The following is a 72,089-nucleotide window of genomic DNA, read 5'->3' as shown; positions in this document are numbered from 1 at the left end:
TCTAGATCTCCGCATTCAGTTTGTATTCATGGGTTTGTGGATTCAGATTGGGCAGGTGATATTGACCACAGGAGATCCACCAGTGCTTATGTGTTCACTATGTTTGGTGGTGCCATCAGTTGGATGAGCAAGTGACAACCTGAAATGTCCCTTTCTTTGATTTTATATGATATTTCCAACCTCTAATTAGATCTTTAAGATCAAACAACTAATATCACAAAGATCCACCAAATTCACTACGAAACCCCAAATCGGGTATGCTGAAAATAGTGCCAAAAGCTTCACAACTTCACAAATTATTAATAAATCTGAAAATGAAAATTTTTACAGAAATTTCAGCAGCATAACAGCCTACAAAATGACATTTCCAGATCCATATAGCCTTTACACAATAGTTCACAAATGTAGGACAAAAACTATGCTCATCGGGCTCCCAAAATTAACATAAAAATGCCCGAAAACACCACAAAAACACTAATAATATATCTCAGAAGTTTAATCACGTCCCAATACAAATATTCAGCTCTATTTTAACACCTTAAAGTCTAAAATACAGCAGCAACCCAAACTGATATGAAATACTCAACTGAAAACACCAAACTCATACAAAAAACACACCCTAAAACTCACGAATCTGCATTGTTCAGCACAAAGGCAAACTCTGTATGAGCATGCACATGGAATGGCTTCAAACTCCCATCCTTAGCCTTCCTGAAAACCTACAAACTCCCATTCTTGGGTCTCCCTGGAAACCTGCAAACTCTCGTTCTTGGGTCTCCTTCTCCACAGGTTTGGCAGCCTCTGAAGAATAACAAAGAATGAGCAAAAATCAAGTTCTGGAATCAGCCCAAAATGCCTCCAAACCCCTTAAAAGAGGGCATAACCATAACTCATTTCCAAGAGAGGTTAATGAAACATATTTTAATAATAATTTTCATTTATTAGTCCAACGGTTTCCAAAGATTAACCCCCTTTTTCTGAAACTTCACTTTCTTGGGCCTGCCTGCCTTAGCAAAGATTATTATTTTTTAATTATTTGAAAAGGGGACATGAAAATTCCTCCCCTCCCAAACATTTCTTGTCCTCAAGCAATGGCTGAACAATAAACCAATCCATCCACCTGGATCCCAAATGTAGTCATGAAATATACTACTACCAATTAACACAAGCTCCTGTAATATCCTCTGCAATATGACCAAGAGGAATTCATAATCAAACTGACAATTATAGCTCAACCAAACTCCAAAATCACCACTACCATAGTCAAAAACCCATGAGACACAAACTCTTATAACATCAGAACCCAAGTAAAGTGGACAAATCAAACTACCAACATAGTAAATACCATCAACGCATCCCACTGGCCTATACAGAATGTACAATCCAACTCTGCAACAATGGTGAACGCTCTCGAATGAAACTATACCAAGTATGGAGAATCCACACACTATACAACTCCTACAGTCAACACAACTCTACAAATCACCGGCCACTATCTCATAACCATAACTCCCATGCACTGCTGATGGTGAAAAGACATTACAAGATAAAGAATAAGAAATGGAATCCAAGCCAAATTTGTCTGCCATCAACTCCTCAAAACAAGGATCAAATGCTAACTGATGTACATACCCTGCAATATAATGTTGATTAAAAAAACCAACCTTAGTCAATAGCTCACCATGAACAAGTGATACAACCCACTGTGACTGATCACTAGCTGAGTCAGGAGATGTCATAGCCAAAGGAGTAGAATCAATAACAACACCCACTGAAGCATCACTCCTAAACTCCTGCTCTAAGTCACATATTATCAAGCTATCAACTGCAGAACCTATCACCATGTCATGCCCATCACAACTCTCATCTTGAGGCATCAAATTGTCCCATAACATATGATAAGCACTAGGAACCAAAGTACATCTCTGTATCATCATCTCATCAACATGGTCATCAAAGGTAAATTTATGAGCGTACCTCACAATGTAATGCCGATAGAATTCACCAATCTCAGTCAGTGGCTCAGACTGTAATCTAGATGAAACTAACTGCAATTGATCATTAACCATGTTGGAATTGACTACTACCTCTGAAGATATCACCAAGGGAGTAGTATTACTAGCAGGAACATGCCAACTGCCGACTCACCAACATCACACATGATCTTTTATACATCTCTAGTCTTCGTACCATTAGTACTAGAGGCCACCACCATGTCAGGCATACAAAAATCTGCTACAACACCCAACTCAACTGAACCTGACTCTAGTGGGAATGAACCTAATATGCCAATGTTAGTATCAAGGATGGATGCATCCCCATCTCCACTGTCTCTGACAATCTCGGCCATCGACATCCTCGGATCACCAAACACCACAGCTTGTGACTGTATAGAATCAGGTAAAGACTATAGTCGCTCTAACTTCATGGTCACCTTAGCCAAATGAAACTATGACTCCTTGAAAGCCAATTATGTACTCTAAAGAATCTCAGAAGTCACCTCAAGCTGCTCAGTAAGCTCACTCACCTCATCTTCCTTGGCCAACAATGCATCATATGCTGTACTGCCCCACTCCATAAGATAATCTCTATCGGCTACCAACTGCATATAATTTTGTCTCAAAATCTGAATAGCCTCCCATAAAGAGTGGAACTCTGTCAAGGAAAGATAACTGCCTCCCTGCTCATCACTAGTAGGAGAACCCCATCCATAAACTGCTAACAACTGACGAGCAACATCGAAATGCTAGCAAGTGATAGCAATGTCTCAGTCACTAACTCTCAACTGATTAGACACATGATGGCACTGGCTTGACTATCTCCTACAAACCTCCTCTGATGCACTATCTAAAGGAGTATCCTCAAAGTTACTAATCTCTAGAGTATTACCATCCATATCTTGTAAATCAAATCTAAAGCTCATATCAACGTACGGAGTATCAAAAAAATTAGCATTGTTGTCCAACTCCTCTATACCCAAGGAAACTAAGTCTTCAAAACTGCCCACTGCATCCTCCTAGATGTCATCAATGCCAATATGATCCTGGGACTCATCTATACACACTGCCAAATATGAAATATCATCAACACGTTCTAGCAAGTATGGTCAACTAGATATATGAACAAAGCCCAACATCAGTGTATAAAAACTAATACCAACATCAGACAAGATACTAGCACAAGAAAAGACAACATCGTGTAATTTGCTAATCAAATCCATGATAGCACCCAAACAAACACTGCTACCAAAAAGTGTTAAAGATCTCCAGTCAACTGAATCCCAAATGCCAATATAACAATCTCGAGTCCATATCCGTAAACTAGAATCAACTGGTAACTCAATCAAACTCCTCACTTGAGTAATATGACCAATACCAACTAACTCCACATACCTATCATGATGAGATAATGAAGTCACAATACTATCTTTGTTCACCTTTAGCTGGCTGGACAAATCATGTGAAGTACTACCAGCCTCAACCTCATGTGATGAAGCATCTAACTGTGCCTGGTACTCTTTCTCAAAAAAGTCATGAATGCTCAATGTCTACTCATCTCTACCAAGTATCTCACCATCCTGCACAACAACATCCTCATAATCATCATCTGAACCCACTACACTGTAGTCACTGCCTATTGTAACTATACCATCCTGAATACCTGTGGCATCACCCTTTGACGACCTGTAAACAATTATCTCAATTTGAGTATCAAGTTGACTGTTATTATCAATTTGTGTAATATCCTTTTCCACCACCTCCTGTGGTAGAGTAAAATCTGAGACTTCTACCTGGCTATCAGCTAGTTTCTCAAACTCTGCATGCAAGTTCTTGGGAATTGTGTCATCTTACCTGTGACAAAATCTGCCAAATAGAAATCCAGACAACTTATCCACCTTAGCTGGGTCAGACAACATGTCATTCATTATACGGTGGTGCTCAATCAGCTGTTTAGACATCTCATGGCTTATTTTCATAAGTTTATCTCGAATGTCTAAATAACCATCCTTTCTACTATTTTGACTCTGGATATCAATTGTCCAAGATCGTGTCCTCTGAGACTCTGTACTATACCTGTCCATTCTGGATAAAGTAGAGTGTAACCCCAATAGGATATAACTTCTTCAAACACCAAGAACTAACATGAAAATGATTAGAAGTAGCATGCAACCATAGATTTTGACATGCAACCACCAAATTCACCAAGAACTAACATGCAAATGATTAGAAGTAGCATGCAACCACAAATTTTGACATGCAACTGATTAGAAGCAACATGCAACCACCAAATTCACCAAGAACTAACATGCAAATGATTAGAAGTAGCATGCAACCATAAATTTTGACATGCAGTTGATTAGAAGCAACATGCAATCATAAATTATGACATGCAAGATCTGGGTAGTTGTCAAAACTGACATGCAAGATCTGGGTAGTTGTCAAAACTGACATGCAAGCTTCTACAAACCCTCAAGCTGGCAAGATCATGGCTCTAATACCACTGAAATGTCCCTTTCTCTGATTTTATATGATATTTCCAACCTCTAATCAGATTTTTAAGATCAAACAACTAATATCACAAAGATCCACCAAATTCACTACGAAACCCCAAATCGGGTATGCTGAAAATAGTGCCAAAAGCTTCACAACTTCACAAATTATTAATAAATCTGAAAATGGACATTTTTATAGAAATTTCAGCAGTATAAAAGCCTACAAAATGACATTTCCAAATCCGTATAGCCTTTACACAATATTTCACAAATGTAAGACAAAAACTATGCTCATCGGGCTCCCGAAATTAACACAAAAATGCTCGAAAACACCACAAAAACACTAATAATCTATCTCAGAAGTTTAATCACATTCCAATACAAATATTCAGCTCTATTTTAACACCTTAAAGTCTGAAATACAGCAGCAACCCAAACTGATATGAAATACTCAACTGAAAACACCAAACTCATACAAAAAACACACCCAAAAACCCACAAATCTGCACTGTTCAGCACAAAGGCAAACTTTGTATGAGCATGCACATGGAATGGCTTCAAACTCCCATCCTTAGCCTTCCAGGAAACCTGCAAACTCCCATTCTTGGGTCTCCCTGGAAACCTACAAACTCTCGTTCTTGGGTCTCCTTCTCCACAGGTTTGGAAGCCTCTGAAGAATAACAAAGAATGAGCAAAAATCAAGTTCTGGAATCAGCCCAAAATGCCTCCAAACCCCTTAAAAGAGGGCATAACCATAACTCACATCCAAGAGAGGTTAATGAGACATATTTTAATAATAATTTTCATTTATTAGTCCAACGGTTTCCAAAGATTAACCCCCTTTTTCTGAAACTTCACTTTCTTGGGCCTGTCTGCCTTAGCAAAGATTATTATTTTTTAATTATTTGAAAAGGGGACATGACACAACCTATGGTTGCTTTGTCCACTACAAAAGCTAAGTACATGGCTGCTACTCATGCTTGTAAGGAAGCCATTTGGCTTAAGAGATTGTGTTCTGATGTTGGTGTTGATGCAGAACATATTACTATTTGGTGTGACAGTCAGAGTGTTATTTGCTTTGCGAAGAATCCAACTTTTCATGCCAGAACAAAGCACATTGATGTGTAGTATCACTTTGTGAGAGATATGGTGGAATATGGAAAGGTAAATTTGGAAAAGGTAGTTACTGTGAAGAATGTTGCAGATGCATTAATGAAACCAGTGGGCACTGAGAAGTTCAGATGGTGTTCGGAGTCTATGGGCCTTTCGGCCTATAGCAGTTAGTTCCTATTATGTTCCTGTTGCTCTTACAAGGTGTTCGACAAGTGGGAGAATGTTAGGAATAAGGTGTCTCAACCTTGTATAATTCCTATTCTTATTATTTGTTTATAAAATGTATTTCTTGCAAATAATGTTGATGTGTCGACATCTTGAATTGTGTGTAAGGAGATCATGACTAAAACGATTATGATGGATTCCTATGACACGTAAGAGATATGTTAGGAAGATTCAATGACAGGTGAAGACATGTGGCAACTAAGATATTTGAGTACTGTACACTCTAGCCCAATAGTGGGGTTCGAGGCATCGCCCCAAAATAATTTTTGGGGTTGCTATTTTCTCGGAGAATGGTAAAACCTAATACTGTTTACCTTTGGGAGTAGCCCTAAACTGAAGTGCATGTTATAAGCATTTTTAGGGTTGCGAAGAGATGCGATGTGAAAAAGGTGTATTGATGGTACTGTGAGTAGCTACTAGAGTCTTCTGTTGTTGATGTTGAACTTGCATTGCAAGTGTATTGTAACCTTGTGTTGAAGATAATACATTGTGCAGGTTCTGAAGGGGTGGGGTTGTTTTACCAAAAGGTTTTTCCCCATGTGTTCCTTTCTTTGTCTATTTTCTGTATGCATGTTTGGCTGCAATATTGTTGTTTACATGATATTGAATCTGTAAGTGTAGAAGATTTTAATAGGATTTGCATTATACTTTCCTTATAAGATTAGTGTAGGAAGTTCTTTCCGCACCTAAGTTTCCTTACACCTTTGAGACTCACATGATTGTGGACACTTCTTTTCAGTAGTTGGAGGAGAACTCTTTTACTTCAAAGGAGACATATTAGTCTTCAGAGATTGTATTCCAATTTCCACAAACATCATATCTTTTGAGGATTCTTCCTCCTAATCGAGGAGCATTCTCTACTACATCTATGGCACCTTTTCTTCCTACAAGGAGGAACTTCATTCATTTTTCATGGTGTAGCTTCTTCACTCATCAAGGAGCTTCTTTCATGGGTGTGCATTCATCATTGAGGAGAGGCTACATTGCTTCTCTTCCTACATCTTCTTATCCACAATGGGAAGTATACTTGCACCTATATTTGGTGTATCTTCTTCCTAAAGGGAGAAATGTTGTTTGTAGGCATTGGATTTTCTTTTGTCTTCAAGCACTTATCATTAGGAGATCTTTCACTAAGGAGGGATTTCATTTCTCTGTATTTCCTTCTTATCGAGGGATTCTCTAGTGTATATGCATGATGTACTTCATAATGGAGGGGTCTCAATTACTCCATCCATACATGCATCTTTCTTTATTGTACTTATCTCTCTTTATGGGGAGGGTTTTTCCCATGAGGTTTTCCCTCTTTCTCCATTTTCAAAAAGATTACATTGTATTGTGTAGCATTGTATGTAGAGAATTTCATTTGTATATAGGTATCTAACATGGCCTAGTAGTTGGGACCCATCATGCATTTTGATCATAGCTTTTGTGAGCTTAAGTGCATTCCCCTAAGTTGCACTTAAGAGAGGGTGTTAATGTAAATAATTAATTACTATTTACACTTTACTTAAGTTTATTTAGGTTAATTCATTATTATATTAGTTTTCATGTAGACACCTAGGAGTATGCATAGTCATATGAGTTGTCTTGTTGACAACACGGGAGTTTGCATATTCAATTGAGTTGTCATGTAGACAACACAGTTGTTTGCACTCTAATTGAGTACATGGTGTCTACAACATTTTTTTATGAGATATACCTATGTAATCTTATCCTATCACCATCGCACAAACTCTTGTTCTCAATGGAGGATAATCTACTCTTGGTGGACATGTGCTTAGTTGTGAGGCTTATCACTTTGCTAACTCCTAGTTATTCTAGAGGCCTTAATATATAGGCACTTCTAGTGTGTGTACATCATCAATTATTCATTCTCATATTTTTATTATGATCATACATTGTTGGTCCATATTGTGCTAAGTCCTTGGGCTTCTTGATCTTGGTGTCATTTTTCTCTAAGGAAAATTCTTACATAAACCAAAACTTATGAAATATGAAAATAAAATCTATAGAATTATAATAGATCAAATCTAAAACCCCATTAGTGATTAAAATTTTCAAGAGAAACTAATTTGTATAAGAGTAGACAAGTTCGCCACATGTTAAGGAAGTTTAACATTTTGTATGCATAATATGGCTAGTTCAATAAAATGTATACGAATAAGTTGCACATATTAATCTAGATTAATAAATTAAGTGAATCTATCTATTGCAGTCTCATGCATTCTAAATTAAATGGTAATACTATACAAAGAGTAAATGCATCGAGTAAGGGGACTTCTCTTTGTGTTGAATGATGAAGAGAAATATGATATGATATTAGGGTTTGAGTTTTCTGATGATTTGAGATAAAGATGATAGTTTATAATTTTCCTTAATAGTAGATGTGTATACTTGCATGTGTGGGGTTGAATTTGTGGATCAAGATGAGTTGTGTAACCATGAAAACATCTTATAATTTTTAAAATGGTTTGATAGAATATACAATTTAGAAATTTTTATTGCACTTGATTCACTTTTACTACCCTTATTTTTTTTATCTAGAGGCCAAAAAAAATTATTTCAATACCTTGGAAGGGTTCTTAATGTGTCAACATATGATATTTCCTCCTTAGCTAAACCCTATAAATGTGTGGGAATAAATGATGACAACAAAACTCCATTCTTGAAATGTTTTTTAAATGAATTTGAAGGCATAAGTTCATTTTAGTACACCAAATCTAAATATTCAACTTCTTATGACAAGAGAGGGTGAGAAGATGCTTAGGGATATGAAGTGAACATTTGTAAGGTCTAAAGAATAGCATCAAATTGTACGTACTTCTAAATAATTGAGCCTTGGTAGAAAGGAATAAGAAAGAGTAACAAAATTATTAATTTCAATTCATTGGAATTAGAAGATGCTTAGGGATATGAAGTGAATATTTTTAAGGTCCAAAGCATAGCATCAAATTGTATATACTTGTGAATAATTGAGTCTTGGTAGAAAGGAATAAGAAAGAGTCTAAAAAAACTATTAATTTTAATACATGAGAGTTAATTCCACTAGTTTGAGGTTGATAAGTAGGAGATATTCATTGGATCTAGGTGATGCTCACAAAGGTGAAGCATCGAGGCTTCCTAGGAGGTCACTCATCCCAATATTACTCCAACTAAAGTGGCTTAACTACAAAGTTTCCTTAATGGTTAAGCCAACTCTTCTTACAAACCCATTTGCAAAACCTTCACCAAGTTTTGTGCCTTATGAGCCATTCATTAGAAAGCCCCTTAAGCTCATCAATTGATAAGTAGGAGATTTTTCCACAACAAATCAAATTGTGATATTGCTATTGGGATTTAATTGTGTAGTTTTTAATTCAAACTCATTGACTCATGTTTCATGAGTAGTAAATTCACACTAATCCAACTCTCATGACAATAAATGGAATACATATCACTTATTAGATCTAGGTGATGCTCACAAAGGTGAAGCACTGCGACTTCCTGGGTGGTAACCCATCCTAGTACTACTCCATGTCGAGCGTGCTTAACAATAGAGTTTCCTCCATGGTTAAACCCATTCTTCTTGCAATCTCATTGCAAAACCTTCACCTAGTGTTGTAATTTATGAACCATTTCCCCAAGTAAGGTCATCAATTGATAAGTAGGAGATATTTTTCAACAATATGTCAAATTGTGATATTACTATCGGGATTTAATGATGTAGTTTTTATGTCAAACTTGTTGAATCATATTTCATAAGTAGTGATTCACATGAATCCATCTATCATAACAATAAGTGAAATACTTAGCACTCATTAGACCTAGATGATTCTCACAAAGGTGAAGCACCGAGACTTCCTAGGATCTCACCCATCCCAATACTATTCTAGCTTTGTTGAGATTATGTGTGGTGCACACATTGTATTATATTGTTATATTGTATTAGTTTATTTTATTATGTAATATTGCACTTAGGAGCACCTAGATGGATGTGAAACATGTAGAGATTCTTATGGAATATTCTTGATGAGTTGTATTGTAACATTGTGATAATATTTGATATAATTATTTAATATAGGGGGAAAAATTAAATGTCCAATATTAAATGTGGGATTAGTAGGTTAGGTAGCACATGGTTTATGTAATACCACTTGGTGGTTTTGTGGGACTTACTACTATATAAGCAACCACAAGGGTAGTTTTTGGGGTGAGAAATACAAAAAGATGAAAGGGGAAAAGGGCAAAAGGCAAGAGTTGAGCGGGATAAGGCTTGATAGGTTAGCCAAGGGAGCATTTGTGAAGGTTGGAAGGATGGCATGGGATGTGTGGATTCATGCTTATAATTCACATGGATTGTTTAGTTGTGGCCATGGCTTTGAAGGCTTCCATGGTTTTATTGCAGTGGTGTTTTCCTCAATAATACATGGTGATGTATGCTTTTGGAGGCTGAGTTTTTCCCTCAATGAGGGTTTCCCAAGGTATATCTTGTGTCACATTTTTTTGTGGGTATGTTGTATATTCTCTTGCATGTGGCTTTTAACTACATATTTATTTTAGATCTATTATGGGTTATGCAAAAATGGTTATATATTTTTATTGCAAGTTTCCTTATAAGTGGTATTAAAGAAATGGTTTTGTGTTTGTAACCCTAGATTGAATTTAGGAATGCATGAGTGGATAAAAGAAATGGCAAGATATATGAATTGTTTTTTGCAGATATAAGGGTTTTGGGTTTACTAATATGATGGGATGTTGGTAGATTTTGGGCATGTGAAATTATTGGTTAAGAGAGTTTTTTGGATATGTTGTTTAAATGAGGGTTTTGGGAGGGAGGGGAGCTTGCATAAATGACCTCCTCGACAAAAATAGACCTCACCATTGGATCCAAGTCGATGTTTCCATAAATTTCAATTAACAATATGTCCTAGTTTGGTCGTGTTGATAGAAAAATGCAAAGGACTTTTTGTGTCATCCCATGATGGCCATCAAATTTAATCTCATCAAGACTTTCATCACACAAAAAAATTGTTGTGAAAATGGTAAAAATATTGTCTTGGTAAAACAGTCATAACTTTCTCTCAAAATATCAGATTTTATACTTCTTATAGTCATTGGAAAGCTAATTTAGAGCACATGGTACTAGTTTGATTTTATGATTTCAAAATGTTGTTATGTTTTAAAAGTCTGAAAGTTAGATGTTTTTTATTTTGTGCATAGATTAGGGCATAACTTGAGCATACGGAGTTGGATTTTGGACTTCAAGTAGTCAACAAAAAGCTCTTGAAGAGAACTACACATCGGTTTAGATTTGGTGCAACTTTGGCATGATTTATTTGGTGATATATTGATCTAAATGGTTTATGATATATATTGACTCTAGTAACATTGTGAGTTTATGACATTGTAAGTTTGGGGATTTAGATTGTGATGCCATTGTATACTCAATTCATATTTTAGATTGGTCTCATTATAATATGATTATTAGTATTTGGTTTGGATATGTATGATGACTTGTTGGGTCTATAAGTTCTATAGTATTGTAAGCATTCTATACTTACAGGTTGCATTTATGGCTAGGTTATGAGTTGTCTTTTTCCATTGATCTTTCATTATTGATGCATATTCAGATTGGCGGCTTGGATTTGGGTTGTTTATGCCCTTAGTCATATGATTTTACTAAATTTTCTTTATGTAGAAGGGATGAGATATTGTTATCAGGTACAATCATGGTGGATGATTGTGATTGACTATTTTATGCTGATAGGTTGGATACTTTGAGAGTTAGTTTCTCAGTTCATGGATGTGATCATGGTGCTATGTATTTTGGCATGACATGATTGGATATACAAGTAGATCCTTGATGTTAATTGGTTTGGATTCCTAATTTGGTTATGGTTGTATATATCTTGTTGGTTGAGGATCGTGGTTATTGGGTTTCTTTTGAAGAGCTCATGATTGATGTAGTACCCAAGTACCTATTCACGATAATGCATTCTACAGAAGGAAAACATATAAAAAAATACATATGCAATAAACATATTTTGAAAATCAAACATCTTCCATTAACCAACCTCCTTCTAAATCATTTTTCTTCTTCTTAAATGACTAAAAAGTCTCTAAATTCGAAAAAATAGAAAATTACCTTTTTTGGCATATTTTAACAAATCTTCAATTTTGTCATCTAGGTAACCTTCAAAATTAACTCCTAAAATGCTGAAAATAAAATTGCAATTTCCTTAAGCTATGGAAACTTGACCTACCAACTAATCTTCAAATTTGGAAATGAACATTTGAAGTTATTTTTAAAATAAACTCTAAAAAATAGATAGATTATGGAAATTGAGTTTTGGGGGTCTAAATAGATTTTCTAAGACCTAAAAAATATTTTTTTGCTGGACACAATGGAGTATAGTTGAATTGATGGGCCATCAAACTCCCCCTTATGAAACCAATGTAAAAATTTGAGAGAAAACTTAGGTTCGAGTCAAAAGTTATGACTCTCGAAAGTTGATGCATCAACGATGTGCACTTTGAGATCTTTGATGGTTTGATACCTTGGTTGATTCTCATGGTTAGAGGATTTTTTCATCATGATGTCATGGATATCTTGGATACATGGTGATGAGGCTAATTATTACCTCTATTTTATGTTAATTTTAATACTGTGTTAATACTGCCAAGACATTTGTGAACTTATGCTTAGTTGAACTTATGATAAAGTCCAGATAGAACAGTTAACCCATTGGTAGATACTTATGTTATATTTTGCCAATATTATATATATAATGAAGTATTTCATATAACCATCAAAATGTGTGTTCTAATATTTGGACTTAATTTTATTATTCTTATTTGCAAATATTTATGCATCATAACTAACTTATTAGGAAAGAAGTTGGAGGATGGTCGACAGCATTCAAGGAGGAGCATTAAAGCCTAGCTGTGGTGGAAGAATCATAATGGTACCAAGAGACATAGCTACTACAAAGGAGGAGCTATTATTCTAGGAATAGAAGGATGAAGTGTTGTTATATTCCTTCTGTGTTTACTATTGTGCTGAATTGGTTACCCAAACTTTATTACTTATACCGCTAGCTGTTATATTTCCTTCTTCTCTGGCAGATTTGTAGTAAGTTTTTTTTCTTTCCTATTTTAGAATAAGTGCCGATCCTCTATTTATAGGGATTGGATCACTAGTTTTGGTGTTAGAGAAAATTTTATGGAAAAACATTTTTGACTCTTATAGTGAGTTGTTTTATAGTTTTTATGTATTGTTCTTATGTAAGGAGTTTTGGAATGGCAGATTTGTAGTCAGTTTGTTTTCTTTCCTATTTTAGAATAAGTGTTGATCCTCTATTTATAGGGATTGGATCAATAGTTTTGGTGTTAGAGAAAATTTTATGGAAAAACATTGTTGCCTCTTGTAGTGAGTTGTTTTACAGTTTTTATGTATTGTTCTTATCTAATGAGTTTTGGAATATAATGAAGTAATTATTGGTTTACATTCTGTGTTAGTAGATTAGTAGAACCTAACCAAGGGGGGCCACTTGGGAGGTGGATTAAATTAGAATAGTGTATATTTACTTCTAGCATTTCCAATATTTTAGGTAGAGGTTATAAGTTACTTCCTGCAGCATTTGCAAGAGCAGTTATAGTGGATGGTCTGAGTTGAAACATAAGTTAGCATATAGTTGTATTGTGAGCATTCATTTCAGTAAAGAGTTAAGTGTGTTACTTTCCTATAGAACTAGTGTAGGTTCCTTGTATGCATTTTACTTTCCTACAGCATAAGCATAATGACTCCTTAAGGAACCTAGTGCACATACCATACTGACCATTTCAAGTACACATCCCTGTGTTGACAAATTAAATGCACCTCATGGTGGGAGAAGTAATCTTTAGATTGAATAAATTATTCCTAGGTAAGGTTTTGGGCATGATTATCATATGCCTATTGTGACGAAGACCATTTTTGGTGATGTTGTCATGGATGGAATCAAGCTAGGAACATCTTTTTAGGTCAGTTTTTTTTAAGTTAACTTTTATAGATTTGTAGTCCTAGAAGTTTCTTCACAAGTGTGAAGAACTCAGTTACATGCATCAAAGAGGAAGACAATGAGGTGAAGATGTCAAATTTCTTCCATGAGAACCTATTAATTTGAATGACGAAAATGAAGAAGAAATTGAGTTTCCTTTTGAGGATGCAAGCCCTACTTTTCCTGCAAGATCTTCCTCTAGAGTAGAATCTTTGGATATAAGTGGTCTTCAGCCTTTTGCTGAAATCTTAGCTAGCTTTCTTGATAGTTCTGGTCCAAATCCACTTGTTGTTAGCAATCTTGTAGCCAATGCTCCTTTTCAACAACAAGCCCATAATCAAATACCTCCAGTAATGGCACACCCTAATTTTCCATTTCCTCTTTCGAGCCTCATAACTAATGCTAATCTCAAAAATATACCCACAACTACTCTTCCAAAGTTTTATGGCCTTCTAACTAAGGATTCTAATTCTTTCTTGTTTGAGTTTGACATACTCTGTCATAGCTTTGACTATAACATTGATGCCCACAAGTTCAGGTTGTTTCCAACAACACTAAAAGAATCAGCCTTATGATGGTTCATGGGCTTAGGAGCCAATGCAGCAGGTACCTGGGATGAAATGCAAGCTTTGTTTTTGGAAAAATACAAAGATTACTGCAAGAGGAGTGATCCAAGAGGAGATGAAAATTTTAGAATATCACAAAAGAAGGATGAAACATTGGAAGACTATGTTTCACATTTTTTGTACACAATGCAAAAGAACCCCTAGAATGTATTGGCAGAGGATTCGTAGAAATTATTCTTCTTGAGAGGGGTCAATGATAATTGTCTAGAAGCACTAGACTTGATGGCTAGTGGTGATGTATACCAATCTTCTTGGGATGACCTCAAGAAAATATGTCTTAACTACTCAAGGTCAACTATGAAGAAAAGCAGAGGATACTAGTTCATAACCACTAAAGGGATCAGTTAGGGTATTTTAAAGTTTGAGATATCTAATCTACTCTTAGATTTCAAGCAAGACATCATAAATGATGTCAATACACATCTCGACACAATGACTGCAAAGAAGAAGCATGTAGAAGCCAAATCATGATTTGCAGAGTATTGTCCTCATTTCCATAAACAGAAGCAAGACTGTGCATGTTGTTTAGTGTGGAGCCTGATCAGTCCCCAAGTGGGAGCTTCTTAGATTGTGGTGACTAGTCAGGAAAGTACTGTACATACTTCATAAATTTTTGGGCCGTAGCCGACATGGTAGCCGACATATTATGGTCGACATATGGCCGACATGTTATAACCCTAAAGTGGTTTAATACTTGTATAAAAGGGCTTAGGGTTGGGTATTTTTCATTATGTTGTGATGCGAAATTGGTTCTTGCGACGGTATTGAGCTGTAAGGGATTACGGATTGTAATCAGGTTGTAATCACTAGATTTTAATAAGATTAGACTTGCTGTTTGGTGGACGTAGCCCAGGGATTGGGTGAACCACATTAAATCTTGGTGCCTTGTGTTCATTTTTGTGTGTTCTATTATTTTATGTTATTGGTTATATTTGCATGTAGTTTTTATTTCTGTCTGTGGTTTATCCTAACAAGTGGTATTAGAGTGAGGTTGTCTTTCAGTTATCCTCTGCAGGAAAGTCTCACGGTTAAGTGGGAGTCTCACAGTTGAGTGGGAGCGATGACAGATGAGGGTAAGCTGAGGGTTGACAAGTTTAATGGGTAGAAATTCCAATTATGGAAGATGCAAATGGAAGACTATCTATATGAGAAGGATTTATGGAAGCCGTTGGAAGGAAAAGCCAAGAATTAGGGAACTATGTCAGAGGCTGAATGGGATCTCTTGGACAGAAAGGCACTCAAAAGCATTCGATTATGCTTGGCACCATCGGTGGCATTTAATATTACAAAAGCAAAGACGACAGAAGATTTGATGAAAACCCTAGCGACACTGTATGAAAAGCCCTCCGCTTCAAACAAGGTATTTCTCATGAAGCATTTATTTAATATGAAAATGGTAGAAGGTGGATCTATTGTAGATCATTTAAATGAGTTTAATACTATTACTAGTCAATTATCTTCTGTGGGTATCAATTTTGATGAAGAAATTAGGGCTCTCTTGATTTTGTGTTCTTTACCTGAAAGCTAGAATGGCTTGGTAATGGCTGTGAGTAATTCTATTCCTGGATCTAGTACACTAAAATATGATGATGTGATCGGTGTTATTTTAAGTGAGGAAACTCGTAGGAAATCCTCAGGTGGATCTACATTAGGAAGTGCTTTAAATGCACAAAGCAGGGGCAGAACGACTGAAAGAGGAAGTAACTCTGGAAAGCGTGAGAAATCAAGAGGAAAGTCAAAGGGGAAGAGGTCTCAATCGAGAGGACCAAATGATTGTTGGTACTGTGGGAAACTAGGGCACAAAAAGAAAGATTGCTAGAATCGAAAGAAAAATGAAGGAGATAAATCAAATGGAGACAAGGAGGAAAATGTGGTAAGTAACAAATCCGAAGAGGATGCTTTGCTTCTATCTTTAGAGAGTGTTGATGATTCATGGGTTTTAGATTCTGGTGCTTCATTTCATGCTACACCTCATAGAGGTTATTTTATTGATTATGTCCAAGAGGATTTTGGGCTTGTTTATTTGGGGGATAATGAACCCTGTCAAATTATTGGAAAGGGAAAAATTAAGATTAAGTTGCAGAATGGGAATCTTTGACAACTACATGAGGTAAGACATGTTCCAAAACTAAGTAGGAATTTAATTTCAACAGGGCAACTTGGTGATGAGGGTTGTGTAGTTACTTTTAATGATAAAAATTGGAAGGTTTCAAAAGGTTCCGTTGTAGTAGCAAAAGGTGTGAAAGTAGGCACCTTATATCTTTGTACAATTCATATTGTTCCTTCTACTTTGATTGTTTCAGAGAAAAATGAATGTTCAGGAACAATTGCTGCAGTTGAGCAGGGAGAACAAATAGCTGCTATAGATTTTGATACAGCATTGTGGCATAATAGACTTGGGCAAATGAGTGAGAAAGGTATGAAAGTACTTCATTCAAAGAAAGTTTTACCAGATCTGAAATGTGTGAATATGGATTTCTGTGAAAGTTGTGTGTATGGAAAACAAAAGAGAGTGAGTTTTGTAAAGACAGGGAAGGAAAACAAAAAGGAGAAATTAGAGCTTGTGCATACAGATGTATGGGGACCGGCTCAGGTATCTTCCCTTGGTGGCTCTCATTATTATGTTACATTTATTGATGATGCAACTAGAAAAGTATGGGTTTATTTCCTTAGATAGAAATCTGATGTATTTCAAACTTTTAAGAAATGGAAATGCTTGGTTGAAAATGAGACTAGTAAGAAATTAAAATGTCTCAGATCTGATAATGGTGGTGAGTATTGCAGTCATGAATTTGAAGATTATTGCTCCACTAATGGTATTCGTAGACAGAAAACTATTCCAAGGAATCCACAGGAAAATGGAGTGGCTGAACGCATAAACAGGACTATAATGGAGCGTGCAAGGAGCATGAGGTTGCATGTTGAGTTGCCCTTACACATGTGGACGGAGGCTGTCAATACTACAGTCTATTTGATTAATAGAGGTCCCTCTACTCCTTTGGGCTATGGTATTCCAGAGGAAGCATGGAATGGTAAGAAGGTGAGTTATTCTTTTCTCAAGACCTTCAGTTGTGAAGCTTTTGCTCATATAGACTCTGAAAATAGAACCAAGCTAAAAGCTAAATCAAAGAAATGTGTCTTTTTTGGATATGGCATTAATGAATTTGGTTATAGGCTTTGGGATTTTGAAAATGTTAAAATTGTTAGAAGTCAGGATGTCATATTCAATGAGAAAGTGTTGTACAAAGATCTGTTGCAGCAACATGAGAAGAAAGAAGATGATTATGTAGTGCTAGATGATACTCCAAAAGCATATGTTCCAGCCATTCCTCATGATGTGCAACAACTGCAACAACAAATACCACACACACCAGTAAATGTTAGACGGTCAACAAGGCAAATTAGACCTCCACAAAGGTTTTCTCCCTCTTTGTATTCTATTTTACTTACTGATGCTGGTGAACCTGAAAGTTATGATGAAGCTGTGTAGGTGGATACTAAGATTCAGTGGGAGTCTGCAATGAAAGATGAAATGGACTCTTTGCTGAAAAATAAGACATGGGATTTGTGCAAGTTGCTTGCGAGTAAAAAGGCTTTACAGAATAAGTGGGTTTACAGGTTGGAAGAAGAGGAAGGAGGTAAGAAAAGATTTAAGTCCAGGTTAGTTGTAAAAGGATTTGCACAGAAAAAGGGAATTGATTTTGATGAGATATTTTCTCTTGTTGTTAAAATGACTTCTATTCGTACTATTTCAAGTCTTGTGGCTACTAAAGATTTGCATTTAGAGCAGATGGATGTTAAAATAGCCTTTCTTCATGGTGATTTGGATGAAGAAATATATATGGCTCAGCCACAGGGTTTTGAGGTCAAAGGTAAGGAGAACTTAGTGTGCAAATTGAAGAAAAGTTTATATGGCTTGAAGCAAGCACCTCGGCAATGGTATCTAAAATTTGATAGTTTTATGCATGAGCATGGATATAACAGGTGTCATTTAGATTATTGTGTTTATTTTAAGAGGTTGGATGATGATAGCTACATTATTTTATGTCTATATGTTGATGATATGCTTATAGCTGGGTCTAACATGGATCATATTAAGGGGCTAAAACGCCAGTTAGCACATGCATTTGCTATGAAGGATTTGGGGGCAGCAAAACAAATCCTTGGTATGAAGATTTGCAGAGATAGGAATAACAGAACCTTGATGCTATCTCAGGCTGATTATGTTGAGAAGGTGTTGCAACGTTTCTGTATGGAGAATGCTAAATCTGTCAGCACACCTTTACCTGGTCATTTGAAATTGACTAAGGAGATGTGTCCCAAGACACAGGAAGAGGAGGATAAGATGTCCAAGGTACCCTATGCTTCAGCTGTAGGAAGTTTGATGTATGTTATGGTATGCACTAGGCCAGATATTGCACATGCAGTGGGAGTCGTTAGCAGGTATATGAGTCATCCAGGATTTGAGCATTGGAATGTTGTCAAGTGGATTCTCAGATATTTGAGAGGGACATCCAATAATTTTTTACACTTTGGGGGCTCTACTACTAATTTACAGGGCTATGTTGACTTAGATTTGGCAGGGGATATTGATACCAAGCGGAGTACTACAGGTTATGTCTTTACTGTTGGTGGGGCAGCCGTGAGCTGGTTTCTAGGTTACAGAAGATTAATGCTTTATCCACTACAGAGGCAGAGTATGTTGTTGCTACAGAGGCAACCAAGGAGATGATATGGCTTCAGTTCTTCTTGGAAGAATTGGGACATCCTCAGAAGGATAATTATTTGTTTACAGATAGTCAGAGTGCCATTCATCTTGCTAAGAATTCAGCTCTGCATTCTAAGACCAAACACATACAGTTGCGGTACCATTTCATTCAGTCAGTTTTAGAGGATGGACAGTTAAAGTTAGAGAAGATACATACCAATGAAAATCCAGCAGATATGTTGACAAAGGTTGTAACAAGGGAGAAGCTAAACTCCTCTTCAGCTTCAATTGGTCTTTTAGACTGAACATGAATAAAAGAACAACAGAGTCCAAGGTGGTTTGATCCAGTGGGAGCCCCATGTGGTAGTTGTATTGCTACAAGATCAATCTCCAAGTGGGAGATTGTTGTTTAGTGTGGAGCCTGATCAGTCCCCAAGTGGGAGATTGTTAGATTGTGGTGACTGATCAGGAAAGTACTGTACATACTTCATAAATTTTTGGGCTATAGCTGACATGGTAGCCGACATATTATGGCCGACATATGGCCGACATGTTATAACCCTAAAGCGGTTTAATACTTGTATAAAAGGGCTTAGGGTTGGGTATTTTTCATTATGTTGTGATGTGAAATTGGTTCTTGCAGCGGTATTGAGCTGTAAGGGATTACAGATTGTAATCAGGTTGTAATCAATGGATTGTAATAAGATCAAACTTGTTGTTTGGTGGACGTAGCCTAGGGATTAGGTGAACCACGTTAAATCTTGGTGCCTTGTGTTCATTTCTGTGTGTTCTATTATTTTATGTTATTGGTTATATTTTCATGTAGTTTTTATTTCTGTCTGTGGTTCAAACTTGTTGTTTGGTGGACGTAGCCCAGGGATTGGGTGAACCACGTTAAATCTTGGTGCCTTGTGTTCATTTCTGTGTGTTCTATTATTTTATGTTATTGGTTATATTTGCATGTAGTTTTTATTTCTATCTGTGGTTTATCCTAACAGTGCATGTAAGCTAGTACCCAACCTGGAGAATCAACATTTGCCAACTAAGTACATGAAGATAAATGGGGACAATGATCAAGTGTTATTAATTGATCAACGTCGACCATGGGCTTCAAGACAAGGTATACCTCAAGTTCCTTTACACTTTTCAAATCCTTACAATAATCAATGCAAAACCAAATCTATCAGAATCCTTTTTAGTACTCTAAACCTTCCTGGCAAAACTAGCAAAATAACTAGTGGTCTGATCAACAAAATAACTAGTGGAAAATTTAATAGAATCAATGGCAACCACTGCAAGGAAATTGGCAAAAAAATACCAATGGAGGGGGCTTCCACAATGGCCTAACCAAAATCTTGGTAACCCACAACTACCACCTCTAGTCCAACAACTTGAAATGATGCCACTTCCTGTAGCAAATAATACTAATCCTAAGCCAACCCAATTGTCTACTCAGTCTCAACCAAATCCAAACAACAAGCAATAACAACAGCAAATTTATACTATTGATATTCAGCAATGTCCTACATACTCATTAGAGGTATCTGATATCCATTTGAGATCAGGTACAACCTTGCCTACACCAGAATACCCTATTATTACGAAACTTGCAGACACTCATGCAACACCCCTTCTAGAAGCTAGATTGCCAAATATCAACCCACCAACTGATGTACCTAGCAGGACTACTGATCATACCATTGTAAATCCTCCCTTCCCACATAGGCTAAATAAAGAGAAATACATATCCCAAGAGGAAGAGACATTTGATATTTTTGAGTAGCTAAAAAACATGCACATCCAAATTCCTCTGTTCCAAGCTATCAAAAATGTCCCTCTTTATGGAAAGGCTATTAAGGAAGCATGTCTTAAGAAGTCAGAGCAAAAGAAGAGAGATCCTCAAATAGTCCATGTTGTCAAGCAATTAGCAGATATCATGTTAGGAAAGGTAGTGATACCAAAGTATTCAGATCTTGGTAGTCCAATAGTTAATCTGATCATAAATGGATAGGTTGTGAAAAATGCTTTAGTTGATCTAGGAGCAGTAATAAATGTGATGAGTAAAGATACAATGCATACGTTGCATATGGAAGGCTTAAGATCAACACCCATGGTGTTACAACTTGCAGATAGTTCAACTATAACTCCAGATGGTCTCATAGAAGAGGTGATAGTGACTTTAGATTCATGGGAGTACCCTGTTGATTTTCTTATCTTATCACCCAAAAATTAAAACTTGTTGGATATCCTATCATAGTATCGCAGTTGGCCACTATTGATGCTAAAATTGGTTGCAAATGAAGCAGTATGAGAATTTCAAATGGTCAAACTATAAGGAAGTTAGAGCTATATCCACTTGCCCAACCCCAACCAGACTTGGGAGAACCTATTTGGCTAGATTTAGGAGATGAAGAGGAAGAACTAAATTTCGTAGCTTAGCTCATGATATTGCATAGGCAATCTTTTTTGAAAATGCAAGAAGAAGATGATGTAGTACAGAGCATTCTTACGAATGAGTGTATAGTGGCCATAGATATTGCTGAAAGTTCTATCTTAAAGCTATGCACCTATGAAAATTGTGTCTACCCAGCTAACCTTGAAATAATTGACCAATTGATGGCAAGTGAAGTAGCTACAAGTCTAGTACCAAAAGTGTCAATGGTAGAATTAACAACTACTATAGAACTTTCTCCTGGTCATAATCTCCATGTAAACAACAAGTTGTACCTATCACAATTGGAATTGTTAACCAAGCTACTCAATCAACATGAAAAATCCTTTTCTTGGGATTATCAGGATATGGTAGGATTGAGCCCTAAACTCTACACCCATAGGTTATACATCAATGATGGAAGCTTGTCACTTTGTTAGCCTTAGAGGAGAATAAATTCAGCATTGCACGAAATAGTCAAGACTGAGTTACAGAAGTTGTTGGATGTTGGATTCATTTATCCAATCTCTGATAGAAAATGGGTATCACCATTAGTTATTGTACCTAAGAAAGGAGGAAAGTGGAAGATATGTGTAGACTACAAAGAATTAAATAATGCCACAAAGAAGGATCACTTTCCTTTACCCTTTATTGATCAGGTTTTGGATACTTTAGCTGGAAAGTAATACTTCTCATTTCTGGATGGATATAGTAGATATAATTAGATAAATATTTCTCCAGAAGATCAAGAAAAGACCACATTTACATGTCCTTGGGGTACCCATGCCTATTCTATATTACCATTTGGCTTATGCAATGCACTTGCTACTTTCTAGCGAGTTGTAATCAGCATCTTTGCCAACACATCACATGATTGCATGGAGATATACATGGATGACTTCACTACATTTGGTGTCACATTTGAGGAAGCTTTGGAGAACTTGGAGAAAGTATTAATCTGATGTGAAGAGCACAACCTATCTCTCAATAGTGAGAAATTTTTTCTAATGATGCAGGAGGGCGTGGTATTGGGACATTTTATCTCTGAAGCTAGAATCCAAGTAGACCCTGCCAAAGTAGAGGTAATTCTCACACTTCCTACTCTCACAAAGAAAAAAGAAGTCAAATCTTTCCGAGGACATGCTAGCTATTATAGGAGGTTTATCAAAAAAATTAGTCAGATAGCTAGCCCTCTTTATGCTTTGCTTACCAAAGGGGCTGAATTTGCCTGGACAAAAGAATGTGATGACTCCTTTCAATAGCTCAAGTCACTATTGACAACTGCACCAATACTTAGCAGTCTTGATTGGACTTTTCCCTTCCAAATACGTAAAAATTCTTCTGAATATGCCATAGGTGCAATCCTAGGACAAAAATCTCAACATCTTGAAAATGTAATCTACTATATTAGTAAGAGCCTTCATGGACCAGAGTTGAACTATACAATGACTGAAAAAGAACTGTTAGCAGTAGTTTATGCTCTGAACAAATTCTAACATTATATAACTAATTATCCCATACTTATTCATACTAACCATGCAACAATCAAGTATCTCATGAACAAAACCTGCCATTATAGGCAGGTTAGCAAGATGGTTACTTCTTTTACAGGAATTTGATATCACAATCATTGAAAAACCTAGAAAAGAAAATATGATAGCTAATTATCTATCTAGAATCCACCATGATGAAGAAGATACTACTTTGATAGATAATACATTTCCAAATGAGCATTTATTTCATTTTTTTTCCAAACCCCATGGTATGTAGATATAGCTAATAAAATGCCACCACATTTCTCTTACAAGGATAAGAGGCTACTTGTAGAGAGAAGCTTCCATTTCTCTTGGATTGATAATATGCTATTTTACACTGGACCTGATCAAGTTATGAGAAGATGTGTGTGAGAAGATGAGACATTTGATATTCTACATGCATGTCATAATGAACCATGTGGGGGGCACTTTGCAGCAAAAAGAACAACGTTGAAAATTTTAACAACTAATTACTATTGGCCTACACTTCATAAGGATGTAGCCAGTTATACATGAAAGTGTGATAAATGTCAAAGGATGGGCCAACCAAAAAAAATAGATGAAATGTCTCTCAATCCACAAATGGTGTCAACACCATTTGACAAATGGGGCATGGACTTCATTGGTTCAATAGATCCTCTATCCAATGGGAAATCATATAGCCTTGTATGCACTAACTACTTAACAAAATGGGTAAAAGTCAAACCCATAAAGCATGCCCATGACTATAAAGTTACTGAATTTTTGTATGAAGAAATCTTTACTCGATATGGCGTACCTAGAGAACTTGTTACTAACCAGGTTGCTCAATTTACTTCCAATCTAATCACAAAACTCATGAAAGAATATAATATCAGACACTGAAAATCAAGTCCCTATCACCCTCAAACTAATGGACAAGAAGACAAATTGGGAGATAGAAGCCATCTTGACAAAGACAATTCATTTGGACAACAGAGATTGGAGCAACAGACTACCAAAAGCTATTTGGGCATACCGAACAACATGGAAGACTACCATAGGGTTCCCACCATTTGAATTGTTGTATGGAAAAATAGCAATGCTACCCATTGAGTTTGAACACAAAACTTTAAGAACAACACTGGAGTTAAACATTGATCTTCCTACAATCCATAGAGAGAGTTTATTGCATCTTAATTCTTTAGATGAAATGTGCAAGTCTTCCCTAGAACACATAGAAATCATACAGAAGCAAAGAAAATAATGGCATGACTCCCACATTAAGAGTAAGCAATTTCAAATTGGTGACTGGGCATTGCTTTATGATTCCAGATTTAAATACATACCAAGCAAGCTGCAGACATGATGGTTGGGTCCCTATGAAATAAGTCATGTATTTGCAAATGGAGTCATCCAGTTAATCACAATTCATCCAATACACTTCAAGTTATTAGTCAATGGACATCGGCTAAAGTTGTATAAACAACCCCAAACAAAAGAAGACTTCTTGGAACAATTTCAATAGCTAGTCTCAAATGCACAACATGTAACACTTCCTGCATCAGAAGGTGTTGACCTTCTACTTGCAACTCTTCAATAAGAATTCCTTCGAGCATGCCCATAATAAAAACTTTATGTCTACATAAAGTTCAAATTCTCCATTCACTTTATAATTTCTTCTTTTTCAAGTCATCTCATTTCTTTCTCTACCATCCACCCATCTTCCACGTCATCATTTTACAATGCTTTCAATAAAATGGTGAATTTGCTAATGTATGGTATCATTGTTCACCTTCGACTCTCGCCACCTTTATTTGGCATGTGCAATGATCAAATTGGCAGTTATAAGCTTTTCAAATTTTATTTATTTTTAGTGCATAGATTTTGTTGGTTATATCTATTACTATATTAAATATATTATTGTGGTGTTATGCCAGTTTTGTACCTTGTGCTAAGTATGACAAGTGAGGATATGTGTCCATGTTTCGTAGGGGGTAGGGAAGGTTACTAATTCCTAATGACATTTCTATTTATTCATTAAAGATCCTTAAATCTATACTCTCTCTTTCTTTGATTAAAATCTAGTTGCCATAGTACGCAAGCATCAAGTGTTGTACCTTTATTCCCAAATAATTCCTCATTATCAGACTAAGATGTGACCCAAATTAAATTTTGAAGAAATTCTTGCATATCTATGATTTATTTCCATTAAAACCAAATTATTATTGCTCATGACATATTGTTCATGACGGAAATTCATAGAAAAGAATGTGAAAAGTGTCTGTGGTTTTCAAAAAAAAAGAGTGAAATTCACAGGGAAGAAGATAATTGTTGCAAATAGAGTAGAGGTTGAAATTAGTAAGCACAAATGGGAGGACAGTTGTAGGGACATGAACTAGTGGAACATAGTGTTTTACTTTCTAATGTAGAAGTAGTAAGAAGATTTAATGCATGTGGTTAGCTAGGATATATCTTGAAACTAACGGAGTTGATGAAGAAGCAGCTAGTGAATTTATGCATACATTTGAGGAAGGTGAAGCAATAGTATGGAGATTGACAATTGTTTCCACAATAGAACAAATAGTGAAAGTAACTGAGCTACAAGCAATAGGAGGACATTACCCCAATGTGCATGATGCTAGATCAGCTAGGGCCCAGTTTTTCATACCAAGTGACCCTCCATTGGATATAACTAAGCAAGGTTGCGAAAGAATGTCTCTTCCACCATCGTACAATGATTTGGGGATGCATATTATCAAGTATTTTATCTGTGGAGGAAGATTTTATAATTTGCATGCACATCATTTTAAGTTACTCAGTTATGTAAGACATAATTTTCTAGTGAAAGTCCCTAATTTCTTGTATAATATGATCTGCATTAGTGCTAAGGAAACCCAAAAAGGGAAGGACAACTCTATTACTCACCATGCCCTAATAAAATTGCTCATAGAAATATCTCTTAGGGATGTCTCTCCTATGTTATTGGTAAAATTTGTCCAACATGAAACCCTGCAACCTCAGACTACCCCTAATGAACAACCTAGCGAAGATAATGTAGTCCCCATTGACACAACTACTGAGCAAAGCAACCAAGGTGCGGAAACTAAAAATGTGCAAGAAAATATGCCTTTACCCACTCAAATGAGCAATGTACCTACTTCTTCTTGAGTAAAGATAAAACATAAGTTACAATAAGAAACCTCAACTCCAGCAACAAAAAAATGAAACCCTACAGTCTCAAAGAAAAAGAAAACAAAGTCGGTTCCTGTAGCAGTTACTCATACAATAGAGACACCAAAAAGGGTTAGTAGGAAAAAGGCTGTGGTGCCTGAAGAAACCCCTGCATGAAAAAAATCCTAGAATGAGAGGGAAAATTCTTAAAGTGTTTGCAGAAACCCAGTCCACTTCACCCAAACAATCTAATGAAGAATCCCTAGTACAAGTTGTCCCAGACGAGTCCCCCAATCAACTTGAAATTCTAGACATTCCTCAAAACTCTAATGAGGAATGTAAGGTTGAGAAGAATGAAAGCCAAAATAATGCCCCAGCAAGTCAATAGGATACCCCAGGTCGTAAAGATGAAAAAGCCTTAATAACACACTAATTAGCCTATTCAAAAACTTCCCTAGTTCCCTATAAGCAAACATGGTTTACAAGCTTCCTAGAATGATCATGGAGGGAATAGGGGAAGAAATATAACTGGAAAGAGAAAAGTGGCCTAATTACCTTACAAATGCTCCTTTATGGTTATATAATAAGCATGTGTTAACAAAAACTCTATGGGAAGAAGAGAAAAATGAAATGAAGAAGGTAATAACAGACCAAGGTGAAGAAATTACAGACTTCAAAGAGCAATTGGTGAGATAGAAGAAAAAGATGGATCATGCTCTTAAATTGGTTGATCAAATAATTACTTGCATGCCACCACCTAGGATCTATGTCATTTATTTAAAAGAATAATTACTTTTATTCCAGCTGATGATGACCCTCAAATATATAAATACAGAATTTAGGTTAGCTCAAGAATTCTATGGTTTGTACCAAACTCTTCCATCATGGTAGCAAAATTTACTCTGTAAATTATATGTGCATAATTTCATTATCCCCATAGAAACTCAATGGAACCCTTTACTTTACATAGGGGATATACACCTTGGGGCTCTAATGTTCTGGATGCACAATGAGGCTAATTATGATAGACAACTAAACAATTACATAGATGAGGAGAGAACAGAAGCCCTGCCATTAAGAGAAGAGAGCAATAAACCAAAAGAAATCCTTAGGGATTGGTTCAGGCTGACCTATGGAGATATTCACAAGGAGATAAGAAAGCAAATCTTTGAGGCCAGAACAAAGGTATATGCAAAATATGATAACATGCCTTACTTTTTTCTTTCAAAGAGCCATGACTGGTGTTAAAAGCATATGTGGTAGATTACCTGAGGGAGTTAGAAGATCAGAGCCATGAAATCCTATCAACCTAGAGGTAGCCCTTCACCGAGCTCCAAAATACATACAGCTAGGAAGGCAGACTAGACGAAAACTTTGGTGTCCATTAACAATGCAACCACCTATGCTCCTTTGGCCCCTGTATGACATCAACTCTGAACAACTTGACAGGTTGCAAGAGGATCATAGAAGGAAGTCTAGGAAAGAACAAGAGGATTTTACTACACCTTCAAGAGTAACAGACGAGGGAGGACTAAGATTGGAAACTTTCGATCAATGGCCAGAAGATGCAATGCTTGAGGACAAGCATTAAACTTACCATGGGGCAAATGATGAGGCTAATTATTGCCTCTATTTTATATTAATTATAATACTCTAATTTAATACTGCCAAGACATTTGCGAACTTATTCTTAGTTGAACTTATGATAAAGTCCAAATAGGACTGTTAACCCATGGGTAGATATTTATGTCATATATTGCCAATATTATACATATAATGCAATATTTCATATAACCATCTGAATGTGTGTTCTAATATTTGGATTTAATTTGATTGTGCTTATTTGCAAATATTTCTACATCATAACTAACTTGTTAGGGAAGAAGCTGGAGGATGGTCAACAACATTCAAGGAGGAGTGTTAAAGACCAGCCACAGTGGAAGAATAATAATGGTACCAGGAGACATGGTTGCTACAAAGGAGGAGCTGTTATTCCATAAATGCAAGGATGAAGTGTTGCTATATTCCCTCTACATTTACTATTGTGCTGAATTGGTTACCCAAACTTTATTGCTTATACTGCGAGCTATTATATTTCCTTCTTCTTCTCTAGCAGATTTGTAGTCAGTTTGTTTTCTTTCCTATTCTAGAATAAGTGTCGATACTTTATTAATAGGGATTGGATTGATAGTTTTGGTGTTAGAGAAAATTTTATGAAAAAACATTGTTGACTCTTGTAGTGAGTTGTATTATATTTTTTATGTATTGTTCTTATGTAAGGAGTTTTGGAATATAATGAAGTAATTATTGGTTTACATTCTATGTTAGTAGATTAGCAGAAGCCAACTAAGAGGGCCTACTTGGGAGGTGGATTAAATTAGAATAGTGTAGATTTACTTCGAGCATTTTCAGTATTTTAGGTAGAGGTTATTCCTACAGCAACTGCAAGAGTGGCTATAGTGGATGGTCTGAGTTGAAATATAAGTTAGCGTATAGTTGTATTTCCATCATTCATTTCAGTAAAGAGTTAAGTGTCTTACTTTCCTACAACACTAGTGTAGGTTCCTTGTATGCATTTTACTTTCCTGCAGCATAAGCATAATGACTCCTTAAGGAACCTAGTGCACATACCGTGCCGACCATTTCAAGTACACGTCCTTGGATTGACAAATTAAATGCACATCATGGTGGGAGAAGTAATCCTTAGATTGAATAAACTATTCCTAAGTAAGGCTTTGGGCATGATTATCATATACCTATTGTGAGGCAGACCACACAGTTTAGTGGGAGCTTGTGGCACTGATGAGGCTGCAGTGCAAGATTAGTTCTTGGTTTGGTTTGTATCTTCTTGCGTTTATTGATCTTGGTTTTCACTTGGTACTTACACTTCGGTTGTTTGAGTGTAGACCCGGGGAATCTTCATGCAGGAGAAGAATTTTATGATGCCACAGGTGAGTCAGTACCATGGTTGAGTGGGAGTTGTTGGCATTGATATATTTTTTGAGTGCAAATGTTGAAGGTTTGTCTTAGATCTCATTGTTGCCGAAGTGTCTTTGGCATTTGCATGGTGCACTTTTTATCTTCATGGTGTGTGAAGATGGTTGGATCTTGAGGACTCATGTGATTCTTGGTGATCTTTATGGTGTGTGGAGATGGTTGCATCTTGAGGACTCATGGGGTTCTTTGTAAAGGTGTGGTTTATGCTTTCATTTGGCATGTTAGCCTTGGTGTGAGGATGGTTTTATTATTATGTCATGGTATACCCTTGATAAATGTTTAGAGTTTTGACATGTTATGGTATGTTCATATGGAGTGTATTATCTCTTTAGTTGAGATGGTTTAGATCATGTTGCCATGTTTATGCTCCTGAGGCCATAGGTGGAACTTTGACATTGATCTTGGTTTAGTTTTCTTAAGTTTGAGTGCATTGATCATTTGTTGGATACTTCATGATATTGTTATGTTGCATTTGGAGTTGGCATGGATTGATTGGTTACAGGTTATCATGGATACTTAGAGACGGCGGTAATGTTGATTTTTCTTGGATTAGAGAAGTATTTGTTAGGACACTTGATGGTTTCAACAAAAATTTTGAGGGCGTTCACCTAATATGGACTTGAGAGGAGATTTTTCTTAGATGAGTCTTGGTTGGAGACTTGGATATCTTAGGATTTCTCATTTCTTGCTCTTGGTCTACTCAACGGGTTGTTACTTAAGGTGTATAACTCATTGTTTCTCTTAGTACATTATATTTATGCTTATCTTTCATGGAAATGGATCTTGATTTATGGTACATGAGTTAGGTTTGGAGGGTTCATTTGAGAGATAGTTTAGCATTGGTAATCACCTTATGCATATGTTTTTATGTCGGTTGAGTTTGGGAGATAGTTTTATATTGGACATATTTCTTGAATTAGGAATGGTTATTCCTTGATTTGAGAATGATTTATGAATTTAATGTTCTTGTGAGAGGCTTACATCCATGATTAGATATGGTATGGTTTGGGTATTTTTGTTGCTTCGTGGTTGGGGTTTTATGGAGGAGATCATACTTACATGGTTTACATCAAGAGGTGTGTGTAGAAGGACATGATACAAGTTATGATTTGCATAGTTTCTTTTTGGTCTTGGTTATCTTCCTAGATGTTCGGTTTCAATTACAAATTAGATTTGAGATTGATCAAAAATTTTGATCATTGGTTTGTGTTCATGTATGTCATGTGAGAGATGACATGATTTTATCCATTTCTTTTGTTGGTTGTGGAGAACTTGAGAGAGTGTTGGACATTTTTTATGAGAGTTGTTATTGCAGGTTATTGTTTTATATGTTGTGGATGTCCTTGATACTAGATGGATTCACTTCTTTGAGACGTTGTGAGTGGATTGATTATAGATTTGACATTATCTTTTGTAGTGGAAGCTTCATGGTATATATGCAGTAGGTATTGCTCTTCGGGCTTGTAATTGCAAGTTACAGATTAGATATGTTGATGATGTGAGATTCACTTGGTATACCTTTGGAGGTATGGATAGTTGGATGGGTTTGGCACTTACTATGGGTGTTATTTCAGCTATGGATATTTTGACAACTACGAATACATGTGATTACCTTTAGATCAGGTTTTTATGCTTGGCATTTCAATCAGTGCAAGATTTTATGATCTTGTAATGTGATAGGTTGGGTGGCTTTCTCTTTGGATGGCTTCTATGTATGTTTGGTGGTAGTGGTATAATAGGAGGTGACATCATTCATGTTTGAGATGCTAGGTACTTTGGATTTATCGCAAGTACCTGGATGGAGCACATGGTGTACTTTGATCCATGATGGTGGATGTGCTAGGAGGGATTGTTTCCTTTATGTGGCTACAGATTGACCCTATGCAATGTATACAAGTGGGAGATTGTTGAGATTATGTGTGTTGCACACATTGCATAATATTATTATATTGTATTATTTTATTTTACTATGTAATGGTGCACTTAGGAGCACCTAGATGGATGTGCAACATGTAGAGATTCCTATGGAATATTCTGATGAGTTGTATTGTAATATTGTGATAAAATTTGATGTAATTTTTTAATATTGGGGAAAAAATTCAATGTCCAATATTAATGTGGTGGCAATAGGTTAGGTAGCACATGGTTTTAGTGCATGGTTTATGTAATACCACTTGGTTGTTTTGTGGGACTTTCTACTATATAAGCAACCACAAGGGTAGTTGTTGGGGTGAGAAAATTGAAAAGATGAAAGGGAAAAAAGGAAAAAGGCAAGAGTCGAGCTAGACAAGGCTTAATAGGTTAGCCAAGGGAGCATTTGTGAAAGGTGGAAGCATGGCATGGGATGTGTGGATTCACCCTTATTCACATGAATTTTTTGGTTGTAGTTATGACTTTGAAGGCTTCCATCATTGTATTGAAATGGTGTTTTGTTGAATAATAAATGGTGATGGATGCTTTTGGAGGTTGGGTTTTTTTACTCAATGAGGGTTTCCAAGGGTATATCTCATGTCACAATTTTTTGTGGGTATGTTATCTATTCTCTTACATGTGGATTTTAAATGCATATTTATTTCAAATTTATTATGGGTTATGTGGAAACAATTATATATTTCTTTGTTGCAAGTTTCCTTACAAGCTTGAGCACACTTAACTACAAAGTTTCCTCCATGGCTAAACTCACTCTTCTTGTAACCCCATTTGCAAAACCTTCTCTGAGTATTGTGCCTTATGAACCATTCATTAGAAAGCCCCTTAAACTCATCAAATGGTAGGTAGGATATATTTTTCCACAACAAGTCAAATCGTGATATTGCTATCAAGATTTAATTGCATAGTTTTTATGTCAAACTCATTGACTCATGTTTCATGAGTACTAATTCATACGAATCCATCTATCATGACAATAAATGGAGTAGTACTAGGATAGGTGACCTCCCGAGAAGTCATCCTAGGGTGGATTGCTTGGAAGAGAAATAAATCATAGTGCACACACAAAACTAAGCAAGTAAATTAAAGAAGATTGTATCCCTTCTTCTGAAGAAAAAAAGAGTCCTAAATATAAGGCCATAGCATGGGGAAAATGGAAGAGTAAGGAAATAGACTCAGACTTGAGAAAGATTTTGTTGCTTCAACCAAAGTCAAGAGAACCCCTAAATCTAAATTAAGGGCTATTGGTTTAGGGAAGGTTACGGAGAAGAGAGCTTATTTTCCCTCTTTGGCTATGGGAAAAGCTTTGGTTGAGAAGAATACTAATTTACCTCCCCCTATGAAAGTATGTGTTGCTACAAAAAAAAAAAAAAAAGCATAAGGTTAGGAAAAGTGACAAAAATGATTTAGATATTGGAAAGGAGAAGGAACATGTTACTTGATAGAAGGAATATGTTATTGGATAGAAGGAACATGTTGTAGAATTTCAAGTGCCCTCCTCTCCTGTTTCTAGTGCACCTCTTTCACCATGGTTGGAGTCTCATAGTGATAATGGAGCTAGGTAACTTATGAAGCTCAATGTAGACTCTTATCATCTCAAGCTGAACTACGAAGACTACTTTGATATTTTGGGTATGGAAAGAGATAGCACCATTATTGATTTGCTCTATTTAAATGATTGTTTGATAAAATCAAAGAGATGAAGATTAATAAAAGCAACCTTGGGACTAAACTAAAAGCTCTAAAACCCTTGTCAGTTGGTAAAATGTAGGTAACTACCACAAGAGATAGTTTTGGGGTAGGTATCACGATGGGGCAAAATTTGTGGATGGTAGATGAGATGTAGTTTGTAGAGGATTGGCTTAAAAATACTTTGGAGGACATGAATTAAATGAAAAAGGAATATGAGAACAAAATGTCATAGTTGTTGGGAATGAGAATAGAGTAACTGAGAGGGGGAGGGGGTGAATCAGCTACTACAAAACTTTCCACAGTCCCTAAGATGTCTGAATATACCCTTGATCTGATTAATATAAAATGCTGAAACTTGTAGTAAATGATAAATATTAAGAACTGATATGTTATCATGCACAAAGTAATTTAGCAATTAAGAACACAAGAGACACCAGTTTTAATGTGGAAACCCAATATGGAAAAAACCACCAATGTAACTAGATACTATTTTTCACTCTTTAGGAGCCAACCCTGTTAAAGGTTACAAAAACACATTGTTAGGTGTGACCCTGTTAAAGGATTTAATCACCCTGTTAGGAGTGGCCTTGCTAGAGGTCTTTAGAACAATTCAACTGAACTGTCACCTTGTTAGAGGATTTATTGAATGGTTGTTAAACCAACTCTGTTAAGAGATTTTGAATTCACTGTTACAATGGTTAGAAAGCAACAATGAAGTGACCTGATATAATGTACAACTTATCTTTGCTAATTACAGATCTCTGTTATGCTTGACTGGATCCTTATTGATCAAATACAACTTTACAGCTCCTTCAACACATCTGATCCTTCATCAGACTTTGCTCAACATTCGCCTTTTCATTTCATACTATAATTCGCATTCATAACTTCTTTTTCACAATCTCACACACTTTTAATTCATAACTGGAATGACCATATATACCTTTCAGATTATCTTAGTCGGCTCAAATTATTGACCAATCAAATAATTACAACAGTCGGCTAGAAGTAATTAATTTGCAAATCCTTATATTGGCCAACCTTGCACGGTAAACTTTGTTAGAAAATAATTCCTATGTTGACCGACTGAGCTCGGTTAATACAGCAAACTTCGTGACAATCCTTCAATCGCCAAGAGAACTCAGTAAGTATTAAGTTTCCTGAGAAAATCGAGTGAGCTCAGCGAAAACTATTCTTTGGAGACCGAGTGAAGCTCGGTTAACACTGACTTCTCCAAGATTCCTTTGATGACCGAGTGAGCTCAGTGGAAACTTCCCTTTGGAGATCGAGTGAAGCTCGGTTAACACTGACTTCCTCATTTCCTTCGTTGACCGAGTGAGCCCGATGAATACTGTCTTTCACCTTTCCTTTGTTGACCGAGTTAGCTCGGTTAACACTATCTTCCACATTTCCTTCGATGACCGAGTGAGCTCGGTTGACACTGTAGATTGCATTGCAGACTATCTGAGCTCGGTAAACTTGAGACTAATGACTGATATGACATTTGTGTGACATCAAGGACAACATTATCCAACAATCTCCCTCTTTGGCATTGATGGCAACCCATGTCATAACAAAATGAAATTTTGAAAACAAGTCCAACAAGATAACAGACTTCTCCCTCCTTCAATAATCTCTCTCTGTTAAGGGACTTCATGGAAAACTTTTCAAATCTCACAAATTTCAGAAGGATATGACAGTAAATCTCTCCCTCTTTGACAACACATGCCAAAGACAACAAAAGTTAAGTGAATTGTAATGTACCTTTAATACTGATTCATATGCAATGATTTCTGATTGAACTGCATCAACAGATGGATCTTCAATCTTATATGCGTTGATGCATCACCAGAACTTATTTTTAGTGGACTTCAGATAGGGGAATGACCCCTAACTTACCTCTGAGATACAAAAATGCATCCTTAGGTAAAGGCTTTGTGAATATGTCAGCGATTTGTTCCTTTGTATGGACATATTCCAATCTGATCTCCTTGTCTTGTACCAATTCTTTGACAAAATGATATTTTATTGCAATATGCTTGATCTTGGAATGCATCACTGGATTCTTAGATATGTTGATTGCACTAGTATTGTCACAGAACCTGACAACTGGTTCATTGATTTCCATCTTCATTCCTTGCAATAACTGCTTAAACCAAACAATATTTGAACAGTTTACTGTTGCAGCAACATACTCTGCCTCTGCTGTAGATTGGGATGTACAATTCTGCTTTTTGCTTGTCCAAGAAATCAATCTTTTTCCAAAAAAAAATGCTCCTCCACTTGTGCTTTTTCTGTCATCAAGATTTCCTGTCATATCAACATCAGTAAACACTTTCAAATCCAAATTACCTCCAAATTTGTATCATAAGCAATAATCTTCAGTTCCTTTCAAATATCTCATTATTCTTTTGATTTCCATCAGATGAGTTTCTCTTGCCTTTGCTGAAAATCTTGCAACAATACCAACTACAAGGGCAATATCTGGCTTGGTATGAACTACGTATTGCAATTTTCCAATCATAGATCTATACAATGTTTGATCTACCTCTTTGGATTCATCATCTTTGGTAAGTTTCAATCCAGTACACATAGGAGTTCCAACAGGTTTACAGTCCTCCATACCAAACTTTTTCAATATCTCTTTGATGTATTTTGATTGAGTGATGTAGATGTCATTCTTATTTTGTTGAATTTGAAAACCAACAAAGAATTTTATTTCACCAAACATAGAAATTTCAAATTCCTTGTTCATTTTTTCTGAAAATTCTTTGCAAAGATCATCATGCCCTGTGAAAACAGTATCATCTACAAATATTTCTGCCAAGACAATCTTATTATCTGGTCCTTCCTTTATATACAAGCTACTATTGTCATTAGTTCTTTGAAAACCAATCTGAATAAGATAGTTATGCAATCTTTCATACCATTCTCTAGGGGCTTGTTTCAGACCATATAATGCCTTGTGTAATTTGCAGACCATGTTCCTTTTATCTGGATCAACAAAACCTTTAGGTTGTTCAATGTAAACCTCTTCATCCAGTATCCCATTGAGGAATGCTGACTTGACATCCATCTGATAAACTTTGAATCCTTTGTGAGCAGCATATGCAAGTAAGGTTCTGAATCCTTCCAATCTTGCAACAGGAGCAAAGGTTTCTCCATAATCTATGCCTTCTTCTTGAGAGTATCCTTTGCATACCAATCTGGCTTTGTTTCTGGATACCTTACTATCTTCAATCAACTTGTTTCTGAATACCCACTTGGTTCCAATTACATTCTTATTTTTAGGCCTGGGTACAAGAGTCCATGTCTTGTTCTTCTCTATCTATTCTATTTCCTCATTCATTGCCTCAATCCAACTATCATTTGCCAATGCATCTTTAATGCTTCTAGGTTCAAAATCAGCAAGTAAACAAGTATTTTTCAGCTTGCTTCTTGTCAAGGTTCCTTCAGACTTGTCTCCAATGATCTGATCTGGTGCATGATGTCTTCTGACATATTTAGCTAATACAGGTTCTTTGCCTCTTGAATGAGTTCCATTGCTATCTCCTTGTGCTTCAATTTCATGTTCATGTTGTTCTGGCTCAGTAAGAATTGGCTCGGGCGCTTTAGACTCGATAGACACTTGCTCAGTAATGTTTGAATGTTGTTGTGGCTCGGTTTGAACTATTTGCAATTCGGTTACTGATGACTCGGGAGTTGAGGATTCTTGAGTGAACGGTATGCTTGGTATAGTATCTAGTTCAATGTAAAAAACTCTTTTGTAATCTTCAGGTACCTTTTTGCTTTCTTCTTCAGATTTGTCTGCAAACTCATCAACTTTCACATGTGCACTTTCTATGACTTTGTGAGTGGATAGATTTAAACATCTATATGCTTTACTTTTGCAAGAATATCCTAAAAATATTCTTTCATCACCTTTTACATCAAATTTTCCTTTTCTAGATTCTTTCAAAATATAACATTTGCTTCCAAATACTTTCAGATAACTTACATTGGGTTTGTAGCCATACCATAATTCATAGGGAGTTTTGAATGAGTCCTTCTTCAACTGTACTCGGTTTAAGGTATGAACTGCAGTGCTGATGGCTTCCTTCCAGTATTTGATAGCAATGTTCTTTTCTATTATCAAGGTTCTTGCACAATCCATGACGGATCTGTTTCTTCTTTCAACTATTCCATTTTGTTCAGGAGTTCCTGGTGCTGAGACCTGTCTTTTAATACCTTTTTCAATGCAGAAGTTGTTGAATTCATGTGAGATGAATCCACCACCTCTATCTGACCTTAAGCATTTTAGTCTTTTTCCTGTTTCTTTTTCTACTCTTGCCAAATACCATTTGAATTTCTTAAATGCTTCTGATTTATTCCTTAGATACATGACAATCATCATTCTTGAGTAGTCATCAACAAAAAGAATGAAAAACTTTTCTCCAGTATAGCTTTCTATCCCAATGGGTCCACATAAATCAATATGTACAATTTCTAATATATCTTCAGACTGATAGTTCTTACTTTTAAAACTAGTTCTTCCCATTTTACCAATCTGACAATTCTTGCATAGACCAACCTTGGGTTTCTTAATGTTAGGAATGCCTCTTACTTTCTTGAATTTGCTTATTTTTACCAGATTATCAAAATTGACATGACACAACCTTTTATGCCATAACCAACTTTCTTCAGTTTGAGCAATAAAACATGAGCATTCACCAAGTTCTAGATAGAACAAGTTACCTTTAGTTTGGGTGCCAGATCCTATCAGCTTTCCTTGCTTATTCAACAGTCTTGCCTTTCCATGCATGAATTCCACCTTGAATCCAGTATTGAGTAACTGTGCCACACTTAGCAAATTATGTTTAAGACCTTCAACCCAATAGGCATTATTACATACAAGTTCTTTGGTTAGACAGATTCTTCCTCTTCCTTTTATGAAACAAGGTTCATTATTACCAAACCTTATACTGCCACCATCATAGTCTTCAAACTGATCAAACTTAGTTTTATCACCAGTCATATGATGTGAGCAACCACTGTCTATAATCCATGTATCATTCTTACTTATATGAGAAACAAGTGCCATTTTATCTTCTTCATCACTGTCAGAATCATCTTTAACGGCAATATAAACAATTTCATCCTCACTATTATCAGAATCTTTAGAATTTTCAGCCATGAAGCATGATTTCTTACCTTTGATTTTGGATGATTTGAAGTCTTTCTTGCCATTCCATTTGTAATCTTTCTTTTCATCATTGTTTTGCTTGTTTGGACACCTTGCTGCAATATGACCAATTTCTTCACAAGAAAAACAGATTAGAGGAACTTTACCTTTGTATTTTCCTCTGCCTCTAGAATATTTCTTTGCTAGTAGAGCTTCAATTACTTCGAGGTCACTGTCTGAACTTTGGCTTGATTCATTTTCACTTTTAGACTGAGATTCCTTCTCCTTTTTGTTTTTCTCCTTGAGTGAGAGCTTGGCTTGAAATGTTGATTCAATGTTCTTAGAGGCTGGAACATATTTGTCAAAGTTATCTAGTTCAAATGCAGTTAGTCTTCCAACTATGGCCTCAAGATTTATCTGATGATTTGCTTCACACCTTCTTTCCTGAATTGCAGAAACTTTGATTGCATAAACGGGAAGCAAGGTTCTGAGAACTTTGCTTATAACTGTTTCTCCTTTGATATCACCTCCAGATGCTCTGATTGCACTCACGCATGCTTTAACTCTTTCAACATACTTTGCAATGTTTTCATCCTCTCTCATCCTCATTTGATCAAATTGTCCTCTTAGACTTTCTGCTTTTGCTCTTCTCACATTATCATCTCCTCCATAGATTTCTTTTAGCTTGTTCCACATCTCAAAGGCAGTTTTGCAGTCCTTAATGTCATCAAATTCTTCATAACTGAGAGCGGATGCTATGTCTATCATCATATTGTTGTGAGTCTTCTTTTCAGCAATGTCATTGACAGACAATGTGCCAGGAGGTTCTTCATATTTTTCTTCAAGGTATTTTAGTCCAATATCACCAACAGTAGTCAGATGAAGTCTCATCAATCCTTGCCATGCGGAGAAGTTATCTCTGTTGAGTTTTGGAATTACTCTTTTGTAAGACATCTTGATCTTTGGTTTAGATCCTTGAAATCTCTTCTTGCAAGCACCAAACACTCTGATACCAATTGTTGGGAATGAGAATAGAATAACTGAGAGGGGGAGGGGGTGAATTAGTTACTACAAAACTTTCCACAGTCCCTAAGATGTCTGAATATACCCTTGATCTGATTAATATAAAATGTTGGAACTTGTAGTAAATGATAAATATTAAGAACTGATATGTTATCATGCACAAAGTAATTCAGCAATTAAGAACACAAGAGACACCAGTTTTAACGTGGAAACCCAATATGGGAAAAACCACCAATGTAACTAGATACTATTTTTCACTCTTCTGAAGTGAGCCCTGTTAGGAGCCAACCCTGTTAAAGGTTACAAAAACACACTGTTAGGTGTGACCCTATTAAAGGATTTAATCACCCTGTTAGGAGTGGCCTTGCTAGAGGTCTTTAGAACAATTCAACTGAACTGTCACCTTGTTAGAGGATTTATTGAATGGCTGTTAAACCAACTCTGTTAAGAGATTTTGAATTCACTGTTACAATGGTTAGAAAGCAATAATGAAGTGACCTAATATAATGTACAACTTATCTTTGCTGATTACAGATCTCTGATATGCTTGACTGGATCCTTATTGATCCAATACAACTTTACAGCTCCTTCAACACATCTGATCCTTCATCAAACTTTGCTCAACATTCGCCTTTTCATTTCATACTGTAATTCGCATTCATAACTTCTTTTTCACAATCTCACACACTTTTAATTCATAACTGGAATGACCATATATACCTTTCAGATTATCTTAGTCGGCTCAAATTATTGACCAATCAAATAATTACAACAGTCGGCTAGAAGTAATTAATTTGCAAATCCTTATACTGGCCGACCTTGCACAGTAAACTTTGTCAGAAAATAATTCCTGTGTTGACCGACTGAGCTCGGTTAATACAGCGAACTTCATGACAATCCTTCAATCGCCGGGAGAACTCAGTAAGTACTGAGTTTCCTGAGAAAACCGAGTGAGCTCAGTGAAAACTATTCTTTGGAGACCGAGTGAAGCTTGGTTAACACTGACTTCTCCATGATTCCTTTGATGACCGAGTGAGCTCGATGGAAACTTCCCTTTGGAGACCGAGTGAAGCTCGGTTAACACTGACTTCCTCATTTCCTTCGTTGACCGAGTGAGCCCGGTGAATACTATCTTTCACCTTTCCTTTGTTGACCGAGTTAGCTCGGTTAACACTGTCTTCCACATTTCTTTCGATGATCGAGTGAGCTCGGTTGACACTGTAGATTGCATTGCAGACTGTCTGAGCTCGGTAAACTTGAGACTAATGATTGATATGACATTTGTGTGACATCAAGGACAACATTATCCAACAATAGTTAGACAACAAGCCCAATAGTGTGAAACACATCCTCTAGACTACAATGTAAGTCAAAGTCACGTGACCATAAAAAATATTGTGAAAACAATGAACAAGTTGGCTAAGACACTTGATAAGGAACATTAGGAGAAGTACGCCATTGAGTTGGACCAAGAAAATTGTCAAGATATTTTAGGCCTAGCAAGATCAGGATGAGGGGTAATCTTGAAAGAATTTTTTTGAAAATTCCTTATTTGTTCTATTATGTTTGCTTATCTTTTATCCTATTAGCTTTAGGTTGCTTGTTTGTTGAATATTGGTTGCCATTTTTACTGTCTTTCTTTAAGGTAGCCTTTTTTGGCTTTGGCATATGATATTTGAGTATGCTTGATTAAGTGTATTGTGATATTTGTACTTCTCTTTTTTCAAGGGTTTCAGTCACCTTTAAAAGGTTATTTTTATGGTAGTAAAAAATCACAAGTACATTAAGCACATGCAAACCAAACCTTATGAAATATGAAAATAGAATCTATAGAATTGTAGTAGATCAAATCTAAAAAACCATAAGTGATTTAAAAATTTAAGAGAAACTAATTTGTATAAGAGTAGATAGGTTCACCAAATGTTAAAGAAAATAAACTTGTCACATGCCTAAGATGGCTAGTTCAACAAAATGTATACAAAGAAGTTGCACATATTAATCTAGATTAATGAATTAAGAAAATGTGTCTATTGCACTCTCATGCGTTCTAAATTAAATGGTAATAATATACAAAGAGTAAATACAACTAGTAAAGAGACTTCTCTTTGTGTTGAATGATAAATAGAAATATGATATGCTATTGAAGTCAAATATGATATTGGGCCAACGGGCTCTTAGTCTAGTGGTGAAGTTGAATGACTCACAAAGAGCTCACCAAAGATCAAGTCTTGTTGAGTGCAAGGCTTCGACATCATAAGGGATGAGGTCAGGATTGTGCCCTAGATGATTTTGGCAGTGTGGATGCCCTTAGCACTTGACTCTAAACCGAAGAGGTTTCAGGCATGAGTGGGCCCATATCAAATTCCTAAATTGTTTTAGTGGTGGCCTTCGTTGGTTATTAGCTCGCAGGCCTTGTGCCTTCGCTCAGTTGCCTTGCAAGTTTGAACCCTCCATCACACACACACACACACACAAACATAGATAGGGATCAAGATGATAGTTTATAATTTTCCTGTAAACAGATGTATATACTTACATGTGTGGGGTTGAATTTGTGGATCAAGATGAGTTTTGCACTCATGAAAACATCTTAGGATTATAAAAATGATTTGATAAAATATACAATTCATAAATTTCTATTGTGTTTGATTCACTTTTACTTTCCTTATTGTTGTATATATCTAGAGGCTAAAATATTTATTTCAATACCTTGAAAGGGTTTTTAATGTGTTAGTATATGATATTTCCTCCTTAGCTAACCCCTAGAAATGCGTGGGAATAAATGATGACAACAAAACTCCATTCTTGAAATGCTTTTAAAATGAATTTGAAGGCATAAGTTCATTTTAGTACACCAAATCTAAATATTCAACTCCTTATGAAAAAAGAGGGTGAGAAGATGCTTAGGGATATGAAGTGAATGTTTTTTTAAGTCCAATGCATAGCAAAATTGTACATGTGAAAAATTGAGCCTTGGTAGAAAGGAATAAGCAAGAGTAACACAATTATTAATTTCACTTCATAGGGATTAGAAGATGCTTATGGATATGAAGTGAATGTTTTTAAGGTTCAATGCATAGCATCAAATTTTACATACTCATGAATAATTGAGTCTTGGTAGAAAGGAATAAGAGTCTAACAAAATTATTAATTTTAATACGAGGATTAAATCCACAAATTTTGGAGTTGACATACAATTGAAAAATACTTCAAATTATGAAATAGAACAAATTCTAACCAACAAATCTATAAAAATGTGTATAATATATGATTAGAATAGATATATAAGAAATATAAATATATAAATAACCAAAAAAAAATTCCATAAAAAATTAATCTTTCCACAAATATATACTATTTGTTGATATATAACTATCTTAAAGACTCTCCAAAATAAATATAAAATTAAGTGCTAATTTTAATTTTAATTTTTAATTATAAATAAACATCAATAATCAAATTAAATAATATGATATAATATTTAAAGAAACAAACCTGCCCATTTCGGTCCCACCTTTTGAAGATGTTTGTCCTTTCTTTCTTATTGCTGGCCTCTATTAATAATTTTATAATTATTATTTAATTTATTATTACTTGGATGATGAATATACGAGATTACTTGCTTCCACATCGATGTCAAAGATCCTTATTGTTGTTATTAGTCCCGCCTATCTATAGGTGGAGGCTATTCTTTTCACAACACTTTTACCATTAATTTCTTTTGAAAACAGTGCAACTTAAAATTATTTTTCATAGTTTCTATAATGTTCACGATGCCTTTATTTTTATTTTGAATTATTGAATGAATATTTCTCTTTTCTTACTGGCTCTTGCTATTTTTCCTGGGGGTTTTATTATTTTGCACATTCAAAAATTCTATATTTTTTCCCTCTATACACTTTTATTATTTTGCACATTCAAAAATTCTATATTTTTTCCCTCTATACGCTTATTAGCCTTTTGCTGCACATAATACGAGAGACCTGTCACTCATATTAGGAAGCGTGTCCGTTTAAATTGTATTTCAATTCAGCTTATTCGGCGTAATTCTGCTAGCCTAGCTTATTGCCGGACAAATTTATGGGGATTGTTAGTCATTGGGAAGATGGGGTTTGAATTTTTTGGTTACTTTTTGGAATTATTGTGTGGAAGTTTGATTGTTCAGTTGGTCCTCCCAAACTTTCATTCAGTGTTTTATAATCCAAAGCTAATTTAATGGTATTATTTTTTGTTTTTGGGTGGACTTAAGATAATTTAGTGTTTTCTCTATGATTTTGTTGGTGGGGGTTGTTTCTTTTCGTAGACTCATCTATTTCAATTTTATATGTCTAATTTTGAAATATCATCTAATTTTTAAATTTAAAAGATTTGAATATGTAGTGGAATAGGATGAGAAATATGAAATATAAGATTTCAACATGTATCAATCATATTATATTTTAAATTTCAATAAATAGTTACTTACATTAAAATATAATGATAAATGTCAAATTTAAACATAGTAGCTTTTGCTTTTTTTTCTTCAAAGATTTGAATATATGGATTAATCCAATGAGATAATATGTAATTTATGAGTTCATTATGAATTTATTATATTGCTTTTTAACTTATTAAAATTATTTATAATAAAAATAGAATGACAAATATGGAATCTATTTTGAGCGGTCATTTTTTCAAGTCAAATTTGAAAGGTACAAATTAACTAGTTTTTAACTAGATACATGTGTGTTAATGTTAGTCGTTGAGAGGTACTTTTTGAAATTGATTCACTCATGTCCTATTAACTTATCTTTTTGTCACATAAAATTTTATTTTGGTACATCTCATAAGTTATACTATATTACAATTTAATAAATTTGATATAATCTTCAACAATAATATATATATAACTATTAAATTTGAAACTATTTCACCTTAAAATCTTTACCTTCTATCCTTTTGCATAAGGCGGGACTAAAGCTCATTAGAGCTCTTGTTATTATTATGTAAGGAATCTCTTGATTCTCAATTAATAATTTTATAATTATTATTTAATTTATTATTATCTGGATGATGAATATACGAAATTACTTGCTTCCCCATTAATGTCAAAGATCCTTATTGTTGTTATTATTATTATTATTATGTAAAGAATCTGCCGATTCTCAAGCCAAATACAATGCATCTGAGATAAGGTACGCAGAGATAAATAAATTTGCTCTTTCAAATCGGTCCTTGACATTTGAACACCGCCACAATGCAGAGGCCATCACAAGGGCAACGAGGCAGTGTTGCTGTAGAAGATAATCAAAATTGTTTAGAGTATGAAGGCATTGTAATAGCAGGAGGCGGCATAGGAGGCCTGGCCACTGCTCTTGCTCTTTACAGGTACAAGCTATCATTGTACGGTTATTGGACTTGCAAGTCAATAATATTAAAATTTACTTTCAAGAAACTAAAAATATTTTGAATTGCTTGGTGGTTTGTTTCCTCTGGAATCAAAATTTATGTCGCTAAAAATATATTTTACTCTTTTCTCGCCTTCTCTAATCCAAGAACACTTAACAGGTACCATGGGTTTTGATCTTCTATGGTCTAAGATTATAGGACAAAGGTTCTTCTAGATTATTGGTTTTAAGCTTCCACGGTGCATAACAATAGAACAAGGACTGTCTGGAATTCTATTTTGGTTTTGAGTCTTTATAACTGGTGATAATTGAACAAAGATACAACCTAATTTTGGTTTGGAGCTTTCATTATAATTAATAGAACTTTGACTTTGATTTTGAGCTTACTCAATCTAAGACAGTAAAACAAGAGTTCTGAAATTTTATTTTTGTTTTTAACTTTTAGAGTTCATGATAATTGCACGAAGATCCTTTTTAAAACTTGGTTTTGAGCTTGAATGGTCTACGATAAAAGAATGAATCCATAACTTCGACTTTCATTTCCAGCTTACCAAAAGTTTCATTTGGAGTTTTGAGCCTTAGCAAATCCATGATAATAGAACGGAAGTTAGGAAAAACTCCAAAAGCCTTATTCTATTATCGTGGATTGTGTATATAGATTGATATCATTGATTCTGAGTTACTTAAGTCTATGGTAAGAGAACAAAATCTGTTCTAGAGTCCATTTATATAAATGGTATCTTCGTGATACTGTTGTCATGTGGTTTCTAGAGTCTATATTATCGTGCATTGCATGTTTTTCCCTCAATAATCCTTTATCGGGAAGTAAGACAAGGGGAAAAAGCATTGTGAGACTCTTGACAGACCAACCCAAATAAAAAGGTGAGCAAATTGTAGTTGGATCCTGGAGCCAAAAAATCTCACTATTTGGCTTGTCCTGCCAACAATCTCACAATTTTTTTCTTACCTTATTTTCTGACAAAGAGAGAAACAATTACACAATCAAAACCAGAAACTGCAATGCCATCTTCACGAAATGTTCAATCCAGTGTGTCCGATGTGAAACACTCATGTAAGTTATTCTAAAAGCTCTCATTAAGTGCACTATTAAGAACTTTAAACTTGTTCAGCACTTAAAGTTTCAGAATTTTTTTTTGGAATCATTGTGATACGGGTAAACCTCAGGCCTGCAACTTTTCAACACATTCCTGAACAATAGAGAAACTAGAAAAACAATGAATCAAGGAAATCAAAGGAAACATAACACTGTACTGTACAAAAAAAACTGATTAATCTCTTCATTATTACCTGGCTGAATATTTCACATTATTTCCCGGAAAAATAAAAGCAAACTCCTGCAACACCAACCAATCCCTCTATTTCAGTTTTTCTGCCTAAACTCCCACGCTACGGGGATTGCAACCCACCAGTTAACTTTAACAACTATGCCTAATTTTGCTTCTATGTAGCTCCCCCAGCCAACACTAAGACTAAACAGAACATGACTCAGTAAATTATAAGAGACCAGTCATAACAACTGGATGAGCTGGCTTTAAATCTTCAGTCAAACACCAAATGACTGAAAGAGTCATTCCTAACTAAACGCTGCTGCACTGGGACAGCTGTTACACAGAATTCTCCACATCATCCTCCCCTTGTCTAGAAAGGCTTGAACATTTCAGTCCTACTACATCTGGTTTAAGGATTGGAATAGCTTGGCTGTACTTAAACAAGTCTTCCTTAGAGAGCCGAGAGTTGTAAGAATCAGGAAGATCTGCCAACTTAACGAAATACAGTTTGTAAGATCTGGATCAAGTAGTCACCAATTTGGTATTCAGCACTCATTCAATCTTCCATCTTTCCTTCCTTGGGGGGAGTTTGGCCCAATTGGCATTCTCTTGTTCCCTCTACTCACTGTCTATTTGTCCATCACAAATTCCAGCTGAATATGAATATAAGTCAGCAACGTTAAAGATCGAACTGATGTCCTAGTCTTAAGGCAATTCAATTGGATAGGCATTGTCGTTTACTCTTGATGATTTTGCAAGGACCTATTTTCTTGGGCTTCAACTCGTTGTAGGCACCTTGGGGGTATCTTTCTCCTTGTAGATGTATCATGACCAACTCTCCTTCTTGAAAGACCTTTCTTCTCCAATGCAAATCTGCCGACTCCTTGTATTGTTCATTCATGGACTGCAATTTGTGATGTAGGAGCATCCTGGGAAAGTTGACAATCTTGCATGCGGGAGTTATCTTGACCTTGGAGTTGAAGGACTCGGTTGTAGGAGGGTTGATGCTTGGTCGCTATTGAGCAGTTCTTGATTGTAGTGTTGGCCGAGGGGCTCGATCTCTAAAGGAGCTCAATGTAAATTGTTGCTCTACTATGGCTGAAGTGCTCGGGCCTTGAAGGAACTCAGTCATTGAAGGAAGTTGGCACCTAAAGGTACTCGGCACCTAAAGGAGCTCGACATTGCTTGGCTGGAGGTTTTGCTGACACTCGGCAGTGTAGTTTGCTGAATGGTGTTCATGGATTGGATCAACCAATTTGGTGCATTTAATGCACGTAACGTGTGATCGTGACGTGGATCGATCTGGGGATGTGTGTGTGGACTTATTTGGGCCTTGGATCTTTATCCTAGGTGCATTTAATGGGTGTTGTGAGCCAACAAAGGTATTTTGTATTTAATATCTATTGCAGGCCGACTTGTGGCTCAAATATGTATTCATTGTAACGGTTTATTTAATTTGTAACTTGCTAGGCCGACATGTGGCTTAGTCGGGTATAAGTAGAGGGTCTTGTGGAGTTTTGAATCATTATTCATTCAACATGGAGTCGCTGAGAGGAGTGAAGTTGGGAAGAGCTAGTAGTTAAGTATGTGCTTGGAAAACAAGAAGGTTGCTTGGTGGCATGCGAGCACAAGTTTAGATTCTTCTTGGGGTTTTCTACTAGATTGCAGGTTTGGGCTAGCTAGGGATTGGATCTTGTGAGGTCCTGCATTATTACTATTGTAATTGCTTTGTATTTGGCTGTAACCCAGAATGCCTTACATCTGGACATGTTGGATGAAAATCTTATATGAGAATTGGCATTGTTGTGGATCTAAATCTCTGTGTTATTGTTTATGTTCCACTATGTGGTTAATTGTTGGGGGTTAGGACATCTGCTTTGGGGATTCTCCTTACATGTACTACATCAATTTGAGCCTACCTGCTGATGTACTTCTTGAATATTTTCCAGAAAATTTGGAACTTCTTGGTTGTAGTATGGACTTATTGGCAAGTCAACTAAGTTGACAATTCCTTTAGGATCGATACCATATACAATTTGAAAAGAAGACTTGAATGTTGATCTATTGATGCTAGAGCTATAGGCAAACTCATCTTGAGGTATTGCCATGTCCCATTGTCGAGGATAATCTCCAACTAAACACCTCAAGAGGTTGCCTAGAATTCTATTAACTACCTCTATTTGTCCATCGGTTTGAGGATGGTATGCTGAACTGAATTGCAATTTGTTATCCAATTTATTCCACAATACCCACCAAAAGTGACTAAAGAACTTGGTGTCCCTATCACACCATGCAACCTAACCACTTCTTTGAAAAACAAATGAACCATGTGATAGCTGTAAGTCTTCTCACATGGTATGAAATGGGCCGTTTTAGAAAAACGGTCCGCTACTACAAACACTGAATCATTTCCTCTTTGGGTTCTTGGAAGCCCCAAAACAAACTCCATGGAGATATCAACCCATGGCTCCTTTGGCACTACTAAGGGCATATATAAATTAGTATTAAAACTTGCTCCCATTGTTGTTTGACATGCCATGCAAGCAGCAACAAACTTGTTCCCATCTCTCCTCATATTTGGCCAAAAGAACTCATTTACTAGTCCCAAGGTTTTATCTCTACCAAAATGTCCACCCAAACTATTGAGTGCATTTCCCTTACTAGTTTTTCTCTTTGTGGTCCAAGGGGGATGCAAAGATGAAACGCCTTAAACAAGAAACCATCTAACAATATGCAGTCTTTAAATGAATGCATATTGGCATAGTTGGGACTGTTCAGAGCTGCCCAAATGCTGCTAAAAGGGTCATTGTAATATTCACCTTTCATCTCTATTGGTGTGATTAAATATTCACTAATTACACTTTACTTAGGCTTACTTAGGATAATGGATTGCATAGTAGTTTGTCATTGAGACAGATAGGAGTTTGCACCTTAATCAAGCACATATTGTTCAAGATTTCCACTCTAGGTGGTGATAGTTGTTATCTCATTCCCTTTTTTGTATGAGATCCACCTTTAGTGCACACATCACATTATCATCCTCATCATGGCACATACTTCATTGAATAATGTAGGATGATCTACCTTTAATGGACATGTGATTCTACCTTGTGTAGGTAATAGCTTATCTAGTACTTCTCATTTTCTCTTATTGCCTTGCCTACATATGCAGGCCTATTATGTACATTTCTATCAGATCTCCTGAATGTTCATTATCAATAATATTATTCTTGCATCTTGATTCAATTGTCTTTCCATTCACTTGTGGAAGTTATCGTGGTCTTTCATTTGATCCTTGGGGTGTTATAGATTCATCTAAAACTCTAACAATCTCTTCAAAGCCAACCAATCCATGACACATTACAACTAATAAACCATGCCTTTTACTTAAAGCATCAACCACTACATTGCTCCTACCGCTCCTATATTGCACACAAAAAAACATAAGCTTGCAAAAAGAAGCACGTTAAGAATATTTTGGGACAACTTACCTTATGAATTGATATACTCCAAAGCTAGACTGTTAGTCATCAAAACAAACTCCTTATGTAAGAGACTGCCTCCAATATAGTAAAGCTTGTACCACAACATGGAATTATTTATCATTGGTGGCTTACATCTTTTTAGCTTTATTTAGTTTCTCATTGAAGAAGACAACTGGTTTCCCCTCTTGACTTAACACTTCCCCAATGGCTACCTCTGAAGCATCACATTGAATTCTAAAAGGTTTATAAAATCAGATATGGCAAGAGTAGGTGCTTCTGTTACCTTCTTTTTGAGCTGTTTAAAACTAAGATTTTCTGCCTATCTAAGTAAAAATCTTCCCTTTTGTGCAATTTGTCAATGATTCACTTATGCCACTTAAATTCCAGGTGGATCTCTTATAAAAATTTACTAAACCATAGAAGCCTCTCACCTAAGTAATACTTCAAGGAGTAGATTGCTCAAGAACAACCTTAACCTTTTTTTCGGATCCATGATTCAAGCCATCTGATGAAATAAAATTGCACAAAAATGCCAACTTGTCTTTGCAAAAGTCATTCTTTCCATTATTGACAAATAACCTTTTTTGCTCCAAGCATATCAAGCACTATCCTCAAATGTTCTAAATACTCCTTCAAGGATCTACTAAAGATTAAGATATCATAAAAAATAGACTATCACGAATTTTCCAATATGCAACCTAAATCATTAATTCATTATTAGCATGAAGGTAGCTGATGCATTGGACAGTCCAAATGGCATCACCACCCACTCAAACAACCCATCTTGAGTTTTGAAAGTAGTCTTCCACTCATCACCTTCTTGAATCCAAATTTGATGGTAGTCACTCCCGGGGTTCATTTTGGAGTAGATCTTAGCACTGGACAAACAATCTAATAAGTCATCCATATTTGGTAATGGATAATTGTACTACCTGTGATCTTGTTAATCGCTCTAGAATCCATACAAATTCTCCACTTCCCTCCCTTTTTAGGAAAGAGTAGAGAAGGTGTGGCACATAGGCTCATACTTTCTCCCATGAATCCTTTCTCCAATAATTTTGTGACTTTCTCCTCATCTCCTCATTCTTCAGAGGACTCATTCTAAAAGTTGCTTGATTTCAAAGTTTAGCACTAGGAATTAGATCAATTTGGTGTGTAATGCCTCTAGAGGGGGAAAACCAACTGATAAGTCACTTGGGGTCAAGTCTGGATATTGCTACAACAATTCCTGCACATCCAAAGGTATCATTTTCTGATAAGATTTGTCCTTTGCAAGTGTGTATAGAAGATAACATACTTCTTCCTTAGATTCTCTTAAAAACTTTTTCCATCCTATGATAGATAGTGTATAGAAGATAACATACTTCTCCCTTAGATTCTCTTAAAAACTTTTTCCATCCTATTATAGATAGTGACAAACTGATTATGTATGCTGATCCTGCTTCCTTAAAAGGCTTCAAAATATGCAGTTTTCTTCCTTGAATCTCATAAGTATTTTCCCTATCGTGATGGCTTACATCTCTATCAAATAGCCAAGATCTACATAATAAAAATTGACAAGAATCCGTTGGTACTACAACACACAACACCTTGTCTTTATATGGTCCAATTTTGGGTTCAACTAAACAAGACTAGTTCACAAGCACACTATGATCCTTTTTTAACCAAGAAATCTTATGAGGACTAAGTGTTGACAAGCAAGAAAGATTTTATATTTGTACCATTTCCATACTTGCCAAGTTATTTGTGGGCCATCCATCTATGGTCACCTTGCACACTTGCATTGTGTTCAAAAAACACTACTTCTCCTCCAGTCAACTTTGGTGGCCTCTTTGTCCCTAGCTACCAGGGTCCTTCTCAGCATTAAACTCTCTCCTATCAGTGCTTCTACCTCTTCTACTAATGGCTCTCCTCTTCCATCTTGAGTCATTATAGCTCTTCGGGGGTTTTAAGGGCATTCAACAACTCCATGAGGTTCACTACAATTATAACACCTCGAAGGTTTCCAACCTCCCAAGGGTGGTTGTCCTCTTCCTCTACCTCTGAAGCCACCCCTCCCTTGATAGTTTGGTTTCTCATTAAGCATAGGTTCTTCTTCTGCAATTAAGTTCAAGGATCCATCTCTTTCTCTGTTCGAACAACCTCCACCTCTTTTATAGGCCACTCTATTGGCTCTTTTCAGTTCCTCCTGAGCCTTCAAGGCTAGTTGATATGCTTCATCTACAGTTCTTATTAAAGGAGGGCCAACTCATTTTGGAGCTGGAATCGAAGTCCATTAACATATCTAGCCACAATATGCTCCTCATCTTCTTGCAGATTGGTCCTTATCTGAAGCTTAAAGAATCCTTCGGTGTAGGTAGATATGGAGGACTCCTTTTGTTTTAAGTTCTTAAATTCTTGAAAAAGTTTTTGTTGATAATTTGATGGCATGAATCTATCCTTTAAGTGCTTTAGCATCTTTGGCCACAACCTAATTTTCTCCTTTCCTTGACACCTCCTGGAGTTTTAGAATTCCCCCACCATAGGGTTGCATGGGACTTCACCTTTGACACTGCAACCTGACTCTTTGTGGATCTTCTTCTTCCATTCCTTCGATGTGGTTGAATCCAGTCCAAGAAACCTCAGAATCTAGTTCTCCTTTAAAATCAAGAACTTCAACCTTGGCTCTAGTCCCTTGTTTGTTGATGGCCTCAATAAGTCTCTCATTGGATCTAAAGCTTCTGCTCGCCCTCTTTGAACTTCTTGTTCTTCCTCTTCAAAGTCATCACGACACAACCTAGCCTCTAGATCTTATAGCCTTTGAAATACTTCACCCAAGGCATTATCTTTCAATCTGGAATTCCTCCTGCCTCTTCTTCCCCAAGTCATTCAAGCCCCTCTTTGAGCCATCTTTCAATTAGCACTTTGATACCAAACTGACGCAGGTAAATAGACCTGCAACTTTTCATCACATTCTTGAACAATAGAGAAACTAGAAAATCAAAGAATCAAGGAAATCAAAGAAAACATAACACTACTCCCAAACAAAATTGATTAATCTCTTCGTTATTCCCTTGCTGAAGATTTTACATTATTTCTCAGAAAAAAGAGCTAATTCCGACAACAGCAACCAATCCCTTATTTTTAGTTTTTCTTCCTAAACTTCCACCTATGGGGATTGCAACCCACGAGCTAACCATAACAACTAAAACTAATTCCACTCCTATGTAGCTCCCCAGCTAACACGAAGGCTAAACAGAACATGACTCAACAAAATCTAAAAGAGACCAGTCAATACAACTGGATGAGCTAGCATTAAATCTTCAGCCAGACTCCAAATGATTGAAACAGACATTCCTAACTAAACAGAGCTGCACTGGGACATGTGTTACACAGAATGCTCCACATCACATTGATCGTGAATATAGATTAACATCACTAAATTTGAGTTTCTTACAGTCTATGATAACAGAACAAAAGCTCTTCTACAGTCCATTTATATAAATGGTATCTTTACAATATTGTAGACGTGGTTTCAACAATCCTATTATTGTGCATTGTGTGTTTTTAACTTTTTCCCTCCATAATCCTTCATCAGGAAGTAAAACAAGAAAAGAGAGAGTAAGATTGTTGGCAGACTGAGACAAATAAAAAGCTGAGGGAATTGCAGTTGGATCCAGAAGCCAAAAAGTCTTACTGTTTGGCATGGTCTGTCAACAATCTCAGAATTCTCTTTTCATGCCTTGTTTTTTGATGGTGGATCATTAAATTTGTGTTAATGTTTTTCCCTGAAATAAAGATAAAGAACAATAACCAAAATAAAGAACAATAAGACACGGAGACACAACAATTTATCTTGAGAAAACCCTCCAACTTGAGGGAAAAAACCTAGCCATACCAAAAAAATCTCTAATATTTAATAAAAGAAGTTTGAGTACAATGCTTTCAACTGAATACCATGCTTTTCACAAATAGATATCATATATGTATTGAATTGAGAGACTCTTCATATCATTACCAAAAGTCACTTCATTTTCCAAATGCAGGTCTCTTCATATTTCCAAACATATATATCTTTGCATGTACATGTCTCTTCATATAATAAAAAGTCAGATTTTTAGGATGGGCCACATTGCACACCTTGAATGCCACATCGCGTTCACTTGGTTATACAGAGAGATCATCACAAATCTCTTCTCTAACAATATCAAAGTTAAAGATCTCTATCTCAGCTATAATCTTCAACACTCCCTCTTAGCAAGAGAGAGATCTTTAGTATGTCAGGCACACATACTTGCAACCAAAAACATCAATAACAATTTCTCATCACATATTTTCTCAATAAAACATTGTTATCTCAGCATAACACTATTCACCATAGCTACTTCTAAATGGTGAACCATAACAACGCAAAATTGAAGTCATGGAGTCACACACATGACTTCCACCATACCTACTCACAGACGACGAAACGAGGGTTTTCACCTCAGACTTCTCGCAGAGAAGAATGCATTTCTACCATGCTTAGTCAAAGAGGGTAGATCCACCATACCTATACACAAAGGGTGGAACGAGGTCTTTCACTTTAGACTTCTCCCAAAGAAGAATGCGTTTCCACCATGCCTACTCACAGAGGGTGGAACAAGGGATTTCACTTCAAAATTCTCCTTCACAAAGAAGAACTCAGTAACATGTATAAGAAAGGCTGGGATTCTCCTTGAATAGAGACTCCCTCTCAGCAGGAGCAGCATTCTCACTACTTTGATTATCACAATAATAGAGTTGATTCCAAGTTGACCAAACAGGGAGCTTTAGCAATCACATTGCCACACAAGCTTGCCAAGAATTAGACATTCTCCCTCTGTTGCACAAGCTCCCTTTGAATCTAATTTCTGTAGCTGAATAGTCTCTCTCTGAATATCATTTTTTCCTCTTCAAAGAAACTAATCATAATAATAACCCATATATGATCTTCCCCTTTAATGAAGATATGTATCATCAATTTGGTCCCATGAATACAAGCAGCGTTCCCATGATCATTTCTACAATCTGCATGACTTTGCATGTGATCTCTCATCATCTTGAGGCTTCTCAATCCATTATGCAATCAAGAGAGATTAATAATAATTCATAGAATCAAACTATCATGAAGAGAAATATAGAGATCAATGCTAAAAGCATAGACTATTCCCAGTGATATAACAAAAACTCATGATCAATATTCAAAGGTCTAATCATAGAATACATATCTCTTTGTAGTCTAATTTTACTTGAAAAAAATCTCAGCATGGTCACAAATATGGATCAACACACAATAGTCTCCTTTAACAACCTTGAACAATAAACCCAGACTGGTATTCATATGATGATCATAGCACTTGCTGAGTTGAATGATACCATACCATAGAGATGAATGAAAAACAAACTGCATATGTATAGCAACAACACACAAAGTCTGTTTATGCAACACCTGATATATATGAGTTTTAATATACGATCAAACAAGAGACTAAATATATAATACCCGATCACACAGGAGACTGAATATGAAAGACCCGATATGCAGAAACAAATAGCTCTACTATATTAATAAAATGAGAACTCGCAGCACAAGACATGCTCAGATAAAATACATGAACTAGATTGGAAACACTATCATATATATTGTCATAATCTTTTGCTTGCTTATGATATCATTCGCATGCCATACACCAAATGAAAATAATGTTCATTCAATATCCAAAAGTAAAAATGCTAGCAGAAGAGAACCCAAAAGTGAATACCTGAACGGACTGACACTACACCAAGAGGCTTGATGTGAATCGAAATTGCAGCTACAAATAATATCAAACAAGAATAAAAATAAACACCAACAAATAAATATAATTATGAATCATCAATATACTCGATGAGGACAAGGATAGATGGAAACAATAAAAAGACAATATCAAAAGCCATGAAAGTGATTCGCTGAAGACACACAAGCCATCCACCAACAAACAATAAAATTGAATCCACGTCAATATAAACATGAAGAAATATGCATTGGCAGTCACAAACAATTGCTGCCATGTTACAAAACATATGCAGAGCTTCAACGGTGACATTTCAGGAATGCACAAAGACAATAGAAATACAATAAAAACATTTGAAGTCAATAATGACGAGGAGATATAAAGCCATCAAGTTTAATAGAAAATTCGAAACTGAATTCAAATACTAAAATTAGAGGACTAGAACAAATAAGTCAGAGATAGAATGGCTTCTTTCACAAAAAAACAAGGAACTAACATATACTGAGAACCTTGAGCAAAAAAATTCAGGTAAAACAATCTATCTCACGGCTATTCACTTCAAGCCTTGCATATTACCTACAAAATACTTATGCAATTCGCAGTAGATACACGAACTAAAGAGCAAGATACAATGTTAATGTTTTGCCCAGAAATAAAGATAAACAGCAATAACAAAAATGAAGAACAATAAGACACAAAGAGACAGCAATTTATCCTTGGGAAAACCCTTCAACTTGAGGGGAAAAACCCAGCCACACCAAAGATATATCTTTTATTAATATAAGAAGTTTGAGTACAATGCTGCCAACTGAATACCATGCTTGTAGCACAAAGCAATATATATATATATAAAACCCAGCCACAACAAAGATATATCTTTTATTAATATAAGAAGTTTGAGTACAATGCTGCCAACTGAATACCATGCTTGTAGCACAAAGCAATAAATATATATATATATATATATATATATATATATATATATAATAAAAGATATATCTTTGGTGTGGCTGGGTTTTTCCCCTCGAGTTGAAGGGTTTTCCCAAGGATAAATTGTTGTCTCTTTGTGTCTTATTGTTCTTCATTTTTGTTATTGCTGTTTATCTTTATTTCTGGGCAAAACATTAACATTGTATCTTGCTCTTTAGTTCGTGTATCTACTGCGAAATGCATAAGTATTTTGTAGGTAATATGCAAGGCTTGAAGTGAATAGCCGTGAGATAGATTGTTTTACCTGAATTTTTTTGCTCAAGGTTCTCAGTATATGTTAGTTCCTTGCTTTTTTGTGAAAGAAGCCATTCTATCTCTGACTTATTTGTTCTAGTCCTCTAATTTTAGTATTTGAATTCAGTTTCGGATTTTCTATTAAACTTGATGGCTTTATATCTCCTCGTCATTATTGACTTCAAATGTTTTTTTTGTATTTCTATTGTCTTTGTGCATTCCTGAAATGTCACCGTTGAAGCTCTGCATATGTTTTGTAACATGGCAGCAATTGTTTTTGACCGCCAATGCATATTCCTTCATGTTTATATTGACGTGGATTCAATTTTATTGTTTGTCGGTGGATGGCTTGTGTGTCTTCAGCGAATCGCTTTCATGGCTTTTGATATTGTCTTTATATATATATATATATATATATATATATAATTGAGAGACCCTTCATATCATAACCAAAAGTCTTTTCATTTTCCAAATACAAGTCTCTTCATATTTCCAAATGCAGTCTCTTTGCATGTTGCATGTCTCTTCATGTAATAAAATGTCAGATATTTAGGATGAGACACATAGCACACCATGAATGTCATATTGTGCTCACTTGGTTATTCAGAAATATCATCATAAATCTATTCTCTAGCAATATCAGAGGTAAAGATCTATATGGCAGCTATAATCTTCAACAATTTAATCCAAAATATTAAGAAATGAAATATGCACAATCAAAACCAGAAACTGGAGTGCTTCATGTGCATGTCAATGTCCAATGTAAAACACATGTCATAGTCATTCCAAAACCTCTGGTTAAATGCACTATTAAGAACTTTAAACTTGTTCAGTCTTAATGTTTCAGAACATTTTTTAAGGAAATATAATAAAGAATGCACATTTTGGGTTAAAGTAGGTGAGACTTAATTAGAATGACAGAAAAATTAGCGTCCTGTTGTTTTACAGAGTGGGGTGGAAATGCTTAGTGCTTGAGCAAGGGAGTTCATTGCGAACAACAGGAGCAGTTCTTAACCTTTGGACAAATGCTTGGAAGGCATTGGATGCTCTTGGAATCGGAGAGGACCTTCGTACAAAACATGTCCGCTTACTAGGGCAAGAACTACAACTTTAACTGTACTGCAAAATCTACTGTATTAAATGTTTCATTAATTCATGTTTGCGTTTGAATTAAATATGAACTCATGTCTGTCTGGAATCAGTTCAAGGACGGTCTGCATTGAGGATGGGTTACACAACGAAGTTTCATACAGGTGAGCAGTACCTGCAAGAATCCTCATGGGATATATTGTATTGCTCTTTATAAGACGGTAAATGGAGCAATTAAAGAAAAGTAAGATAAGTTGGGTTATTAAACATCAAAAAGGGTTTTCTAAATGCGATGAATTGAGGTTAATACTTCCCCATAGAAGGATTAGTTTGCCTCTTACCGCACTTCTTTCTGCTTTGTATTTTGCATAGAGCCCTATGTGAAAAGAGGCACACTTTGTGGCATTTTTGTGACTTGTGGGTAATTGACAGGAATCATGAGGTTCGCTGTGTTAAAAGAAGTGTTCTGATTGAAACACTTGCTGCAGCCTTGCCTTCAGGAACCATCAGATTTAATTCAAGAGTCATTTCTGTCCTCAGAAATAGCAATTCTGGTTATCCCACCATAGAGTTGGAAGATGGTACATATATCAAAGCCAAGGTGAATCATAGAAACCCGCTATAGAGATATCTGAGATTTCATAAGTTTTTTAGATTCTTGAAAAGCTGACTTTATAAATGTGTATAATATTGTCCTTGTGGTTACTATTTATTATCTCAGTCCTCTATGATCATATAGAATTCACACTTTTGCTCTGTGTTGTATTTTCCAAGATTCTTTAAGATTGATTCTATTCTGTCTGAAAGGAAATTGTTACAATTATTACTAATAATTGTTGGATGAACTTTGTGCAATTTCAGTAGAGAATTATGCATCAAATATGTTGAATGGCATTCTGTTTCTGCTTGCGCTTTTCTCTACCCATACAAATTATCTTCATATGATTTTTCCGATTCCTCTATTGTGGGTGTTATTGTTTTAGCATCAGTAGAAGTAAATGGTGCTTATCTGATATACTAATCTGTGTTTATGTTTGTCAAATAAATTGTTATTGCTGATTCTTATATGTAATATAATATATATTATATATTATGCATTATATATCTTATATATATGATATATGTATTATATATATTATGTATTATATATCATTATATAATAATATAATAATATTATATTATATTACATATATGGTTAATATATTAATATTATATATATATATGTTAAAGATAAGTTATGCATATAGTTATTTATAAACTAAATGGTGATTAACTATAGAGACATGTCTCCTCTCATATTATACATATATGAGATCCAAATCTGCATTTGGAAATCATCAATGGCAATGAAAATACATTTGCAGATACAATCTCAGTTAATTTAACACGGTATCAGAGCATAGGCTGCAAATGTAAGAAAGTGATTAACATTTCCATCTCTACAAAGGGAGTCACATATCATGGATTCTTAAGCGTAATAGAAGAAAAAAAACTTTGAAAGAGATATGATAGGTCAAACGGTTATAATATTCATTTCCAGGAAATACAATTAGACGGAAATATCATACACATTGTTTAGACTTATGTTCTTATTCCAGCAGATAGAAATGAAGAGAAGATTGAGACAGGAGTAGGGATACAAATGAATGGAGATCAAGTCAGCATCAAATTTGGCATCATATGAACAGGGAGGAGCATTTTGATACTATAGTGTTTCTTTTACAAAAAATGTCTCTTTCTGGATGACCAGCAAAGGAAAAAACATCCCAGAAGAATTAGGAAGAGAAAAGGACACATGAGGATGAATAAATACCACCCAAAGCGGACAAGATGACTGCTCAAGAAGTAATAGGCAAAACTGAATAAGTAGTGAGGAGTCAAAGATCTTCAACCAATGCCTAGTAAGGAGAAGTCAACAATAATAGGATTCCATAAGTGCTACCTAATTTTCTTGTCAGGAGCAATGACTGTTCCTATAGTGATGAGAATCTAAATCGTGACGAGACTAGGACGGAAGAGAATTCCCAATAAAGGAATTCAGCAAACAATGGAGAAGGCAAAGATATACAATTGGTCAAAAACAAAATTGACGTGGATATAAGGAGGATGAAATCATAATAAGTTGGCGACACCTTATAAGGTGAGACAAAAAGAAAAGAGAAGAGAAGAAGTAAAATGTAGTGAATAACTTGTTGAATGGGAAGATCAAAGGAAGACCAAAGTAAGGCATATGTCAAAAGAGTCATAGAAGGATAAGGACCAATTTAGGGAGAATGACATTAATAAATTGAGAGAGATGAAGGAATCTACACTGAACAATACAAAAGTCGGAGATAAGATATTTTAGCCTGAGTCAACTAGCAGTAAGAAGCCACATATTATTGGTGACATGACACGAAAACAGTACTAACAAATAACTGTACCATTTCCCACAAAGAAGAAGCAGTATTGTTATACAACAAATAAAGATAGTATCGTTATACAGTGTGAAGTCAGACTGCATAATCTCGGAATGGTTGTCTAAGACATGCAGATTTAAACATTCACAGAAATAAGAAAATAAGTTGTGATTGCGGAAGAAGAGAAAGGAAGTACATTTCATAGACACACGATAATTAGAATTGGTTGAAGCAACAAATACAGGTGTTGTCATAAGAGTCGAGATAGCAGAGAAGAATGAATTTGCCAGTAAACACAAAAGTAGGCAAACCTTCAAGGAAAAAGAGAAATATTCTGAAGTCTCATGGATAGCAAATTCACATAGTAATAGCGGGATGATACAACACAATATTGACAGATGTACAACAGCTATTTACCAAAGATTGTTGGCTAGGAAAATGTGACAAAAGATTGCAGCGCAGTCTTCTATATGTGAACAGGAGTTTCAAGAATTTAATTTTTTAATTTTTTCAAATATGGTCTGCGAATATGAGAGTTCATTTAGATATGGTTTTCCAATATGAAAGTCAGGCTTTATAAGGAAATTTCTTCTGGAAGGTCGCGACAACACTAACAACAAGCATAATATGGAAGTATTTAATAATATGCAAGGTTACCAAACAGTTGCTATCGACAGTTTCCTCAATATCTTTAGAATTTATAGAATAAACAACAGATGTTCCACGCGGGAGTGAATCGTTATTTGTCTAATTATAAATGATGACTCATAATCATGTTTGACTGTAATCTGCAACTTATGACAGTAATCTGCCAAATTAGTGGCATGTGTTTGAAAGGAAAATAATCTTCCATCTCTATTATGACAATTGTTGGAATTAATTAGAATTTGAAAAGTCACAATGGTCAACCATTATGATTAGTATATAAACTTCTTCCAAATTCTCTAAACAATTCAGCATCAATGAACAAAAGAGTTACATGATGGATGGAAGTTATGTTTGGCATGGCAGTTAGATTACAGTTTATATCCTTTTCAAACTTCCTACCTACAGTGTTCATCATAATTATTCTCTTCATTTGAAAGGTGCTGAAACTAAGCTGAAAGCTTGGCTTGATTGCTTCTATTACATCTTCCCATATTGCAAATAGACCAAGGTTACAAGATCTATTATAACATAAAGAAGTTTCTCATAATTGATGTGATGCAAAATTAATTCAACGATGTAAGAGTGGGAATTTTACATTATCCTAAATCTTAGACTGAGGAACGAGGAGGCATAAGTGATAGGAAATTCAATCAGTTTCCAAATGAGATCAAGTGTTGGAACTATTGGAATATATTAAATTAACTCAGAGATGGAAATGCACAAATAAATGAAACATTAATTATGGAGTAGATCATGAAAGGACAATATGTCTATTCCTATCATTTTTCCAGAGTGAACACATTTCCAGTCCTGAATTGAATGATCAGTAGGGTGAGATTTTTATTTTGGTAAGGAACAATATTAAAATTTTCTTTTCACATTCTTATGAAATAAGTTACATAAGGTTGTTATATCATTAATATAGTTTTATCTAATAATGAGATTTGATAAATTTGACAGTATTAAATTGATCATTCTTGGGTATTTTATTTATCTAATCTATTGTAGTCCCTCTCTTATTTTATATATCCATATGAGCTATGTGCCTTGATCTTGTCCTCTGAGATTGATTGTTACTACAGGAAGATGGTGACTGAGAGAGTCTGACATTTCATTAGAGACAACCTTAAAAGAGAGAGAGTAGATAGGGGATGTGATTCAATCAATCTTCAGTGATCTCAATCATATTGATTCAGAGGGAGTAAACCATGTTGTGATAGAATCTTGAATGATTGATAAATTGTAACAGTCAAGAGGACATTAATTCATGCAACTATGTGATCTTAATCATCTACGATAAATGATAAATGATACTTGATGTATGAATTGTAGAGTCATTCAAGTGACACAATTATACTCAATCAAGATATTGGCGTATTGTGGATGAGCTTATGTTAGCTTCTACTATTAAGCTTAATGAATGGTTGGAGCTTCAATGGATGAAAAAAGCAAGTTAGAACTTAGAAAGAAGTCAAATTTGATGTGAAAGTGTTCATTAATATAAGAGTGGTAACTTTACAATGTGGGGGGGAATAATAGACAATGTTTCATTCCCACTTGAACCATCCTTAGAAAAGGAGATATTCCATGACCCTCATGGGCAGATAAGTACTTATATCTTTTACATTTATCTATTCATTTATTTGTAATTCTATACATACTATAAGGGTCATTCACTTTGATCTTTTCCTTTATGTTTGAGGATATTCTTACAGTAAAAGAAGGTTGGTACTTCAATATGCTACCAAATATTGTACAAGACTAAATCTAAGGATAGTAGTTCCAAAGACCCTGATGATCAAGATGGATAAAGTGTGGCTCTTGATGCAAGTATCTTTGATGATTGAGATTATGAGATTCTTCTACATTAAGAGGGAGTATGACACTTCTCTGAAGGCAATGCTGGAGCTTAGAAGATTGATACTCAAAGAGAGTTTAGAAATTCATGTGGGTGACTGCATGATGTTGATGGGCCTACTCCTACATATATCATGAGGGAGTGATGAGTTTGACAAGCATCCTTGGAAAAAAAATAGAGTTTACGAGGAAGTAACAAGAGGACTTGACATCCCAGGATCAATATTCAAAAAGAGAAATTTTGAGATGCAATCCCTTATGGATGATATCTTCTCTATGAGGAGAAGTTCTAAAGCTAAATGTTAAATTGAAATATTTCAAAGGTAAAACTTGATATGTTGAATATTTAATTTCATTCTATATGTAGTTATATAATTGTTGTTTCAGGGATGTAATGAAAGGTGACGATCTTTCATTGGCATATATAAACAAAAGGTAATCATTGTAAAGTGACGATCTTACATATGATAGGCTTGTTATCATGGTTCTTTGGGTCGAAATCTGCCAGACACCATGATAACAAACAAACAGAAGGTAATGTTTGTAAGTGACGATCTTACAAATGATAGGCCTATTATCATGGACATCTCTAGACATTGCTTAAGTGCAAGTAGAGATCGTGAAAATTTTATCACTATGGACATCTCTAGATATTGCTTAAGTGCAAGTAGAGATCATAGGAAATATTTTATGTTGCTAAGAGATTCTAATATACATTGTGTTGATTACATAATGAATTTTTTATCTAGTTTCACTGATTACTGATAGCAATCTAATGATGTATTGCTTCTCCCTTGCTAAAGAAGGAGTGTTAATGTTTTAGCATCAGTAGAAGTAAATGGTGCTTATCTGATATACTAATCTATGTTTATGTTTGTTAGATAAATTGTTATTGCTGATTCTTATATATATAATATATATTATATATTATGCATTATATATCTTATATAAATAATATATATATGATATATGTAATATAATATGTATTATATATATTATGTATTATATATCATTATATAATAATATAATAATATTATATTATATTATATATATGGTTAATATATTAATATTATATATATGTTTAAGATAAGTTATGCATATAGTTATTTATAAACTAAATGGTGATTAACTATAGAGACATGTCTCCTCTCATATTATACATATATGAGATCCAAAATTGCATTTGGAAATCATCAATTACAATGGCAATGAAAATACATTTGCAGATACAATCTCAATTACTTTAACAGTGGGTTGTGTCAATTGTTCTGATTTTGCCAATGTCCATCTCTTTGCAGTGATGGTATTTGGTTAACTGGATCGGATGTTAAGGCGGTGTCAATTCTTTAGTATGCATTTTTTTTTCTGGGTTAGTGTTCATCAGGCTTTTTTTTTTCTTTTTATGCCTTTCAGTTCTAGAGATTTTAAACGTGATGTAAACAGTTTGGAAAAAAAATTTGCTTTGTAATTATCAAAAAATATTCTTTTTGTGTTGTTTTACTTTCAGCTGTCTTTAGTGTCTCCTGCTTCTTAAGAATGCTATTTCTGGTACATCTTTGTAACTGTTTCTTTTAGGATGGGTACCATCCACTAGCTTTTGGCTCAAAAGAGACTAAGAAAGCTTCTAGTGATAGGATTGCTTATGTCTCTTGGACATTCAATGTACAAAATAAATGTCTTTAAACTGTTTGCAATTTTGATCCAAAATTTCATATGAAAGACTAATTTCTGAGAAATCCCTTATAATGTATGGCAACAGGTTTTGATAGGTTGTGATGGAGTTAATTCAGTCATTTCGCATTGGTTAGGGATTCAACCAACCAGGCTCTTGGGAAGGTCAACAAGCCGTGGCTTGTCCATCTACCCTCAAGGCCATGGTTTTGAGCCAAGATTATATATTAATTTAGAAAATGGTGTAAGATCCGGTTATATTCCAATCAATGACACAGATGTCTTCTGGTTCCTAAATAAAAAATCAGTTCCCAAAGGTAATGCTATTCAGTTATAATGATTTGGTTGATTTTCAATATTTTTGATCGATTAAGCAGGAATTGCCCTCAACTTATTACATAATGTTCATAATAAAAGAAAAGAATCAGAAGCAACTGTGACAAAAGCTGGCCAGTAGCCCAGACCTTACCAAGAAACAGCACCAGAACAGAAAAGCAGATCCAAAGCAGAACACAACAGGAAACAAACTAGCAGAGATGATTCCAGTCCTAGACAGAGAGCTCATAACCTTTTCCCAGCAAGTATCTTCCAGCAACCTCTTTTTCTTCTTGTGCTTCTGCATTTCCTTCTACTAACATTTTTCCTGAGCCTGAACCCTTTTTCTTCTTTTCAAGCCTTCACAATTAACCATGCCAACTACTTCAGAATGCCATCAGTAATTTTGGCAAGACCATTATAAGCTTTTTCTGTTTGCAGTAACCTGTTTTGATACAAACTCAATAGTTTGTACATTTTCCCTTTATCTTCTTAAGCTGTCTCAATGTTGCCCAACCTATTCTTGAGATCTTTTATCTCATCATAATAAATATCCAGGGGATCTTCTCTCAGATCTTTATGTTCATCTTTCTGATTCCCTTCCTTCGTTTCTTCAGAATTGTTGTCATCATCAAAAGCAGTCTTGCCCAGATCTCAAAACTCATCAATTACATTCTGTGTGAAGAGAATCTGTGGCACCACTGTGAGGAAGCATAGCAGCAGTCTCCTCGGGAATATAATAGGGCTCATTATCGGACATAGGAAGAAACTCCTTGTCCTTCTGTTCATTAATACCCTCTTCGTCCTCTTATAAATATTCTCTGCATCTTCTTCATTTACATCCTTACCATAGTCAATATCAACATTTTTCATGTTTTATCTGACAAATTTTTAACATCTCCATAGGCCAAAGCCAATCTTGTGGAACTTCCTCCCACCAACTTTTCCTCATTCACATATTCAGAACCCTTATTATCCAATATAATAAAAGTAAAGCACACCATGGAATCAGCCTTAACCTTCTTGAATCTTAACATTGTTTTTCTTATCTTTACTATTTTGGAGTCCTTCATTTTGTTCTTATCCTGAATGGTAGAGCTATTCTTACTTTTATTCCCAGAATCAGAATCAAACAAAGGGGAATCAACAGGAATTGGGGAAGCTTTCCTTTTAGATAAGTAGGATTTGAGGTCAGAGGACTTTTATTGGCATTTTTCTCTAGAGAAGTAGGATTCAGCAATTTATCACTAAACAGAAATTTCTTTTTGGTTAATTTTCAATGTTGAATAAATTTTTCATTGATGTATAATAAGAATTTGTTTGACAGACTTGGAGATTGCACGAGAACCCAAGCTTATCATACAAGATGTCATAGATTCACTTAAAGGTTTTCCAGAGGGGTATCATGATATTGTGCTAAGAACACAGACAAATTCAGCCACTCTTACTTTTATCAGATTCAGATGGCCATGGACAGTGTTATTTGGTAGAATTTGTAAAGGAACAGTGACTGTTGCTGGAGATGCAATGCATGCAATGACTCCATATATTGGACAAGGTGGATGTTCGACACTTGAGGATGCTGTCATTTTGGGGAGATGTCTTGCTGAAGGGATGAATGGAAAAAGCATTGGTAAGGAAGAAGAGAAAACAAGAAGCATTCAAACAGCATTCAAGAAATATGCAAATGAGAGGAAATGGAGGGTCTTTATGTTGATGACTAAATCTTACATAACTGGCTTATTACAACCAGGATCAGGAAGATTCATTAAATTCCTCAGAGAGAAAATTATGGCTAAGGTATCTGGGAATGCTTTAGCTCATGCAGATTATGATTGCGGAAGCCTTCATGTAAACCCTGAATAATTTTGAAACCATTATGTACTGAGTTATTGCCTATTGCATATTGCATATAGATACATTCCTTTTGTAGGGCTTCAAAGTATTTTAAATTTTAGTTTTGGTGATATGTGAGTATCATTATCATAACATTATGATTACATAGAGAGAAGTGGATTGCATGACACACCTTTCTGTCTTCCGGTGATAAAATCGCAAGTAACTATAATGGACACCCCAGAAATGCCCAAAAACTGAACCAACTACTGATAGAAATTTAGTCAAATAATTTGCATCCAACTCTTAATTTCTCCATTAAATGTTTAAACCCCTTTATGGCTCCAGAAATAAAATGTTCGTTTGTTTTTTATGTCTTTGCATAGATTTGAAACCACATAACATGAACAAGAAGGAATTTATAATAATATGCAAACTGAAGATTGAAATACGACTGAAATAATATTAATTTTCAAACTAATAAAATTAAATGCATAGCAGACTTTTCAACTCACTAATTACTCTAGCATTATAACATAATATTCCAGTAATGACTTCCCATCTTGTTGCTGCAGTAATATGAATAGTGCCGCACTATAGTGCTGCTACAGTAAAATCTGCTTTCAATCAATCCAAGACCCTCATAAAATCATCCCTTCACAATGGCATAAGCATTGGACAAGAAGCGAGAATGATATGAGCAAACACCCAATCCGCCTGTAGCTGAAAATGCGCCAATCTGCCTGTTAATGAAGCTGATAGCAATGAATTCCAAAGGTCAAACCCTAAGGGAATAACATCAAGAATGTCACAAGAGAGGATAGACGTCCTCTAATGCCAAGAACGGATCTACAACTCACACATCAATTTTCTTCTCATATTCAACCTGCCGAATGAAGCCACTAACACTTCCTTTTATTCTTTCTCCAAGGGTCCATTCCACTCACACGAGCAATGTGGGATTAAAGATGTGCGATATAAAACATATTTAAATAATCACTTAAGTCTCCCTTAGGCACCCCTTTTGATTTGCACACATTCCCATAAAATTTAATATTAAAGTAACACTTTAATATTTAACAACTAAATTAGCTGTTACTTTAATAATACTTCAAGCATAAAAATATATTAACTATTGGACTCTGAATAGCACGAGTGATAGCTCGTTGGAAAGATCTCGCTACAGAGTATCAAATACAATCACCAAAACTAGCCTCCCATGTGTCCTACTAACTTACTAAAAATAGTAAGTATGCCTGAAACTAAGTAAATCAACTCTGTTTTGGCCCAAACTGGAGATGGTTACACTCTAAGATCCCTTTAAACCCTTCATTAGCCCTCGAGACCATGTAGAACTAGGCTAACGCACACACACTTGGTCAACTGAAGTGGGGACATTACAGTCAGCCCTCCTTGAAATTGTTTGTCCTCAAGCAATCTCAATCCAGCTTGTTGAATAACCTGCTCACTCTCTCATGTAGCATCCTCCTCCGATAGATCTTTCCATCTGACCAAATACTTCTTCACTATCTTGGTTCTGAGTTTCCTCTCTCGGGTGTCCGGAATAGCCTCAAGTACTAACATGAGCTTCCCCTAGTCATCCAGAGGGGGTAAATCTATAGAAGAAACTACACTCTAACCAATGGCTTTCTTAAGCCTTGATACATGAAATACATTGTGCACCCGACTGCCCTCTGGAAGCTCAAGCTCATAGGCAACTTCTCTTACTCTGCGAATCACCCTGTAGGGATCATAAAATCTAGACTTTAGCTTCTCTACTCCACTCCTCTTGAGCGATGATTGCCTATATGGTTGTAGCCTCAAATACACCACATCCCCTACCTCGAAACTACATTCTACCCTATGCTGATCAGCATACAACTTCTACTAATTTTGAGCTTGTTGTATGTTCTCCTTGAGTGCTCTCAAGATATTTTGACTATCCTGCAACAGGTCTTTGGCTTTGAGCACTCGATTGTTCCTCAAAACTAAATCCATGAAGTTGGGTGCTTCATACCCATACAATGCCATAAATGGAGTCATCCAGATGGTCATGTGATATGTGGTATTGTAACAATACTCCCCCATGTTTAACCACTTGACCCACGCTCTTTGTTATGCAGTTACATAGTTCCACAAATAGCCTTCCACTCATTTATTTACTATTTCCGTCTGCCCATCTGTCTAAGGGTTGTAACTTGTACTAGGTGTAAGATCTGTGCCGCACAACCTGAACAACTCTTGTCAAAAGGCGCTCATGAACTTGCTATCTCTGTCACTAACAATAAATCTTGGTATCCCATGCAACCTAAAGACTTCTCTGAAGAATAAATCTGCAACTTGTGCCGCTATATAAGTAGAAGGAATAGCAAAGAAGTGAGTGAACTTTGTTAATCTGTCTACCACCACATAAATACAATCTCTTCCCTGCACTCATGGTAAACCAGTGATGAAGTCCATAGAAATACTTTCCCATTTCTTGTTTGGAATGGGCTAGGATTGTAGTAAACCTATAGGAAATGTGCACTCTCCCTTATTCTGCTGACAAACTGCCCACTCCTTGACATACTTCTAAACATCATCCTTGAGCCCTCTCCATGAGAATTGCTCTCGAATCTACCTATAGGTCTTAAAGACCCCTGAATGCCTAGTTGTAGGTGCATCATGAAATGCCCTTAGAATCTACTTTCTAAACTATGATGTAGGGATCAAATAAACCCTATCCTGAAATTTGATCAACCCATCCAACACCGAATACTTGTCATCCTGAATGATGCCTATAACTATCCCAGAAGCCCAATCATCTCCTGCAATACTCCGCTGCAATTCGATCTCTCCAATCTCCTAAAACCTCTGCCAGAGCACATAAGTGAGGTCTCCAAGATAAAGCATCAGCCACCACATTTTTCTTACCTTTGACAAACTCTATATCAAAGTCATAAGCCTACGATTTAGCAACCCATTTCTGCTGCAGATCATTAAGATCATGCTGGCTCATGAAGTATTTAATACTATTGTGATCAGTTTTGATCACAAAACACCCACCTACCAAATATGATTGGAATTTGGCCAATGCATGCATTATGGCCAACATTTGATTTGCCTTAGCCTTGAGAGGGCACTTATGAGATAAGTCCCAAGACTCTCTACAACAAAAACACAACTTCTTCCTCTCAACTCATTTAGGGTATTATTATCCAACTTCCTATTATCCCCTTTTGGTTGTGCATCCTAGTAAAAATGTTTTTTGTCCTTATCCTTATCCGTCTTCGTCTGTGAATCTCTAGGCTGAAATCTGCTCTTAAAAGAAGGGGCTAAGTCACAAGCCTTCTTAGTGGCCTCCTGTAATGTAGCCGGGTCATGCCCCTTGACCCAACCCTTCAAGGGATCTGAGAGTCCATCCATAAATAGCACTACTAATCTCCTCTTTGAAATATCTGTAACCAACACAACTAACCTCTGAAATTCACTGATATATGTCTCAACTGATCCGCACTGCTTGAGTTATGCCAACTCTTTAAACTGTAACTCATGATCTTTGGTATCAAATCCCTTTATGAGTCTCTCAGTGAACTCCTCATAAGATGTGATTTGATTATGTCCCAAGGTTACCATGTCATGATGCCACCACTCATGCGTTGGGCCATCCAAATGAATAGTTGCATACTTGATAGCCTCCTCCTCAAGCATCAGATTCAGCTAGAACTATGTATCTACCTTCTGCACCCAAGCTCGTGTAGTCATCTCCCCTGAAGCATCATAATAAGGTAAAGAAAGTTTCCCAACTTTCTTTCTTAGCTCAAAGTTTTGATTTCTCGCTCTTGCTTTAGGCATGTGTCTCATCCTCAAGTCCATATAATTTTTGAGGGAAATATCTGCCTGAAACTCCGGTCCACTAGCCTCCCAATCCCTCCTGAACTGATCCTATAACTCGGTAATCTGCGGTTTGTTTATTGGTTGAACCACATCTCTGGGTGGGAAGGTGTGTAGAAGAGGTCTCGAGTTTGTTGTCCGAGTTGAGCGTGCACTATGTCTAAACTTATCAACCTCATTCTTCTCATTGTTACCATGTCCATTATTATTACCATTAATGTTATTCTTAGGATCATTGTTATTGCCTCGGCCTCCATTATTATCATTGCCCCTATTTCCATTGTTTACATTACCTGGATTAATATTTGATGCCCATCTATCTAACCATAAGCTGCAACACCATATCCATTCGCCTATTCTGCTCCTGTTGCATGCGTTGCCCCTCCTCTAACATACCCAGTAACCGTTTGAACATTACCTCCTCCTGATTTGGACTGGCATTCCTGCCTCCACCTAATCCTGTATTTCTATCATCTCGGTCACCCATATTGTTGTTTTGTTCAAAGAATATCTCCTCTGTGTCTGTATGACTGGATTCTATTTCCACTTGCACGAATGAACTAGATTGCTCACTATGTGAGTCTAAATCTTTGTTGTCTTTCTCTAGTATGGCGGAAGTTAATGGCCTTTGTCACATGCTCAAACATATATTCTAAACCTATTTTATTTCTGACTTTAGTCTTTTGACATTTCGTCAAACACTTTTCTCTTTATCCGACTGTTCCAAATTTCCTATAAAGTTTCCACAGGATAGCAGGACTTAAAGCTCTGATACCACTGTAATGGACACCTAGAAATGCCCAAAAACTGAATCCACTACCGATAGGAAATTTGGTCAAATAATTTGCATCCCACTCTTAATTTTTCCGTTAAATGTTTAAACCCCTTTATGGCTCCACAAATAAAATGTTTGTTTGTTTTTTATGTCTTTACATAGATTTGAAACCACATCACATGAACAAAAAGAAATTTATAATAATATGCAAACTGAAGATTGAACTACTGCTGAAACAATATTAATTTTCAAACTAATAAAATCAAATACATAGCAAACTTTTCAACTCACTAATTACTCTAGCATTATAACATAATATTCCAGTAATGACTTTCCATCTTGCTGCTACAGTAATATGAATAGTGTCGTGCTTCAGTGCTGCTACAATAAAATTTGCCTTCAATCAATCCAAGACCCTCATAAAATCATCCCTTAAGAATGGCATAAGCATGGGACAAGAAGCAAGAATGATATGAGCAAACACCCAATCCGCATGTAGCTAAAAATGCACCCAATTTCCCTGTCTCATATTCGACTTACCGAATAAAGCCACTAACGCTCCCTTTTATTCTTTCTCCAAGAGTCCATTCCACTCACATGAGCAATGTGAGATAAAAGATGTGCGATATAAAACATATTAAAATAATCACTTATGTCTCCCTTAGGCACCCCTTTTGATTTGCACACATTCCCATAAAGTTTAATATTAAAGTCACACTTTAATATTTTACAACTAAATTAATTGTTACTTTAATAATACTTCAAGCAAAAAAATATATTAGCTATCGGACTCCGAATAGCATGAGTGATAGCTCGTTGGAAAGCTCTCGCCGCGGAGTATCAAATTCAATCACCAAAACTAGCCTCCTCTGTGTTTTGTTGACTTATTAAAAATAGTAAGTATGTCTAAAATTGAGTAAATGAACTCTGTTTTGGCCCAAACTAGAGATGACTAGGCTAAAACACTTTAAGATCCCTTTAAACCCTTCATTAACCCTCGGGACCGTGTAGAACTAGGTTAATGCACACACACTTGGTCCACTGCTAAAGTAGGGACATTACAATAATGGTTCCTGTAAAATGTGTAGCATACATCTCAAGTTGCCTTATTGTATAAAGTTTGAAGAAGATAGCAAATCAATAGAGAAGAAAACCCTTGTGAAATATGGAATTGCTGGCCTCTGAAATTGTATTTTACTATTTTGTATAAAGGGCACTGAGTTTTAAACTAGAGACTTGTCAGACCCATTTGTATGGTTTAACATCTTTTGTAGTTTGAAAATATTGAAATTGCTGATCAACACAACGGGCCATGAGTGAATGTATCAAAATGTAAAAGCTGAACGGTATAATAACAAGTTCGCGTGCTCATTTCAATAATCTAG

At 35.7% G+C, this 72,089-nt stretch overlaps 1 protein-coding gene across 2 annotated transcripts; it reads left to right on the top strand.

Annotated features, from left to right (window-relative positions):
• Positions 1–44,210: 44,210 nt before the first annotated feature.
• On the top strand, positions 44,211–66,187 carry LOC149557559 (monooxygenase 2-like). Of its 2 annotated transcripts, XM_089832203.1 has the most exons (7): positions 44,211–44,449; positions 57,190–57,336; positions 57,444–57,494; positions 57,763–57,931; positions 63,994–64,222; positions 65,341–65,410; positions 65,548–66,187. In XM_089832203.1, the coding sequence occupies exons 1-6, from the start codon at positions 44,319–44,321 to the stop codon at positions 65,400–65,402; spliced, it is 789 nt and encodes a 262-aa protein (XP_089688329.1). In that variant the 5' UTR covers positions 44,211–44,318; the 3' UTR covers positions 65,403–65,410; positions 65,548–66,187. The 2 variants fall into 2 exon arrangements, with proteins under 2 accessions (XP_089688329.1, XP_089688328.1); XM_089832202.1 differs by lacking the exon at positions 65,341–65,410 and having other exon boundaries at positions 44,218–44,449.
• Positions 66,188–72,089: the final 5,902 nt, after the last annotated feature.

This window comes from Cupressus sempervirens, chromosome 5, assembly GCF_028749045.1.
Source record: "Cupressus sempervirens isolate cs-2001-9-10 chromosome 5, ASM2874904v1, whole genome shotgun sequence".
Classification (NCBI taxonomy): Eukaryota; Viridiplantae; Streptophyta; class Pinopsida; order Cupressales; family Cupressaceae; genus Cupressus; species Cupressus sempervirens.
Note: the sequence above shows the minus strand (reverse complement) of the source record. Positions and strands in the feature narration are given on the sequence as shown.

Bases quoted from the DNA above. Each gene is read 5' to 3' on its own strand.
- LOC149557559 (XM_089832202.1), top strand. From the start codon at position 44,319: ATGCAGAGGCCATCACAAGGGCAACGAGGCAGTGTTGCTGTAGAAGAT. The intron at 44,450-57,189 runs GTACAAGCTATC...GTTGTTTTACAG, and splicing joins ACTGCTCTTGCTCTTTACAG to AGTGGGGTGGAAATGCTTAG. The intron at 64,223-65,547 runs GTAATGCTATTC...TTTGTTTGACAG, and splicing joins TAAAAAATCAGTTCCCAAAG to ACTTGGAGATTGCACGAGAA.